The 62653-nt window shown below is 48.1% G+C and overlaps 2 protein-coding genes across 2 annotated transcripts; both read left to right on the plus strand.

The window, feature by feature from the left end:
* The first annotated feature begins 561 nt into the window (after positions 1–561).
* Positions 562–12038, plus strand: REG4 (regenerating family member 4). The gene is made up of 5 exons (XM_036273657.1): positions 562–628; positions 3432–3529; positions 6021–6158; positions 7824–7929; positions 11971–12038. Exons 1-5 carry the CDS (start codon positions 562–564, stop codon positions 12036–12038), a joined length of 477 nt encoding a protein of 158 aa, XP_036129550.1.
* A 25710-nt stretch (positions 12039–37748) lies between these two features.
* On the plus strand, positions 37749–60542 carry HMGCS2 (3-hydroxy-3-methylglutaryl-CoA synthase 2). Its single transcript, XM_036272974.1, has 10 exons — positions 37749–37883; positions 42730–43184; positions 49140–49265; positions 49833–49997; positions 52177–52342; positions 54247–54417; positions 55988–56094; positions 57414–57539; positions 58644–58755; positions 60313–60542. Exons 1-9 carry the CDS (start codon positions 37780–37782, stop codon positions 58748–58750), a joined length of 1527 nt encoding a protein of 508 aa, XP_036128867.1. The 5' UTR covers positions 37749–37779; the 3' UTR covers positions 58751–58755; positions 60313–60542.
* Positions 60543–62653: the final 2111 nt, after the last annotated feature.

A 62653-nucleotide genomic window follows, 5' to 3' on the forward strand; every position in this document is an offset into this window, starting at 1 on the left:
AGACCCATCGAGTTCAGGTTTTCTCATCTGTAAAATGTGGGTCTTAGACCATATATTCACTTTTAAATCTAACACGAAACAATTCATTGCTGGGACCTACTTGATTTGATTGACTTGGCTATAGCAAGCCCATTACTGCCGCAGCTGTGAGAAACCTTGCCTGTGATGCCCTCTGGTGGTCCTCCTGAGAATAGTAGGGACAGGTTTTCCACATTATACCAAATGCCTCCATTTGGACTTTTAAAGCATTCAGCCCAATATAGTTGGGTCTCTGACACTAGCCCAGAGCCCTTGCAGGTGTGAAAAATACTTCATAAGTTAAATTTTCCTAACATTTAGTGTAAGAGTCCCTTTATTGTACCATCTCAGTTTAGCCAGAAAAAAAATTTTTTTCTCCTTCTGCAACTTGGCATCTGAATTTCTGGGTCTGTCTCACCAGTGCAAATGTGTTTAGATTGCAGATTTAGGAGAATCCAGCAACTTCCAGTAAACACTGACGAGGGCTCTGAGATCCTTCCAGTAGAGGTTTCAAAGCACATCTGTCTCCAGGGGAAGAGGAAAATGTCTTCCAAATGTCTGTGGCTGCTTCTACTTCTCAGCTGCGCAGCTGGCCCTGCAGTCCTGGGCGGTGAGTACCCGTCACTTGGCTGGGACTGAGCCCACAGTCGGTGCTCATGCAACTCACAGGACAGAGCCAGATTCATTGGCCCCCCAAAATGTTTAGGCACTTCAGGAAATAGATGCTAAAGACAATGAGATGTGGTAAAAATGAACAAAACCCCCAGAAATTTAGAATTGAACAAATTCCAATCTGATATGATTGTGAGCCATAGTAAAATCATCAACGACGTGTAGATTATAATTATTTTGCAAGTTTATTGTGAAGGGTAGAGATAATGTGTTTAAAGCACCTGACACCAAGCTGTCAATAAACGAGAGCTATAATCAGAACTACCAATGTTTATGCATTGTTTTCATGCTTGAACATATGGGGAATTTCGGTTAGAAAGGTGGCCCTACACAGGTATAGACCCAGCACCAAGTATAAAGTAACAGGTCAACAAAGCAGGAAGCAGTACCCTGGAATCCACCTGTGCAGAAAACGGGAAGAAATCTGTAAGAGGGAGCTAAAAATAAGCATCATTGGATATCTGAAATGAAGGAACTGAAGTGTGAGCTCATCTGGAGTGACTCCATTGTTCTATTGAGGAAAATGAGGTCCCAAGAAGGGTAGAGACATGCCCAAGGTAACTCACTAAGATTATGGGGTGCTCTGGCTCCTGTCCTGGGTGCTTCCCCGTCCCGAGGCAGCCTTTCGGCTGAGCAGAGAGCCTCTTGAGGGCGTCCGGTGCTGTATACAGCCTGGCACTCGTCCCAGAGGGGAGTACCTTGGCAATGGGGAGCATCGACTGAAGGAAACACAGAGAATCGGGGTTCTTTGGGCATCATGCTAGTGGCTGTGTCTGAAGTCTGTGGTCCAGCCACTAGTTGTCTCAACCATCTGTGGCTGCTCAGGACCTGGGACACTCAGACACCATCTCTGAACCATGCTGGGGTGTGAAAGACTCTCAGAGGCCCCACCTGCAGAGCCGGGGTCCATGGCCCTTCCTAACCAACTACTCAGGTCGTTCCTGTTGCTCTGTTTCTGGCTTCCTTAAGGCGGCTGGAATTTTCCCACGGATATTCCTGGGACAGGAGAAACAAGACCTTTCCCAACTCCGGGATTTCACCCAACCTCTCTGGCTTCTGCCCTGGAGAAGGTGAAGCCAGAGCACTCACCCCTGGTCCATCCACTACTTTTTTACAGATCTTCCTTCCAGCTGCACAAAGACTTTCTACTTATTCTTACTGTCTTGGGGGACCTTGCACAAAACACCCTACGTATTCTTCGCATTGTGGCTTCTGGAAAAAGTCTAACCTTGCGTTTAAGGAGAGTATGGGGAATGAGAAGTGCATTTCCTCTCTCAAGGAGACTTGATGGTCAACATCAATATACCCTGTTGCCTCAGCAGTGATTTCTCTGTCCTGGCCCTCAGCTGCCCTTTGCCTGAAACAATTCACTCAATGAGTGGGAAAACAAAAGGCAACATGATTTGTGGACACTAGGGAACTCCATTCAGTGACTATTTTCAGTGGAAAACAAAACTATTCCACTGGTTATGATGAGAATGTGATTCTTTTAATAGCTACAGTTGGTTAAGCAGCTGCTGATTATTGAACAGCTACTCCGCATCAGCCCTAAGCTAACCACCGCCCATGCATTAGCACATTTAGTCCTCCCAGCTCTCCAGTGAGGAAGGTACATATTGCCAGCCCGTTGCACAAACAAGAAGACTAAAGCTGAAAGGGGTTGCAGATGTTCCCAAGGCCACATCTCGAAGGGGTGGCGTAAACAGACCGTTCGCGGTCCCGGCAATTGGCCAGCAGCTGGAGGCTCTGACGCGCAAGGAGCTCCAGCCCCACGAGAGGTAGGGTCCTGGGGCTGCTGGAGGAACATTAGCCCTCTCCCAGGTCCCACCTCACTCTCCAGCTAAGTGACCTCAACAGGTCACTGCACCTCTCGGAGAAGGGTTTCTTATCTGTACAATAGGGACACACCGCTCGCTCTCGGGAAGGTTCTGGTCGTTAAACAAGGCAATCTGAACGGTTCAGGCCATGGCCCCTTCACCTAGCAGGAGGGACTTGGCCTCTCTGGACCATGTTTCCTTGGCTCCTAGGCCCTGACTCTCCGCCCCTTCCTACCACACTTGCCTGTAGATACTCGACACTTCTGTGCCCGCCTTGCCCATTCCTGCCTCTACCCCTCTGCTCACCCTTTGCCTGACATGTCCCCTCCCCTTCTACTGGCTCTCAGCCCACCTATTCTCAATGTTCAGCCAAGTTGCCATTTATCCTGTGCCGTGTCTTCCTGAACAAAAACTACTCCCTTCTTTAATGCCTGAAACTACCAGTGCGTGATCCTCAACCTCTCTCGGGAGCCTTGAATTATAGCAGTTTGATCTCAATACCAAGGCGGGGGTTGTTGCTGAGGATGTCTATTCAGCTACGCATTCGGTGATTGGAAATAGCCACAGGATGGGGAGGGAACCCACTGGGCCCACTGGGAGATGGACCTGAGCCGAACTGATGGGTCGCCTGGCTCCAGAAGCCCCTGTCGGACTGGGGGGGCACAGTGACAGTGGTTCTCCTAGAACTGGTGTCCGTTCAGGGCCAGTGGCTGGTAAATCTCAAAGGATCGGATGATTTCCTTTTCCCCAGTGCACAGCTACCCTGTAACAGGCCGTAGTCCCCTTTGGGGAAGGGGGAGAGAGATCGGCAAGGGCACCCAGCCTCCCTTCCAGTCAAGGAGGCCCAGGTTTGTAAGACGGATCAAGTGTGGAAATGGGTTGCTTTGCCATCAGAACTTGTCATTGCCTTTCGTTCGTGTGCAGAGATCATCATGAGGCCCAGCTGTGCTACTGGATGGTTTTACCACAAGTCCCATTGCTACGGATACTTCCGGAAGCTGAGGAACTGGTCTGATGCTGAGGTGAGACATGTGGGCGGACTGGCGTCTCTAACGCAGGGGGCTGCCCGGGCTCCAGGCCTCAGTTCACACAGAACCAAGGGTCCTTGGCCTCTGAGAAGTCACTGGGCTGGTGGAATGGAGGGAAGGGGGTTGTGTGTTCAACTCATTCCATTTTTCAAGCACTGATGGTACACAGGCTCTCTGCCCAGACCCCACATGGGCTGCAAAGACATAAGAATGACCAAGAAACAGCCCTTCCACTCCAGGAGTTCCGTAAGGAAGACAGAAATGGGTGGATCAGAGGAGCACAGGAAGCTGAGCGATTACCGACAGAATAGTTGAATAGCAGCGAGAGGTCTACCAGAAAGACAGCCAGTGTGCAGACAGGCCTGGGGCACAGCCTAGAGCCCTGGCCGAGGAGAGGCACAACCAGGGGAGCTTTGTTGTCTGCACAACCCAGCAGGTGCCTCAGTTTAGTTGACTGTGGCTTTGTCTGAGAGGGACCCGAAGAGCCAGTCAGTCTGCGTGACCTCAGAGGAGCGTGCAGAGTGTGCACTGCTGTCCATCTGGGCTGTGGTTGTTTAACCGAAGTGACCAGGGGGAACCTCATGGGGATGTACAGGGTGAGCTGGGCTCAGAATGGCCACAGAACCCGGTAGAAGCAAGTCAAAAATGATGGAGCCACCTGCCACGAGATAGCTACTGAGGATACAAGTCTTCTCTGGCTTTAAAAAGTTCAGAATTACCCGGCTGGTGTGGCTCAGTGGTTGGGCATCAATCCATGCACCAAGAGGTCACCAGTTCAATTCCCGGTCAGGACACATGCCCAGGTTGTGGGCCAAATCCCCATTGGGGGGCGTGCAGGAGGCGGCTAATCGATATTCTCTCTCATACGTGTTTCTATCTCTCTCTCCCTCTCCCTAAAGTCAATGAAGAAAACAAATTTTTTTTTTAAATGTTTTTTAAGATTATTCCAGAATTAATGCAGGATTGTGACATTTATACAGAAAATTCCAGTGCAGTGTGAGCATAAGTCAGCCCTAATGCAACACTTTTCTGAGCTGATGTGAATGATAGTTAAAAAAAAACAAAAAACTAAACAAACCAAGGGTTCCCAGCCTATCCACTGAGCTCATGGAGAGCACGGTGAGAGCAATGTGACGAAATCTCGGGGGGCATTTGTGTGCCTGTCCCCAGGGACCCCAGCATGGGTTCTGCCGAAACAAGGAGGGACCTGTCTGGGAGCCCGGCACACCACTGACCTGGGTTTCAGTCACGACTCTGGCACTCATTCGTCACAGATATACCTCGCTTTTACTGTTTTTTGGGGTTTTTTTTGCTATAAAATGGGGATAGCACTTTTACCCCATGGTGCTGTCAGGAGGATTTGTTAGAACAACTTGTCAGAAGCCTGTGGCGCACAGTAGATGCTCACTTCAGGTTTTCAAGGCCATGAAAAGGTCTGCAGGATTGCTACGCAGCCTGGCAGAGCTAACCATGCAGGGCCGCAGGGCAGAGAGGGTCTGGGCGCCGTGGTCGCTGCTGCCCTTGAGTCCTCGCCGTGTTGCTGGCCCATCCTAGTTCTCGAGACTCCTGGGAGCTGGTCACGGGGTCAGCAGACAGGTCGATCCGATCTGGACCGAAGAGCAGAGGTCCGAGTTCTGCTCCAGCTCCCGCACGACCAGCTGTGTGAACTCCAAGGCCGTTTCCTCTTCCGTCCCAGGAATTTCTGTGACAGGTTCATTCACTAAATTTGGCTGGTAATCTGGCATCCATGCCTCACACGTTTGGAAGTCAAACAAAATTCCCAGTAGAGAAGCATTTTGGATCTGTGAAGTGTGTGGCAAGTGTTCAATAAACAGTAACCACACGAATCCCAAGCAAGATCCTAAAGGCAAGCGTTGGAGTAGCAACCACAGCCGATCCATGTTTTACTTAAAGTTCTACCATGTGGGCAGATCCCATAACACAACCCCAAGAGAGCATAAAATAGAGTGTATTATCTATAAAATGCACGTATATACAGTGTTTTCTTTGTTTCACTGGACAGTAAGTTTCAGGTCAGAGAATAGCACATTGTACAAGCAGCGGTTTCTTAGATGTATTTGAAACGCAGTGTGATATATGATACAGAATTATAACAAATGTGTCCTCCTAACAACTCCCTGTGTAGGGTTAATTATTTTCTCCATTTACAGATGATGAGACTAAGCCCCAGTGAGGGGAGTGACTTGTCCAGGTCACATCCACTAATGAGAGGCAAGGTCAGGACCCCGGGCACGTCCACGGACCCCAGCTCCTGCCCTTGCCAGAGCTCCTCATCCTCTGAGACTGGACACTGTCCTCTCTCTCGAGGACAGGAAGGACGGGAAGTCGTCCTGGGGTTTAGATCGCAGCTTCCAGAGGAGGTGGGGCTGTGCTGGTCCGTGCTGCCTGGCACACTGGGTTCTGAGGTGAGGGCTGTGTTTTTACACCTCAAGACACCATTATCGTGACTTCTCCTTGCCCACAGCTCGAGTGTCAGTCCTTCGGAAACGGAGCCCACCTGGCGTCTATACTGAATGCCAAGGAGGCCAACGCCATAGCCGAGTACATACAGGGCTATCAGAGGACCCTGCCTGTGTGGATTGGCCTGCACGACCCACAGAAGGTAAACCGAGGCTCAGCCCACACATCGCCCGTGGGAAACCCCGAGAGAGAGCCCCACTCTGAGAACCGGCCACCAGCCCCGGACGGGGCGCACAGAGCGGATCTTCCTCAGTCACGTGCCTCCCCCAGAGAGAGGCCACGGCCTCGAGGTCAAGGTCCAATTCTAATTAAAATCCTCCCGAGTCACAGAACACAAAATCAGCAGCTTTTCAGAGGCTTCGAAAACAGGTTTGTGTAAGTGCATATAAGCACACACAGACCCGGCATGGGACCTAGCTTAATTAAATCTCCTTTAGATCTGCCTTCAAGTGCAAACTTGCAGCTAGACTTTTCCTCATGTGCCGCTATGTTTTCGATGTTTTCCTTCGCTCCTTGAACTAGGCCCTCCCTCTCTCCGCCACGCCTCACTGCGGGGAGCAGCGGGGAGGTCCTGGCGGGCACTGGGGTCTCTGCGGGACCGGCAGCCCGCGGCTCGGGGGGCTCCCACAGTCAGCCAACCCACCAAACACAAGGAACAGGAGAGAGCACCCAGACTGTTCTTGATTCAACTTTGCCATAATTGTGACAAATATTTTTCACAATTAATTTTCCAGTTTTATATTTTCACACTATCAGCCAGAGCGCTCTCATTCAGAGATGAAATAGTTACAACTATTTCCACTAGATAGTTTTTGTGATTTAATTTTTTCCACTCATGACTGAGGAAAGTAAGTGGTGAATAGATGTTCTAAGAAGAGTGCGACATCTCTAGTTATCAAAGAAATGCACATTAAAGTGACCTAAGTTTACTTCCCATGCTGTCAAACTTTTGCTTTGTCTTGATAAATGATAGTTTTAAGGATATGGACAAATTGCCCAGTAGGCGGGGATGTAAATTCCTTCGAATGAATTGTTTTGGACAATGGTTTGGCAATGCATTTCGATACCCTCAAAATATTCATGCCCTTTGACCATTCATTCTATTCCTGGGATTCTACTCGAAGGAAATCATTTTAAGTACAGAAACAGCTTTCTGAACACAATTGTTCATAGCAGTATTATTTGTCATAACTGTAAATTGAAAACAATATAAACATTAATCCTTAGAGGAATTATTAAGGTACATTATGGCACATTCTTAGCATTAAAATGTGTTTAGGATGCAAGGTACAAAGCTGGGTATATGTTTTGAAGATCACCACATTTCTTAGCACATAAAAATAGTGCGCCAGAGGGAAGTGTCTGCCCAAGCAGCGAACACGCCGAGAGGTGAGCAATGTTCACGGAGTGACCTTCCATGTTTCCTTCTGCACACATGCCTGTGCTTTCCCAACGTTTACATTAAACACTGCATTTTATTATTTTTATTTTTTTTAAATCCTCACCTGAGGATACTTTTCTATTTATCTTCAGATAGAGTGAGAGGGGCGGGGAGAGAGAGACATGGATGTGAGACACACTGCCTGCTTGCCTCCAGCACCACCCTGACCAGGGTGGGGGACGAACTGTAACCAAGGTGCGTGCCCCTGACCAGAATCAAACCCGTGACTCTCGGGTCCAGCGGCGGACGCTGTGACGGCCGAGCCAAACCAGAGCTACACTAAAACCTGCACTTTAAGGGAGCCCGAGGGGAGCGCGAGCGCAGGGGGCTGGCTGACCCCGCGTGTCCGGTGCCTGTCATCCGCAGAGGCAGCAGTGGCGGTGGATCGATGGCGCCCTGTATTTATTCAAAACCTGGTCGGGCAGGTCCGTGGCCGCAAACAAGCACTGTGCCGAGATGAACGCCAGCAACAGTAAGTCCTAGAGCATCGCCCTCGCCTCTCCCCTTTCCTATGAGGAGCAAGAAGGGACGTCCCTTCCCTCCCTCCATTTCACACCAGCACCTCCTGTCCCGCAGGACAGTGGCCTTGTCACCAACACTGTGTACCAACCTCGGTCATTTGTGACCATTTTGCAATCTGCCATATCAGTGTACCGACTGTTCTGTTACTTACTTAACGCTCACTTTTTCTTCCGTGCATTTATTTTTTCATCCTATTGTATACCATGAGGGCGAATACGTCACATATGTACAGGGAGCACATATGCGTGATTCTTGTCTGGCTTCTGGGTGGTGAGGGTTCCCCAGGAGCCCAGAAATCTCGTCGCCCCCTGGAGGCTTCCCCTTGCTTGTTTCCCTGAATTCCATCCCCAGGATGCAGTGCCCAGGACCTCAGTTGCGGGCTGCCCACATCACCGGGGCCTCCTCATCTATCTTACCTGCTTCATTCTTTGCTTTTTAAGCTAATACACTAGAGGTTTTTTTGCCTTGGTGCTAATGCCATTTGGTGCCGATGACATTTGTCCCACACGTTGTGGGTTTAGCATGCCCTGGTATTCAGTAGAAGCCAGTAGCAGCACTCACACACACGCACACCACACACACACACACACAGGTCCTCACAAGCAAAAATGTCTCCAGATCTTGCTAATCGTCCCCTAGAGGAACAAAATCCCTCCCAGAACCACAGCTGATAAATGATGTGCAAGACTTCAGGTGTAAAACAAGAACACAGATTAGCAAAGATGAGAAGGATACTTGATGCCAAAGAGAACACCCCAGTGGGTTTACAGGTCATGACGGTCTCACCGGAACTGCCCCCCAGGGCAAGAAGTGGCCGGGGAGACCCAGACTGAGGGCGCAGGTCCCGGGGCTCCGGTGGAAGGGGGCGCAGGGCAGGGTGTGCTGTCATCTGAGGATGGAACGTGCACACACAGAAAGGAGTGAGAAAGCTTTCTGACAGCGAAAGGTGAACCGTGGACATGAGGAAGCAAACTCTGAGGCAAGGTCTAGGCAGCTGCTCAGACATAAGAGCCCTTGATCACAGAAGAAAGAAGGACTTTTCACAGACTCGCAAAGACCACACAGCTGAGGTTAAAGTCATAGGTCAGCACAGAGGAGAGGAACACAAGCAAGACCAATAGGTAGAAGCTACCAAAATACAGATTTTTTAAATCTAAACTAAGAAAAAAAAATGTGAAGAATAATCACTGTTTGGGCTACCCCAGCAAGTAGTGAGAAACCCATCACAAGAGTTAACCAAGCATAAATGAACATTGTAGTCATTATTGTAGTTGCAGCTTTAGAAGTGTTAGAAGAGGGGGCTCAATGGCACATGAGAGTCTACTAGGAAAATTTTTATTTTATTTTTTTATTTTTTTTGTGGTACATGCCCCTAGCGGGAACTGAACCTGGGACTCTGGTCCACAGGCCGACACTCAACCACTGAGCCAAACTGGCCAGGGCTACTGGGAAACATTTTAATAATACAAATCCCAGGGACCGCTCCTGACCTACAGCATCAGGGCCTCTAGGGCTGGAGGTCAGACCCGCTTGAGGGGAGCAGTGGACCGAAGTCCCTCCCAGGAATCTGAGATTTCAACTGAACAAAGTTCCCGAACACTGTCGTCCCCGCCCGTCCACGGTCGCCTCAGCCACGCGCCTGTGTGGGAACCAGAAGGTCCCCCTGAGAAGGCCAGGTCTTCCTTTGCAGACTCCCTCAGCCCCGCTCAGAACACAGGCCCTGGAGGCAGACCAGCACAAGGGGTGAGGCCGGGTTACAGAGGGGCAAGGATTAGAAGGGGACTTTCAAAGGCCATTTTATATTCGTGTAACAGCCCCGCCAGCCCCGTGGCTACATTGTTTAACACCCAAAGGTAATGTCCCAAAACAGCCACGCACACATCCTGACTTGTTCCTTCTTTTTGTTCTTTTCTTTTTTCGTTAGTCCTCACCTGCGGATATTTTTATTGTTTTTTTAGAGAAAGTGGTGGAAGGTGGGGGTGCAGGGGGGGGAGAGAGAAACACTGATGTGAGAGAGACACGTGGATTGGTGGCCTCCAGCACGTGCCCTGACCAGGGCCAGAGACTGAACCTGCAACCCAGCTGGGTACATTCCCTTGGCCGAGAATCGAACCCAAGACTCTTCCAGGCAGATACTCTAACCACTGGGCAATACCAGCCAGGGCTGATTGGTTCCTTTTTAATATCTGTCTAGCGAGACCGTAAGAGGACATTCGACCCTGCCGGGCTCCTCTGGTCCTTTCCAAGTCCTCTCGCCCCACACAGAGCTCGCTGTGACCCGTGCTGCCTTCCACATGCTCCTGAACAATAACTAGGGCTCCTACCACTTAACAGTAAATTCCATACTCCATGTAGTTTGGGTCAAGACCATGGGCTCTGTGTTCTGAATGGCTGGGGTGGGAGTCCAGCTTCCTCACTCAGCTGTGTGACCTTGAGCAGACTTCTTACTTCTCTGTGCCTCGGGCGCCTCTCTGTGAAAAGGGAAATACAATAGTGCTGATCATCCTAATATACGTGAAGCGTTTATTGGGGTACAGGCTCTGCTCATGGCTCTCAGGGCCTGGAGGGAATGGGGGATGGTTTCTCATACCACAGCCCTTACTCCTCTGGTGTTGGAGGAGGGGTGAAACAGGCACCTCCCTAGGTTAGCGCCCTGGGTGAGCTGGCTGTGTTCTCCTGGGTTGGTCGAAGCCTTGTGCCAGGTTCTCTTTGCCCCACACTGTGCCAGTGCCCAGAAAGCTTGTGGTCTCCATTTCTTATTTTTTACCCTCACCCAAGGATATTTTTACATTAATCTTCAGATAGAACTGGAGAAAGAGAGAGAGAGAGAAACATCGATGTGAGAGAGACACATTGATTGGTTGCCACCCACACGACCCCGACTAGGGCCGGGGACAAACCACGGCCAAGGTACGTGCCCTTAGCCGGAACCAAACCCGGGACTCTTTGGTCCGCAAGCGATGCTCTTACTGCTGAGCCAAACCGGCCAGGGATGTAGTCTCCATTTCAATTACACTTGATGGCCCCAGCTCTGAGTCCCCTGGATGGGGCACGAGCAGGCCCACACTCCATCCCTCCTGAGACTAAGCAAGCCTCGCCCCTCTTGGTCTGGCTGTGCCCCCTCTCTCCAGGCTCTCGTCCACCCACCAACACACAGGCACCAGGGCCAGACCTGCGGGTCAGAGCCCGGGCAGACATCTGACACCCAGGGGGACGAGTGATGCTGTGGAGCTTGGTTTCAGGAAGGGAACTCATTGGACCTCCCCTCAAAAATGCTTCAGTCTTTGAAAACGAACGGCCTGTTGGGAGGGGGCGGGCTTCAGCAGCTCCCAGCTCTCAGAGCTACAAGCAGGAGCTTCTCAGAGCCTCGGCTGTAGACATCCAGAAAGACCGCCCTCTGTTCCACACGGCATCCTAGTTCAGACACAGAAGGGGACCCCATTTCCCGGTGGCTTTGTCAAGCTCTGTCTTCCCTCCCAGGCAGTGCTGGCCCGGGGCTCCTGCGCTGGTGCCCGGATTAGTCAGGGGAACAGAAGTAACAGAGCGTGTGTAGGGGGAGACCGTGAATTGTTGTAAGGAACCGGCTCCTGTGGTTGTTGGGGGAGAAAATCTGGAATCCACAGGGCAGCCAGGAGGCTGGAGACTCCCGTAGTCTTGAGTCTTGAGTCCAAGCGCAGTCTGGAGGCAGAATCCCTTCCTCTTCGGGGGCCCTCAGTCTTTTCTCTTACGGCCTTCGCTGCTTGGGCCGTTACCCACAGTATGCTTTACTCCAAGTCCACTGATGCAGATGCTGGCCACATGCTCAGCAAACCCCTCACAGCACCATCCAGACGGGTGTTTGACCAAATGATGGGCACCACGTCCCAGCCAAGTCAACACGTAAAGTTCCCCATCACAGAACCTTATCTCTGGTTCCAAGCAAAGCACCCGGAAAGCACTGCTAAGCTCATTGTAGAACCAAGTGCACTTACATGTGTGTATTCTCTTACAGACTTTTTAACTTGGAACAGCAATGAATGCAACAAGCTCCAACACTTCCTGTGCAAGTACCGACCGTAGAGCAAGACGGAGGCTTTCGCCCGCCCTTGTACAGGCCCCTCTCCTCGCCCTTCTCGGCCACCTTGGCTACGTCTGGTCATTGTCCCGGAAAGTAAACGTTGTAACTAATCCTGGTCAGGTTCTTATTGCACTGATTCTATTAGGCTTAGAGGCAGAGACCTCAACATTGATACAGTGGCTTCTAGCTCTAAATGTTCACCCCACAGTCGCTGTCCACTACACTTCCTTTCCTCCTCCCCACCTCCGTTTGTCTCGAGCAGACTGGTGGTGCACCGCCCCTGACGGAAGAGCTGGGTGTTTGGCCATCAGGCATACAGTTTTGAAGACGGGAGGAAGAAACCCGGTGTGAGCCTCTAGCGCCCTCTGCTTTTGCACCCCTCGTCCTCCGCTTGGCCACCTGCTTATTTTTCCTGCGACCATGGGACATCCACTAGTAGAGTCCCTTCTAGGCTGATGTGGACCAGAAATTCCAGGGCCACCTTTTAACAGATAGTTTCAGGCATCCAAGGCTGCTCTGGTCCAATGCAGTTGTGATGGAAGAGAAAAGGTGGGATGAGACTCCGAAAACACACCCAAGTGTTTCTTCATCTCCTGCCTCCCAGTCTCTGCCTCTCACTCAGAATGACGCCCCAGGGGCAGCCCTGGGTTTAACACAGGAGACATGGAGGTGACGTGCCTGCCCGCCTCGGGACGGGGTGAGAGCATGGGTTATCTAATGGTGCGACTGCAGCTTGTGAGGGGCGATGACAGTCACAGCAGGCGCGGTGCAGCTGACCTGGGCCTTGGGTGCTCATCTCCTTCCTGCTACTAGCAGCCCATGTGGCCTTGCTCGCGTCCCTCTGCCTGTGAGCTTCACGATTCCTTACTGGAGGTGGTGACCCCAATTCCAAGAAGTAATCTTGCCATCATGAAGATTCATGACTCCCTAGGCCAGGGGTCTACTTGGCGATGTAAGAAGAAACATTATGGACCAGAGGAGAGGACACACGGCTGGGCCACATGTGGGCGGCCACTTGCCTCACCCACTCACACTGCCAACAGTAAACAAAGTTACACCCCGACCCGAGAACACTCCAATCCCCTCGGCAAGTTCTGGCTGAGAGAAGGGTGTAGTGAAGAGGGGACACAGCGCGTCGGCCCTACCCACACCCCCTCCTCCTTTCCTGCCTCCCTCCTGCCTCCCTCCACAGCCTGTCACTCTGCAACCGTCAAAGAGGAAAATGTCTGAAATATGTACTTCTCCCCACCAAGCATGAAAAACCTAGTTAACCCAATGTACCCAAATCTCTGCCTAGTGAGAGTTCGGACAAGATGACAGGCAGATGGAAAGGGGGCATTCTTGCAAAGCATCTAGGTACTTCAGTGAAAGCCAGCAGCAGCTCTTAAGAGGGTCTGGACGCCCTGGCCGGTTTGGCTCAGCAGTTAGAGCGTCAGCCTGCGGTCCTGAGAGACCTGGGTTCGGTTCCCGCTAAGGGCATGTATCTCGGTTGCAGTTTGTCCCTGGCCCTGGTCGGTTGTGCGGGTGGCAGCCACTCGATATGTCCCTTTCACATCAATGTTTCTCTCTATCTCTCTGTTCCTCTCTCCCCCCCCCCCACCTGAACAAAAAATGGAAAAATGTCCTCGGGTGAGGATAAAAAAAAAAAAAAGAGGGTCTGGGCAATTCCCTGCCAGGGAAACGCACAGAAATCTCAGACTCCGTGATAGACACGGTGGGCAAAGGGAGAACAGTAGGCTGATAGGAGCCAAAACAAAACAACAAAAAATAACACAACCCTTGTTGGATTAGTGCCAGATTCTGTGGTATTACCTGTCAGAACAAATAAAATAAAGGAAATGTAGATGACAATATCCCAAAAAGGTAGACATTCTCGGTTTTTTCTGACTGTGACACATAAGAGGAAGAAAAGACACCTGGACCCACTTAATGCATCTATAAGCTCCAGGAGAAAAGTTGCCACATTGTAACAAAGTAGAGAAAACAAAATAAAAATACAGCAACAAATAGCAGACACACCAACACAAAACAAAGTAAAATCTAAGTCATTCTATGAATATATTAAAATATTTAAAATGTATTTTAAAACAGTTCCGACGGCACAGCACCACCACTTTAAAACAGTCTTGGTGACGCCCCAGAGCAAGTGTCCCCCTGCAACTGGGAAAGACCAGCGATCCGCGCGTCCGCACATGCAGTTCCAGCTCCGTACCCTTCCTGACGACAGGCGGTCACTCGTCTCATCAGAAGGCTGGTCCTCGCTGAACTCCAGAGCTGTGCCGATTTTCATGTGTGCATATGCAATTTTAGTAGTTCTTAAGAATCCATTGAGGATAGCATCCAACAAAATTTTATTGAATGCCTGCCATGTGCTAAGAACTCATTTCACGGACTAGGAATCCATCAATGAACAAAACAGATGCAATTTCTGGCCATTATAGAATATACACTCTAGCAAGGGTAAGGAGCAAAGGTAGAAAAACAGTGAAATAAATGAGTAAATAATGTAGTATGAGGAGGTGACAGGTGTTATGATGAAAATGGAAAGCCAGGAAGGGGTATAGGGTACAGGCAGGGGTATGTATAGAATAGTTAGTGTGCTTTTGGTCACACAGACAGCCAGACTGTCTCAAGCAAAAAAGAAAATGTATTGGCTTATATTACTCCACAGTCCACAAGTAGACTTGGGCTTTAGGCATAACTTGACCAAGGGTTCCATAAAGTCACCAGGATAGGGCTTTCTCTCCATATTTTTTTATCTTGTTTTGCTGGGAATTAACTATATTATCCTGCCTCATCTAAGTTGCAAGTTTGACTACAGCAGGAAAGAAAGCCACAGCCCTCAAACAAAAGCCTCCAAATTAAGCCTCATTGGCCAAGAGTCTCAGTTACGTGCTCACTCTTGAACCAATCACTATGGCCGGGAGGCTGAAATGTGATGATGAACTTAGCTCGTTAGATCACATGGAACTCTTCAGGGCCCAGGGTTTAGTCAGCTTCACTTAAAGGGTAGGGCCTCTTAAAACAACAATGAGGTATCACCTCACACCTGTCAGAGTGGCCGCCATCAACAAAGCATCAAACAAGTGCTGGCGAGGGTGTGGAGAAAAGGGGACTCTAGTACACTGCTGGTGGGAATGCAGACTGGTGCAGCCACTATGGGAAACAATATGGAGTTTCCTCAAAAAATTAAAAATTGAACTGCCATTTGACCCAGTGATCCCACTTCTAGGAATATAGCCTAAGAAGCCTGAAACACCAATCAGAAAGAATATATGTACCCCCATGCTCATAGCAGCACTATTTACAATAGCTAAGATCTGGCAACAGCCCAAATGTCCATCAGTAGACGAATGGATAAAAAACCAGTGGTACATATACACAATGGAGTACTATGCAGCTGTAAGAAAGAAAGATCTCTTATCCTCTGAGATGACATGGAGAGACCTGGAGAGTATTATCCTAAGTGAAACAAGCCAGTCAGAGAAAGACAAATATGATATGATGACACTTCTTTGTGGAATATAATGAACAAAACAAGCTGATGAACAAAATAGACATAGAAGTAGGGTGCAGACTAACAAACCTCAGAAGAGGGGATGGGGGAAAGGAAGAGATAAACCACAGAACTTATACGCATGTATGTGTAACCAATGGACATAGACATCAAGGCTGGGGATGGGGTGTGGGTGGGGGGATGAGGAGAAGGGTGACAATGGGGGGAAAAGGAGAAACATCTGTAACAAAAATACATCAAATAAATAAACAAACAAACAAACAAAGGACAGGACCTCTGATGCAGACACCGTGCCTGTGTAGAAAGGACATTCCTCTGGGAAGACACAGTCCCATGGACCCACAGGACCAAAGCAGGCTGGACTTTGACCCCTACCTGCCCCCTTAGCTGTGTACATTTGGGCAGTGCACATGCTCACAGCTCTCCTTCGTGGCCCTGCTGACCATGCCTGAGAGGGGGTGAGGTGGTTCTCTACCCCGGGGCCAAGGGCCATCCCTTGGAAAGCCCCGTCCTAAGGCTCCACTGCAGGACTTTGGAATCAAGTGTCTGAGCTGAGACTGGAGAAGCATCTGATGCCAAGAAAGAGAACAATCAGGTAGATGTTCCCCAAGATGCGCTCACTGAGCTTAAACTCCAGCCACAGCCTAAGACAGTGTATTATGCTGAGAAGAACAAAGGGTGGAATTAGACCACTCTGGATCTGAGCAACTGTCTCCAACTGGCGGTATGAAATGAAGCCTAAGTCTCTGAGCCTCTGTCTTCTTTCTCGGGCATCTGAGGGTTAACTAGTTAAAAGAAGTAGAGTTTGGAATGGGGCTGGCATAGTGCTTAACAAATGCAGTGTTCTCTGAAAGTCACAAGAGCTGTCATAATTAATTTACTATTGAGACACAAACTAACATCCTCCGCTGAGGCGTAGGAGGACAGCAACACAGGAGAAAACGTGGGTTCCAGAAAACCCTGTGTCTGTGGCTGCTGGCGCTGCCTGAGCAGAGAGGGGCCACCCAGACACAAGTGCATCCCAAGCATTACTTCAAAACGTAACACTCTTCCCTCAGACCTGCTCTGTGTGAAGTCTTCATAGTCACTGCGTGGTAAAGGCAAGGGAGTGTAATCTGAGCGCATGAAGATTAAGCCAGAGGGCAGGAAGAGATAAACCGAAGAACTGATATGCATATGTGCATTGCATAACCAATGGACACAAACAACAGTGTGGTGAAGGCAGGAGTAGGGACAAGGAGGAGGGAGACAATGGGGGAGAAAAGGAAAGACATCTGTAATATTTTCAACAATAAAAATAAATTTTTTTAAAAAATTAAGCCAGAAACCATAAAGATGAAAATCTTTGTGATCTTGGGTTAGATGTCCTCCTCCCTCCTTCACTCCCCTTCTCCCTTCCACTCTCTCTAAAAATCAATGGAAAAATATCCTCCGTGAGAATTAATAAACAAAAAAAATCTGTCAATGATCTAAATATAAGCGCTAAACCACAAAACTCTTAAAAGAAAACATGGGGTAAATCTTCATGACTTTGGATTTGGCTATGGATTCTGAGATATAACATCAAAAGCACAAACAACAAAAGAAGAAAATGATTAGTTGGACTTCATCAAAATTAAGAACTTTTACATGGGCAATTATAAAAGCTAGCATTAGTGTAACAAGGGTCTGTAACACCACTTTTTGTTTTCTACATGACTGAACAGACTAATACATTTTAAAATCTATTAGTCTAAAAGCTGATAATTTTATAACAATGCTTTGTAAACTACAATTTGTTCTCTATATAACAGAAGAGATGAATGCATTCAAAATGATTAGTTTATATTTTGGACACGCAACCTAGAAAAATGTTATTTTGTGACATCAACTGGAAGAGGTAGGAATAAAGCTGTTAAAGAAGCAGAATTTGTGTATATTTTGAAGTTAAGATGATATTCATTCAAATTAGGATATTAGAAGGTCAAATGCAACCCTATGGTAATAAAAAAAAAATTTCTAAAGAATATACATGAGAACAATAAAATATTATTATTTTCAAATTGGAGTATTGTGCAGATCTTTTAATAGAGAAACATACTTGTGACTCCCCAGCGTATAAGAAAATGAACTTCTTCAGGACAAATATAGATTACCAGGTATTAGCAATAATACAATTTACCCCACCTCTCCTAAGGAGGAAGGAGATCTGGAGAATAAAGGCATTAAAAGAAAACAAGATTTTTCTTAAAAAAAGAAAGAAAAGAAATTGATCGCCCGGCCGGTGTGGCTCAGTGGTTGAGCATTGACCCATGCACCAAGAGGTCGCCAGTTCGATTCCCGGTCAGGGCACATGCCCAGGTTGTGGGCCCAATCTCCAGTAGGGGGCCTGCAGGAGGCAGCCAATCGATGTTTAAAAAAAAAGGAAAGAAGAATGATCTTCTTTCATTAAATAGATACAAACATTAAAATAAGTATATATCCTTTACATCAGTAGCTCGTATAAAACCAAGAAACATGACATATTAAATAGAAATAAAACTATATATCTAGTAAACTTTAAATTTACCTTAATTTAACTTAGAATTTGCTGGTTTGCTGCAACTCAACTAGGCTGACAGGAGAAGCCTGGTATGTTTTGCTACAACCAGTTTCTTTTGCTACAACGGTTACTTTGTGGCTCAAATATCACTTTGCTTTTCTCCACGGAACTGCAACAAAGCCTCACTGTTTGGAGCCTGGCAACAACGCTGACCTCCACCCCGCACCACGTTCTAGGGAGCCAGCCTGTGTTCTCTCCCATTGGCTCGCAATTAATTAAAGTAGACCAACTCGGCGCTGGTGCACGCATCATACATACAAATGCAGGTGAAAATCTAAAGACATCACTCAAAATGTAATCAAGCATATATAGAAAATTATCTTTTTACCCCACCTCACCAGCAAAATGAAAATGCACTTTTAGAAGTTTTTTCCAGAGAACCAGAAAACTGCCCAAATTATCACTACAGAGCACTAAAGGTGCACAGCTCTAGCTTCAGAAACACCTGTTAGTGTTTGGGTTCACGAAGGCAAGTCAGAAGACGAGAACAAAGCATGAATTTTGATGTCAGACAGACTTTGGTGCTAATCCCAGGTATTTCAATTAATAGCTGTGTGACCTTGGATAGCTCTCAACCTCTCGGAGGTTGTTTTCCCATCTGTAAAATGGAGAACAAAAGACTTTTCAAAGGACCAGTGAGTAGATTGAATGAATTTGTTTGTCAAAGAAGACAGTACATTGTGGATACAGTGACATGTGTCCCTAGATCCCTATAGCAAATCTTCTAGTTTAAGAAATAACACTGGCCATTGCAGCTCAGTGGTTGAGCATTGGACCATGCACCAAGAGGTGGCCAGCTTGATTCCAGGTCAGGGGACATGCCCAGGTTGTGGGCCCAATGCCCAGCAGGGGGCATGCAGGAGGCAGCCAATTGATTTCTTCTCTAAAATCAAAGAAGAAGAAGAAGAAGAAGAAGAAGGAGAAGGAGAAGGAGAAGGAGAAGGAGAAGGAGAAGGAGAAGGAGAAGGAGAAGGAGAAGGAGAAGGAGAAGGAGAAGGAGAAGGAGAAGGAGAAGGAGAAGGAGAAGGAGAAGGAGAAGGAGAAGGAGAAGGAGAAGGAGAAGAAATAACATACTTGAATGACTACTCTCAGTATATTGCAACTGTGTATTGGAATAAGGGTTTAATAGAAAGTTTGAGACTTCATTAGAGCCCCTGAGATTGATAGTTAGTAAAGCTGTCACAGAAAAAGAGGTGGATCACTGCATAAGCAGTTCCAGAACACGGTGATTGGCCACAGTCCGGAGTATAAGAGGGTGGGCATCAGCCCAGCCTGAGGCTGATTCTGCAAACTTCCAGAATATGCTCTCCCAGTGCAGTGTTTGCTCTCAGGGGGCTCTGGCTGAGCACAAGAGGAGTCCCTGAGGCAGGTGAGGTTAGAGCCCAAGCATGGACCAACACCTGGACCAGAGGGCCTCCCTGTGACAGTGGACAAATGCATCAACTGAATGTGCCTGATAGCCCGATAATCAGGACACCAGTGGGATAATGCAGGGGAGGCACCAAACGCAATGCCCTGAACATATCATGTGTTCACTAAATGAACGCTGTTATTTGTATGCTTCTTGCATTTTGATGACTGTTAAATGTCTAAAGTACTGAGAACTGTACCCTGGCTGGTGTGGCTCAGTGGTTGAGCATAGACCCATGCACCAAGAGGTCACCAGTTCGATTCCTGAGCAGGGCACATGCCCAGGTTGTGGGCCAAATCCCCAGGGGGGCATGCAGAAGGCGGCCAGTCAATGTTCTCTCTCATGGATGTTTCTCTCTTTCTCTCCCTTTCCCTTCCTCTCTCTCTAAAATCAATAAAGAAAAAAAATTTAAACCCTGGCCGGTTTGGCTCAGCGGTTAGAGCGTCGGTCTGCGGTCCAGAGAGACCCGGGTTCGGTTCCCACTAAGGGCACGTACCTCAGTTGCAGTGTGTCCCCAGCCCTGGTTGGTTGTGCGGGTGGCAGCCACTCGATGTGTCCCTTTCACGTTGATGTTTTTTTCTCTCTCTCTCTCCCTCCCACTCTATCTGAACAAAAAATAGAAAAAAAATGTCCTCAGGTGAGAATTTAAAAAAAAATTTAAAAAATTAAAAAACACAAAGAACTGTAATGCTCAGCAGATGCTCAAATGTTCATTGTTATTCTATTGACACTCTATTTTGTGGGTTTTAGAAGAAACTACTTAAACTATAGTGTGTGTGTATATGTGTGTGTGTATATATATATATATATATTTGATGAGCAGATGGTTAAGAGTTACAGGTGCTGAAGTGCTACCAGTCAACGTGGAGCGCTGCAGGTGAGCCCGTGGTCTGCAGGACCGTGCATCTATGTGGCGTGGATGCTCGGAACCACTGTTGATTTTTGTGAATAGCAGTGGACTGTGATGAGACTGAGTCTGAAAGGATCCTCCTTGAAGATTTTTTTTAAACGGGGACAAAGTAGGTTGCAAAATTGTTTGCAGGAGAAGAGAGGGTGAGTACAGCTTTCTTAGGATATAAATGTTGTGATTTGCAGTGTGATCATAGAGCAGAGAAATAATTTTAAAATAATTTTTTAAGACTGACAAACTTCAGAGGAGGGGGTGGGGGGGGTGAGATAAACCAAAGAACGGATATGCATGTATGCGTTACCAGTGGACATAGTCAGCAATGCTGTGAGGGGGGAGGGGTCAGGAGGAGGGTGTCTGAGGGGAAAAAGGAGAAACATCTGTAACAAAAATTAATTAATTAATAATATATATATTTTAAAAATAAAATAAAATAATTTTTTAAGATTTTACCCTTGTCTCTGACTTTCTTAAAAGATGAATCCTTGCCCTGGCCAGTTTGGCTCAACAGTTAGAGCATCGGCCAGCGGACCAGTGAGTCTCGGGTTCAATTCCAGCCAAGGGCATGTACCTCAGTTACGGTTCTTCCCGGCCCTGGTCGGGATCATGCAGGAGGCAACCAGTCGATATGTCCCTCTCGTGTTGATGTTTCTCTCTCTCTCCCTTTCTCTCCCTCTCTCTCCCTCCCACTCTGACTGAAGATAAGTGGAAAAGTATCCTCAGATATGGATTAAAAATAAATAAATACACACATAAATAAATAAATACATAAATACACGAATCCTCTTCTTGGGACATGAGTGGACACAAGTAGAGGCCTGGGGTCCAGGAGCATGCCCACTGCCCAAGCTGGGCCAGCCCACAGAGGTGAGGGCCAGCAGGGGGAGCAGTCCTGGGACCCTCCATTCAGGGGGTCCGAGCTGCTGAGATATCAGAGGATCTTCGCCATCCGTCCCACTTGCTCTCCATCCCCAAGGAAGAAATGCTAAAATCTGGAAACGGTACCAAGATGCTAGATAAAGCAGCGATCGGAAAACGTGAGCTAGAGGAGGCTAAGCTAGTTCTGCGCTGGACGGTGCCTCTGGAGCTGCGGGAAGTTGTTGGCAGCCTGCAAAACAGTGTTTGAACATATAGAGAGTTGCCAAGTAATAGTGTTACATTTCCATTACTTCCCAGAGAGCAGAGATCCTCAATGTAGAGCATTTCAGAGGATTGCCTAAATTTATAAATTAAATTGCTGACCTACACAGGAAAAAGAAAAGAACGCTCCGTGTCAGGGTAAAAACCCACAGACTGTGACATGTGCCCTGAGCCTGGACCCGCCCTGACCTTGGAAGGCCCGGTGCCTGCTGGGTCAGGCCCTCCGGACGGAGTTTGCAGAGAAGCACTGTTGGAGAAACTGGTATTCACCAGAGAATCGGTGGGCCATCCGGATAGTCACCTCCAGAGAAAACAATTCCGGAGGAACTAGAAAAAGTGACACTCTTGGCCATCCTTCGAAAACCAACCAAAGAGCCAGGTTGTACCTGGAGGCACGTGAGGTTGGCTCCCTGTCAGCGAGACCCCAGGGATTGGGAAGAAATAGGGCCCACCTCAGGCCCAAAGGTGCACGAAGAATGCGGCACGTTTTCTTTTCTTTTTTATTCGTTTTATTTTATTTTTAATTTTATTTTATTTTTGTTACAGATGTTTCTCCTTTTTTACCCCATTGACACCCTCCTCCCCATCCACCCCCACCCCGTCCCCGGCTTTGTTGTCCATGTCCATTGGTCATGCATACATGCATATAAGTTCTGTGGTTTATCTCTTCCCTCCCCCCACCGCCCCCTCTTCTGAGGGTTGTCAGTCTGTACCCGACTTCCATATTTCTGGGTCTACCCTATTCCTCAGACTGTTATATTCATTATATTCCACAAATAAGTGAGATCATGTGGTATTTCTCTTTTTCTGCTTGGCTTGTTTCTCTTAGGATAATACTTTCCTGGTCCCTCCATGTCGTCTCAAAGGATAAGAGATCTTTCTTTCTTACAGCTGCATAGTACTCCATTGTGTATATGTGCCACAGCTTTCTTATCCATTTATCTACTGATGGACATTTGGGCTGTTTCCAGATCTTAGCTATTGTAAATAGTGCTGCTATGAACATGGGGGTACATATATTCTTTCTGATTGGTGTTTTAGGCTTCTTAGGGTATATTCCTAGAAGCGGGATCACTGGGTCAAATGGCAGTTCAATTTTTAATTTTTTGAGGTAACACCATATTGTTTCCCATAGTGGCCGCACCAGTCTGCATTCCCACCAGCAGTGCACTAGAGCGGCACGTTTTCTGTTGCTCAGTGGTTTATGGCAAAGTTGGCTGCATGAAGCCACACCCAGTTATTACTCAGAATCCCGGGTCCCAGCCTGGGCGTGGCTCCGCTGGCGCTCTGCTCAGGGTCCCAGGCTGAAGTCCAGACAGCTGGGCTGCTGTCTCCTGTGGGGCTCGCCGTGGCAGGGTCCGCTCCCCGGCACCCTCAGCTTGCCGCACAATTCACCTGTGGCTGTATTCTCGAAGGCTGTTCTCCAGAGGCAAGGCCCAGATCCTAGAGCCACCAGCATTTCTTTGCCATGTGACAGCCAGAGGCAGCTCCAACAGGAAGCCACGTCTTCACTACCGGAGGATGGAGGAGCTGTCTCTCTTATCATGTCATATAGCTCAGGAGCGAATGTCCCATCACTTTACCCCATTCTGTTGGCTGGACATCACAGGTTTCATCCAAACTTAGGGGAGCGGATTATCCAAGGGATGTGACTCATTGGAGGTCACCTTAGGGCGTGCATGTGCGTGTGTGTGCGTGTGTGTGCGTGTGTGTGTGTGTGTGTGCCTGGCAGCACATGGCACAGGTGTAGGTTTAGGGGAAAGGTAGGTTACAGCTTGGTCTGTGTTCCCCCGATTCAGTCGCTGAGACAAGGATTCACGTGGAGTTGGGAGGTGACCCCAGGAAACCTGCAGAGGCGTGGGGAACTGAGGTAGGAAAGGGAGGCAGCTGATCAGGGGCCTGGGACTAAATTTCAAACTGAGCGACCTGAGTGTGAGTCCCCCTGGGAACTCCGGAAGCTCGCCTCCCTCCTGGGAGCTAGCACAGGGCGAAGCGGGGGGCGGTGTTCATTCCCCAACCGCCAGTCCCTAGAACGGCCAGGCCAGGCCAGAAGGGATGGGGCAGAGCCCAAACGTGGCACGTGTGATCCCAGCCTGACCTCCTAAGACAAGGACAGCAGAGAGGGGAAGAAAGATGACCACGAGTATCTGAACCGTAAGTTGGTGGAAATACCAAGTCTCTTCTTCTCATGCATCCCTTGAGTGAGACTCTATAAATCCCAAAGTGTACATATTTGTAAATACTGTTCTCAGGTGAAACTGTAAGGAGATGGTGAACGTTTTATTCACCAGAATTGTGGAAGCACTGGGGAAGCCCAGGTGTCCGGCAGGTGGTTCTCTGAGAGAGAAGCAGGTGGAGCAGGAGCCGGCAGCTCCTAGGGGTCTGTGCGGAACGGGGGGGCACGTGTCTGGGGCCGGGCTGGAAAGGTTCCCGAGCCGTGAGCAGTGCGGCGGGACTCGGCGGAGAGCTGGGAGAGGGGGCCCCGGGCCACGGAGGGCCTGGGAAGAGCCAGAATGCCTAGCACAACTTTTGTTTTTCTTTGTTGATTTGATGTTTAGAGAGAGAGGAAGGGAAAGGGAGAGAGAGAGAGAGAAACGTCGATGAGCGAGAACATCGACTGGCCACCTCGTGCACGACCCCCATGGGAGATCGGGCCCACAACCTGGCCCTAACCGGCGACCTCTTTGTGCATGGGTCGACACTCAACCCCTGAGCCACACCGGCCTGCCCAATTTCTTTAACTTTTTATTGAGGTATATATTATACACCAAAAAAATGTGTGCATATCAAAGGTTCAGGGGGGGGAAAGACAATGTCCCAGCTTTGAGGTAGTCTGGCAAGAAGAATTCCCTCTTCTTCGGGGAGGGTCAGTTCAGCCCTTCTGTTCTATCCAAGCCTTCAACTGACTGAACTGTTGTAACCCAGGAGAGTCATCCTCACTCAGACATCAAGTAATTTTGAATATTAGGAGCTTTATTACCTGTGCAGGGACTGCAGCCAACCTACACAGAGGAGAACTGTAGCCCCGAGCTCAGGGGGAGGGTTGCTTATATAGGACATGGGTTACTCAAGAGTTTAGCAGAGCAAGCAAGCTACGTGTACAGAAGCAGATATCAGCAGTTAGTAGCTGTACAAGTGGTTTATTTTATATTTCTTAACATTTACTAGACCCCAACCTTGAATGCCTCATTGTCCCGTCTGGTATCTCCTGATTAGTTAAGCTCATGGTCAATACCCTTGTGGTCATGGCTGATGCATCTCTTCAAGAATTTTTGCAAAAACAACTCGGGTTCAAGGAACCCAGGAGAGGTTCCTTCTGATAGCAGATGGAGAATTACTGGGTTATAACATTCCCCACTGGTTTATGTACAGATCAAATCTTTGATCTAATGGCAACCTTTGGTAATGAGAGGCCAGGACTAATAATTTGACAGATTGGACCCTCTCTCTTATGAAAGCTATTAATTTGTTTATCATTATAGGTCCACAGAAATAGTCCTAGAAATAGGAGTATGAGGGGACCTGCTAGAGCAGAGAGAAGAGTAGTGAGCCAGGGGGACCAGTTATAAAGGCCTTCGCACTAGCTACTAGAGGCCTCTTCGCTTCTGGCCTGTTCTGCGAGGCGCTTCCTAAGAACCTGAATATTCCCTCTGATGACTCCTATCTATTGGCATAAACACAGCAAGCTTCCCTTAGTGCTCTAAATGCTGTAAGGTGTCAGCGAGATAACTAGAGACGCACAGCCGAATTGTAAAGGAGCACTGTATTACATGGGCGGCTGGGGGGGCATTCCCCAAATCCTCAGCAACCTGCCTTCTTTGTTGCCTGCTTTTAAAGGCACAAACTACAGAAAAAAACTACTTTTTCTTGGCGCCGCTTTTGGCACCGTTAATGGGGGCTGATACAGAGAAGGGGGAGAGAGGAGCTTGTTTTGTCAGGGCAGCTATTAATCTCTTTTTTCTCATGGTTCCTCTGAGTTCCCCAAGGCTATTATTAATTCCTTATCTTTTTAGTTTTCTTTGGGTTTCTAAAAGCCCTTATGTTCACAAAAAAGTCTGCTAGGGTGTGTACGTGCAGTATCTGAGGGTCAGAATGGAGTTATTACATCCCCTTTGTGGTGACATTTTTAAGATTTCCCCTAATATTCTATTTCTGAGTTCCCAGTTCTATTGGGGTCCAGATCTATAAAGATTCCCCTGTACAGTTATAATTAGAAAAACTAGAGTCCTGATAAATGCAAGAGTCTCGTTTTTAAGGGTCTGGAGAGGCCTGCCCCGTCCATTCCGCTTTGTCCGCCTTCAGCCAGGAACGGTGCAGCCAGACCGGGATGCCGCTGACCTTGACAGCCGTCGGTGCGGGCAGGATGACAGTGTACGGTCCCTTCCAGGCCGGAGTTAGTCCCTGGGTGGTGCATTTCTTTACCCATATTGAGTCCCCGGGCTGGAAAGGGTGCACAGGGTTCGAGGTGGGCACAGGCAGGGCATCACAGGTGTGTTTATGGATGGCCTTCTGGGCAGACTGCAGAGCCTGTAAGAACTGTACAAGGGGGAGGGGGAGCAGAGTGGTCCAGTTTTCACCGGTTTCTAAAGTAAACTTGGTTAAGGTTTTCTTTATTACATCCCAGACTGTTATTCTATTACTAGGGGCAAGCTCTCCCCTCTCAGTGTCCTCTCTTCTTCCCTTCTCGAGTATTCCTCCACTGTCCTGTCTTCCTGTAATGTGTATGTCCCTTTCTCTTATCCTTCCTTATCTTTTTATTTCCTCTGCACAATCCTTCTCTTTTTATTTCTTCCCTGTCTATAATCCTTCTTCAGCTTGCTGGTAGACCCTCTACGACTTACACAATCCTTCTTCAACTTACACAGACCCTCTGCGACTTTCCTAGTCCCTCCCCTGACGTGAACCTGAGAGCCTGCTCAATCTATCTGCTGTCTGCACATCCCCTAGCTTTTCTCCTCCTCCTCCTTACTTAAACCTGCACCTCCCTGCTGCCCTCTGCCTTCCCCTTTGCCCTGTGACCTTACTGGAGTTCAGTAAGCTTGGTGTAACCTAACTGGGTAGTCTGGTGCAGCTGGTTGACTAAAGTCCGACCTAGAGCCTCTGGGACTAACAACCTCCCATCTGACAGTATCTACCATCCGTTGCTTTTCTTCATGGCTTGTTTCTGCTTGGCTAAGTCATTTTCTGACCCAGTGTAAGTAGGAGTCAGAGGCAAACTTGGGTTTGGCAAGGTGACTGATATCTGGATAGGTCCCCACTGGTTTTAGGGCCACCTGTCGAGCTTCCTTATTTGCACCACGGTTTCCCCTTGTCTCATCAGAGAGCCTGGATTAGGGCTATGAGTTCAGCCCCTTGGGCTGAAGTTCCTCTGTTTAATGACTGAGTCTAAATGTCACAGGCCAGAGTTACTACTGCTGCCCCAGCATACCTGATTTCTTCCTGGACATAGCTGCTCCCGTCCGTGAACAATACCTCATCTGATGATGACAGTGGGTCATCCCTGAGGTCTGGGCGGCCGTCTGCAGTGTCGATTGCCTCCAGGCCATCCTGCAGAGGATTCTCCAGGTCATCATCTGGAGGCAGGCTGGCAGGACTGATGGCAATATCCTGGGGAACTTGATGCGGGGTCTGGCCTGGAGTGGCAGTGGCCAGCAATTGAATGATCTCTGGAGGAGATCATGTCCGAGTAGGGGATATGGGCATTCCGGCAGGAACAGAAACAAATAAGTCACAGTATTTTTCCCAAGGTCTATAGTCCTCTTTGAAGTCTAGGGGTAGGTTAGGGTCCCATTGGCTCGGTCAGGACTGAGTCTGCTGCACCAGTGTCTACCAGGAAACTAACTAGTTTGTCCCCTATTGTCTTGAATTATTCTGGGCTCCAGAGGGCTCAGCTGGAAGGAGCCCTAGCCCTGTCATTTTCCTAAATTAAGGACGGCTTTTCATTTTGTTCCTCTACACCTGACTTTGCCCTTGTCTTTTCTATCCCTAATCGGGACCTAGGCCTGCTATCCTGACCCTTCCTCATGTTTCCCTTCCTAGGGTGACCCTATTCCGTGTGCCCTGTTTCCCTTAAGTCCGCTACTACTACCTTTGCTAATTCAGCCAATTGGGCCAATAGGCCTAACAGGAGAACACGGTGAAAAGTGTCTAAGGAAGCCCTTCCTCTAACAGTATTTGGATCCTACTGCAGTCAGAGGAATGGGAACATTTCCCCTGACCCCAGGTTTACAAAAGGATGCAGGAAAGGGGAGCAACATCCTAACACATATGTTTATGCGGGGCAGAGTGTTTTTTTTAACTCTCCAAGAGCACTTCGTACCCGTGCCTGGAATCCCTCTATTTAACTCCCTAAAGTTCAGTGAAGCCTGTTGGAAACTAGCTGATACCAAACGCGCTGTGGAGGAGCAGCCCAGGCTGGCATGGAAAGAATATGCCCCTTTCTGCAGCTGGACCGGGCTGGCACTTCAATGGTTACACAGTTTGCCTGTGAGAATGTTAATAAGCCTTGCAGAGAGGCGTTGAGACCTCACTCCAAGGAAGCCAGTACATCCGAATATATCCATATCTATTCAGATATTGGGTTAGATCATTAACAGATCCAAATTCATCCTCTAGTTTTTCTGTAATAAGAACCCAACGTAGGCAAACTCAGGTTAATTCATATTTTAGTATATTCTTAAGGGGGGTCCTGAAGGACAAGATAGAATTTCCTCGGGGGCTGGGAGGAGTTAACTGTCCTTCAGGGCAGGCGGAGGCATTGTTAACAAAACTTTTTTCCTTTCATTTGAACCTCCGGACACTGACATTTCTAATCCAAATATCAATGTATACCTTTGATCAGGGTGGGGAACCCCGTACATAACGGACCTCATAGCAAACAAAAGACTCAAGTCAAAAGACCCTTCGGATGGCTAATTAACTCAGAATGTTGGCCACTCCAATTCACAGAGGGTCCGGAGGACCCCAGGATTGGCTGGTGTTCTGTAGCCTTGGGATCTCCTGGAAAAGTCAGAAAAGTTAGCAAGAATGCATTCAAGGGGGGTACGGGGCGTTGACGGTCCTTGTCTCATCCTACGGAAAGCAAAACAGTTAGAGCAGCAGAGAACACGGAACACAAATAGACAGACAACCGCGGTCAAGACACAAAATACTAATTTCAGAACAGATGCACCCGAAAGTGCCAGATGGAAACCTACTGGTTTCCTGCACCCGGAAGTGCCAGATGGAAACCCACCGATTTCCCGCACCCGAAAGTGCCAGACGCACCCAAAAGTGCCAGATGGAAACCCACCGGTTTCCTGCACCCGAAAGTGCCAGACGCACCCAAAAGTGCCAGATGGAAACCCACCGGTTTCCCACACTCGAAAGTGCCAGACGCACCCAAAAGTGCCAGATGGAAACCCACCGGTTTCCTGCACCCGAAAGTGCCAGATGCACCCGAAAGTGCCAGACGCACCCGAAAGTGCCAGATTAAAACAGATTGGTACCAATTTCAGAACAGATGGAAATCCACTGGTTTCCCAGGTCAGGAGTCGGCGTCCCGACCCTGAGGGGGAAGTGCGGTTCAGCGGCGTCCCGCCCGCAACAATCCCAGAATGCTCCAGAGCTACTGAAACAGAAAAGAGATGGAAGGGGAAATCCCTTACCCAGACCTCGAGGCTGAAGTCTTAGTCCGAATTAGCCGAATCAAAAGCCAGAACAAATGTAGGTGCGGAGGGCGAGGAGGCAGCCCTCCGCGTAGTCTGAGGAGGTCGACCCCACAGAAAAGGGGGACCTCGCGGTTGATCTCGCTGGGGCCTCCAAATGTTGTAACCCAGGAGAGTCATCCTCACTCAGACATCAAGTAATTTTGAATATTAGGAGCTTTATTACCTGCGCAGGGACTGCAGCCAACCTATACAGAGGAGAACTGTAGCCCCGAGCTCAGGGGGAGGGTTGCTTATATAGGACAGGGGTTACTCAAGAGTTTAGCAGAGCAAGCAAGCTATGTGTACAGAAGCAGATATCAGCAGTTAGTAGCTGTACAAGTGGTTTATTTTATATTTCTTAACATTTACTAGACCCCAGCCTTGAATGCCTCATTGTCCCGTCTGGTATCTCCTGATTAGTTAAGCTCATGGTCAATACCCTTGTGGTCATGGCTGATGCATCTCTTCAGTAATTTTTGCAAAAACAACTCGGGTTCAAGGAACCCAGGAGAGGTTCCTTCTGATAGCAGATGGAGAATTACTGGGTTATAACAGAATGAGGCCCACCTGCGTGAGAAAGAGCAGTCTGCTTTACTCTGTCGATTCAAACGTTAACCTCACTCAGAAACACCCTCACAGAAACACCCGGAATAACGTTTGGCCAAATATCTGGGCACCTGGTGGTCCAGGCAACTTGACACATAAATTAACCATCGCAATTACTAACATTTATTGAATACTTTCTAAGAATCAATCACTTACAAATTATCTCATATAAGCCTCACAGCAAGCCTTAGAATGTTTAAAATTATTATTCCAATTTTACAGATGAGGAAATTAAATGTTGGAAGGCTAAAATAAAATAAAAGTTGCCTGAGGCCTCATAGCAAGTAAATAATGGCACACTGGGATCCAAATCCAGGATTTTATATCTTTCCTTCCTTTTTCGTTTCCTTCCTTCCTTCCTTCCTTCCTTCCTTCCTTCCTTCCTTCCTTCCTTCCTTCCTCCTTCCTTCCTTCCTTCCTTCCTTCTTTCTTCCCCTTCCTTCTTTCCTTTTAGTTGTTTTCTTTCTTCCTTCCTTCCATCACAAATCATTGCCTAAAGAAATGAGCAGATCTGCCCTGGCCGGTTTGGTTCAGTTCCGCAGTTCCTGGTCAGGTCGTATAGGACGCAACAAGTTGATGTGTCCCTCTCAATCAATGTTTCTCTCTCTCCCTCCCTCCCACTCTGTCTGAAAATAAATAGAAAAATATCCTCGGGTGAGGATTAAAAAAAAGAAAAAGAGCCCTGGCCGGTTTGGCTCAGCGGTTAGAGCGTCGGCCTGCAGTCCCGAGAGATCTGCATTTGGTTCCCGCTAAGGGCACGTACCTCGGTTGCAGTTTGTCCCCAGCCCTGGTTGGGTCATGCGGGTGGCAACCACTTGATGTGTCCCTTTCACGTTGATGTTTCTCTCTCTCTCTCTCTCTTCCTCTCTCTCCCTCCCTCTCTATTTGAACAAAATATCCAAAAATGTCCTTGGGTGAGGATAAAAAAAAAAAGGAAAAAAAGAAATGAGTAGATTTTACGTCACAGAAGGAAATAGCTCTTTGTATATTGATCGCTACAGAGCAGGCATTTGACTTCTACCTGTTGACGTGGTCAAGGGTGAAGGAAAGTTTCTGATACAGTGTGAAGTGGGAGTTCCCATCATCCTCCCATCCCGAGCAGCAGGACAGGAGACGGGGCAGATGGTCCTGTTGGAAGAGCAGACACGGAGAGTCTGGAACTTATAAACTGGGACTAGGGGCTGCTGAGGAATATGGTTCCTTCTAGAATAGGCAGTCCCAGAAATCTAGATGTGAGCTGTGGGGGTGGTTTGGAAAGTGTCCGGTGGGGATGAGCCAGGCTCTGGAGGATGGGTGACCTTGCATAGATGAGAGATATGGTGAGACCATTTCTTTGGGGAGTACACCATGAATAACACAACTTTTAAATTATAATAAAAGAAAACCAGTATGGGATAGGGATGTTTGAAGTAAATACACTCGCTCACTATCAGCAGTGGGTGCTTAGAGTTTTCTCCATCCATGTCATATTTTTTCGCTTTTCACATATCTGTTCAGAACCGTCTAAAGATGCACACAGAGGTGTTGGCCGGGTTGTGATGGAATCGTGGAATGTTTTCTGTTTGCATATTTGCACTTTTTTGAAATGAGTTTTGCCTTCATAGTAAGAAGAGAAGAGTCAAGGAAACATCCTTTGGTGGGGGTGTATATTTGCTGTCCAAATGTTTTTACTAAGAATTCCAGATATTTAACAATAATTTGCAGGCATCAGAATTCTAATGGGAGTATAAGTCCACAGTCCCTGGCACCACCGCTTGAGCAAAGCATTTCATTTTTCTGATCCTGTTTACTCTGGAGGATTATTACTTGACTTTTCCTCCAGATCCTACCTCCCCATAACCAAACACAAACAAATTTCAAAAGAAGTTTCCCATGGGTACAAAAGGACATTTGTTCTGCCTGTGATCTGAGCCAAAAGCCAGCCTGTTGCAATTCACTGTGCCAAGCAAACCTGCAGAAATGATGGCAGTGTCCTAGATTTTGAAGACAGCAAAGGTGCAGGCTGCCAACTTTCTTCCTTTACAGCCAAATGATTCTTTCTCTTATCTCATGAAAGACTGACAGCATTCATGCAACAGACCCTCCCTTGTTTCCCAAGGTCCAACTACATACATCAAATGAGAGGCATGTGTTCTCCAGCACAAGAAATGGGACTTGAGCAGGGAGAGGCAGCTTCAGGATGTTCTACAGGCCCGGTCCGCTCCAGCCTGCGGATACTGGTTCATCTTCTCATCCCCTCCCCAGTGCACAAGGATACAATTAACAGCGTGCATCTATCGAACACTTGCTATGTTCAAGGCACTGTGTATAGCATCTTACGTGCATTATCCCACTTAAGTATCACCATAATCCAATGGTATAGGAACTATTATTCTCCACACTTAATAAGTGAAGAAATGAATTCTAAGAAAATTTAAATGATTAGTTCAGTTCACCCAGGTGGGATACAGCTGACGCCAAAGTCTATGTTAATACCACTGTGCTATAAGTCGTGTAGCTATGGATATCAAATTTGTCTTTCTATCATTATTTATTCTTCCATCCCAGCTTCCTCCCTTACCCCGTCTTGAAAACCATTCCCATTTGTAGCTGTTTTTGTAAAATATGTATTTTGCTTAGTGAGTATTTAGTTTAAACTTACACAGCGGTTAGTTTGCCTTACTTCAGCAATGTTGCTGTGTGCATTTAATCTCCCGAGGCTAACCAACCGCATTTGACAAATTTCTCTCCAATGACGGGCACGCAAATTACCTTCAACTCCTTGCTTGAGTTCAGTTTCATATTTCTTCACAAAGCACATATCTAGTAAATAATCTAACCTCTCCCAGTTAATTTGTGATGCTATACGCATACCATGAAAATGTCCATGTTGGCACGAGTCTGCTGCTGAGTACTCTATCGTATGCCACTGGCCTGTTCTTGCACCAGAAACCACACTATTTTTATTACTGGGACTCGTATACCTGGAAGAAGTCTCCCTCATTGTTCCTATTTTTCAAGTTTACCTTGGTCATTTCTGAAACTTTTAAAAAATATATACATTTCAGAAAAAATAATCAAGTTCCTCAAAAAATCCAACTGGAAATTTTATCGGGAATGAATTTTGGAAAAATAAATATCTTCCTAATATTAATTTGTGCCATTCAATGGCATAGACTGTTTCTCAGTTTTTTTTCAGATAATTTTCTATGTTGTTTATTCAAATTTTAAAAGTTTCTCCAGCCCTGGCCGGTTTGGCTCAGCGGTTAGAGCATCGGCCTGCGGTCCAGAGAGACCCGGGTTCGGTTCCCGCTAAGGGCACGTGCTTGGGTTGCAGTTTGTCCCTCGCCCTGGTTGGGTCGTGCGGGTGGCAACCACTCGATGTGTCCTTTTCACGTCGATGTTTCTCTCTCTCTCTCCCCCTCCCACTCTATCTGAACAAAAATATGGGGAAAAAAAAAGTTTCTCCATAGAGGTATTACATAGTCTTGGTTACATTAATCTCTAGATATGATATAGTTTTTGTTGCTATTGTTAATTGGATTCACTTTTTTCATAGTTCTGAGTTCGTTAATACTAATGTAGGGAACACTGCTAATTTTTTTAATTGACGTCTCTGACAATTTTATTGAATCCTTTCTTTCATTCATATATTTTATTAATTTTCATTGAGTTTCCTAGGAAACTAAATATATCATCTGCAAATTATAATATTGTATATATTCTCTTCAATCCATTCAACTATCATTTCTCTTTTTTAATAGCATTAACCAGACTCTCTAGCACAGTGTGATAAACAGTAGTGGTCATCCTCGTCTTATTTCTGATATTAAATTAACGTTTCTCATTTAAATATATATATTTATTTATTTATTTATTTATTTATTTATTTATTTATTTTATCCTCACCCGAGGACATTTTTTCCATTTTTTGTTCAGATAGAGTGGGAGGGAGAGAGAGAGAGAAACATCGATGTGAAAGGAACACATCGAGTGGCTGCCACCCACATGACCCAACCAGGGCCAGGGACAAACCAACTGAGGTACATGCCCTTAGTGGGAGCCGAACCCGGGTCTCTCTGGACCACAGGCCAACGCTCTATCTGCTGACCAAAACGGGCCAGGGTGGTATATGTATATTTTTAAATGTAACATTTAACAAGTTTTTAAAGTTCTTTTCTTTTTAAAAAAATATTTTTCATTGACTTTTAGAGAGAGAGGAGGAAGGAGGGGGAGAGAGAAGAGACAAACATCAATGTGAGCGAAACATCGACCAGCTGCCTCCACTACCCCTCACCTGGGATGAGCCCGCAACCCGGACTTGTGCCCTGACCAGGAATTGAACTGGAAATGTTTTGGTGCCAACCCACTGAGCCACACTGGCCAGGGCACAAGTTCTTTTCTAGTCCTAGTTTGCTGACTTTACAGTAAAGATAGGAGTTGAATTTTGTTCAATGTTTTTTTTTTCTACAAAAAGACCTTTCTTTTGTCTTTAACTGAAGATGGTATTTAAGATAATGGCTTTGGCCATGTTAGAGAGTTTTACTCAGTTTTCCTGGGTCTCTCTCATATAAACAGGAGTTAGACATGTTATTCAACTTGTTTGTTTTTCTCCTGTTAATCTGTCTTTTATTATAGGGAGGTCTCAGCCAAGAACCTAGAGAGTAAAGGGAAAATCATTTTCCTCCCCTACAGATTCTTATTAGTGCCTTCAAGTATGAAATCTTCCTTTCCTTTCTTAGGCACAAAGGATGATTACTTTAAATTCTCGGTCTGTTTTCAGAAATTCTGTTTCAGGTGGTATGTGTCATTCAGTGTGCTGTCTTTCATTTATGGTCGTCAAAGTATCCTTATTGCGTTGTGCGCATTCTTGCTCTCGGGTGCGCGTTCTTGCCCTCGGGTGCGCGTTCTTGCTCTCTGGTGCGCGTTCTTGCCCTCGGGTGCGCGTTCTTGCTCTCTGGTGCGCGTTCTTGCCCTCGGGTGCGCGTTCCTGCCCTCGGGTGCGCGTTCTTGCCCTCTGGTGCGCGTTCTTGCCCTCGGGTGCGCGTTCCTGCCCTCGGGTGCGCGTTCCTGCCCTCGGGTGCGCGTTCCTGCCCTCGGGTGCGCGTTCTTGCCCTCGGGTGCGCGTTCCTGCCCTCGGGTGCGCGTTCCTGCCCTCGGGTGCGCGTTCTTGCCCTCGGGTGCGCGTTCTTGCCCTCGGGTGCGCGTTCTTGCCCTCGGGTGCGCGTTCTTGTCCTCGGGTGCGCGTTCTTGCCCTCTGGTGCGTGTTCTTGCCCTCTGGTGCGCGTTCTTGTCCTCTGGTGCGCGTTCTTGCCCTCTGGTGCGCGTTCTTGCCCTCTGGTGCGTGTTCTTGCCCTCGGGTGCGCGTTCCTGCCCTCGGGTGCGTGTTCTTGCCCTCTGGTGCGCGTTCTTGTCCTCTGGTGCGCGTTCTTGCCCTCTGGTGTGCGTTCTTGTCCTCCAGTGCGCATTCTTGCTCTCTGGTGCGCGTTCTTCCCCTCTGGTGCGCGTTCTTGTCCTCTGGTGCTGGGTTGGGCAAACACTGAAGGCCTGGCCCTGGTGTGTGTAGACTTCAGGTGAGGGTTGGGAACAAGCCCTGTATTGATCACCCCGTTTGCTGCCATGTCACCAGGAGACACCCTGACCAAGGTTTCACATTTAAACTGCTAGGAAACCATGGCATCAGGAATATGTTGCTGGGCCATCAGTTTGGGGGGTTGAGAATGGAGGATTGTTATAGAGATCCTCTGAGTGTGGTTGGCCGATCTGCAGGCTGTGCATGAACTGGGCACCAGGGCAGGGCTTTTACCATGTCCCTCCTTCTACTGCCCCCTCCATCCCCCACCCCAGGCTCCAACCCCCTTTCCAACCTTATCCCTGCCTCTGCCTCCATTCCCATCTAGGGCATCCTTCAGACTCCTCAGGGATTTCTCACAGCTTTTTTTTTTTTTTTATTCTTCACCGGAGGATATTTCTCTATTTATCTTCAACTGGGGGGGGGGGGGGGGGGGAGAGAGAGAGAAACATCAACATGAGAGGGACACATTGAATGGTTGCCTCCTGCACAACCCTGACCAGGGCCGGGGACAAACCACACCTGACCTACATGCCCTCGACTGGAGTCGAACCCGAGACTCTTTGGTCCGAAGGCTGATGCTCTAATGGCTGAGCCAAATGGGCCAGGGCTCTCACAGCTTTTTTTTTTTTAGTTGTTCTTTCAATTCATGCTTTACTTATTTTTCTAGTGCATTCTGGGTTGATTTGGGAAGAAGCATTCAACAGCCATATTGCTAAGCAGACAAAAGTTTGACTTGATCAATGCTATGCAAATATTAAATATGCCAATTATCTATCAACAAAAGTCTGGCCCTGGCCGGATTTGCTCAGTGGTTAGAGCGTTGGCCTGCAGTCCAGAGAGACCCGGGTTCAGTTCCCGCTAAGGGCATGTACCTCGGTTGCAGTTTGTCCCTGGCCCTGGTTGGGTTGTGCAGGTGGCAACCACTCAATGTGTCCCTTTCACATTGATGTTTCTCTCTCTCCCCCCCTCCCACTCTATCTGAACGAAAAATGGAAAAATGTCCTCGAATGAGGATAATAAATAAATAAATAAATAAATAAATAAATAAATAAAGTTAAAAAAAAAAAAAGTCTGAGACCTCAAAGAAAAGCCAAGGAGATCGCTTATGTAAATTGGTTACTTTGTGGCATAGTATTTGTTATTGACATAAAATGACTGTAAGCATGTAATTTTTTCCAAACCATTTAAATGTCTGTGGAGGTGAAAACTGATGATAAATGCTAGGGAAGGGCTGACAGACGATGCCAGGGTTTGCTTACCGAGAGTCGTACTGTCACTACACTGTGTCTCCCCCGTGTGAAAAGTGAACCTTCTCTCTGTGAGACTGCAGCTGTGTTCCCTGGACGGTGTCCTCAAAACAAGGTCACACCTGGAATGGTGAAACTGGAGAAACAGCAAAACGCCAAGTGCTCCAGATGTTTTTCTTCTGAGAATTTCCGTCAGGCTCCATCCTCTTTCCCCTTTCCCCTAATTAGATAAAAATCTATTCACATTACCTAAAGCCTCAGGTCCTCCCTGACAAAACTGTTGGCCTAAATGTTGCCCTAAACAATCACAAAGGCAAGACTTGCCAAGTAAGAGATTGGTTAACCAGGAACGAAATCCCCAGCGGCTCTGGCCCTTCCCCTCCCACAGCAGAACCCTCACATACCTACGTTTCCAGGTTCGATCCCCATTCAGGGTGCAAGTGAGAGGCAACCGATCGATGTTTCTCTCTCACATCAATGTTTCTCTCTCCCTCTCCCTCTAAAATCAATAAAATCATATCCTCGGGTGAGGATGAAAACTAAAAAGAGAAATCCTGCAGGCTCCATACCCTTCCGATACCAGCCTATGTGCCAACACCGACTCCCAACTTAAAGGGCTACTATTAAAAGATTCATTCCTTTTGGTTTTGAAGGAGTTACCTTATTATGCATAAGACATTAAAACAATAACAGCTCACTGCACAGAGAGCAGGCTGGACCACCGAGTGAGAGTAACTGAGAGGAGGAGCTAGGGTCCGAGACAGGCCAGGTGGAGTCACCTTGCAGAGCCTCCCGAGGTGCTGGGCACACAGCAGGCTGCCACAGGAGCGTGAGAAAGCAGGAATCAGCCACGCATTCCTGCACATGCTCAGGAGCAGGGACTACCTACATGTCGGAGAGGTGTTTTCCTTTGACTTGCCCATGTTCTGAGTGAGACCTTTGGCCCAGTTTAAGAAGCCAACTGAGCCTCGATAAGCAGGGGCGTGATCTCCGGGGGCAGGAGTCTCAGGGCTGTATAAAGCCGGACGGGGCACCGCTGGAGCAGCTCCCAAGGACTGTCTATAAGCTGGCTTTCTGCTCGCTCCTCTGAAAATGCAGCGGCTGCTGACTCCCGCGAAGCGGGTCTTGCAGGTGAGGAGAGCGACGCAGGAATTGCTGGTCACGCCTGCTCGCCTTCTCCCCGAAGCCCACCAAAGGTGAGTCATGTTGTTCCCAGGGCTTGTGCGGGTAACTCTTAGAGAAGTGCCATGGAACCGGCAGAAGACAGGCAGAGGGTCTGCCACCAGGAAAAACTTGCTAGAATCCAAGTCAGAAGTTGGTAAAGCTTGTGCTCAGCCTTAGAGAAGCAAGTTAACCTCTGGGCGGAGGGGTACTGAGTTACCTCATCTCTAAACAGACAGTCCCTCCCAGCTACAGAGTTCCAGGACCCCCAAAGCTCCGACACCTGCTATTTGTAAGTGAGGACATCCTTCATCCCCCGGCTGCACAAAGAGCAGAACTCTCAGTACCAGGGCCTGCAGTCAGCTTCCTCCACCGGCCCCACCTTTGTCCACAGCCTCTGCCAACAGCAGTTAGTAAAACCAGCTGCTTCAAGTCACTGCAGCCACATTTCGAAAGGACTAAGGATGACAAGTGTCTTTCTCTGCCTTCTGATTTTATGAAAGGGAAAAATGAGATGTAAAGACATGTGTGAGTGGATGTGTGTGCGGGTGTGTGTGCATTCTGCTTGTGCGAAGCACCTATGATGCTCTCCTTTTCTTTGTAAACACCTGCCTGGTCTGCCCACGTGCACAGCTAGTCCCCAGGACCCGAAGTCATCGGCTGCCCTCTAGGGCTGGCCCCTTCTCTGCTGGCACTTCTACCCTGCATTCCATGAACACGTCAAATCTTGACCCTGAGCTAGTCGTTCCTCTGGCCTGGTACCCAGGAACCGGGGAGTGTGGCTGTGTGGGGCAGGTGATACTCCTTGGCCTTCCTGTTCTCTCTAGAACTCTCCACCGTTGTCCACAATCTCCCCCACCCCCTGTGTACAGATCACATGTCCCAGAGCAGAGTTTCACCTGTTTTTGAATCTGTGAGGAAGGGACTGACGTGGGTTTGCTTGTTTCAATACGCAACATTTGGCCGGCCACCAAGAAACAAACCTCCGTCCTTGCCAACCTGCCCCTCCTCCTGACGTTCTTGGTTCAAGATCTTGGAATCATGATCCACGCTTCCTTGCTGGTGTACCCACAGTGAATCCCATTTTCCGGGGCCTGAACAGGTATTGAGAATCTTCGTTATGGGTCTCTTGTCCTCTACTTGTGGATCCCCTCTAATCCGACTTTAGAGCATGGGCTCTAAAGCCACCTGCAGACTTCTCCGTCTCGGCGTGTGCCTGTGCCCTCTACACCTACTCTTCTTATATGTCGCCCCCCCCCCTTCACGCTCCACTCCAGGCATCCTTACCTGTTTAGTCACCCCCTGTGGCCACTGTCTCTCCAAGGTCCCTCCAATTCTTCATCAGCAAAAGCCACACTCATCCATCAAGATCGATCTCAAATGTAGCATCTTCCATGAAGTCCCTCCTGAGGTCTGCCATCCACAGGGAACCCACCTCCTTTGAACCCGTGTGGGACTTGCCGTAACCTCTCGTGGCCTCTATCACGTCTGACTGGCGGTTGGGTTATGGGTGTAAGGGCTAATCACATTCCTCCCCGTGCCAAGGAGCCCCAGACCCCTGACCTCTGCTCTTCTCTGCTCGCTCCCTTCCCACAGCCCCTCCCCAGCTCAGTGCCTGGCATCTGATAGCGAACCTGGAGCACAAGGGAAGGAGAGGAGATGGAGTAAAGACATAAAAGCTTGTGTGTGCTCTTGAACGAAGTGACGCCAGAACAAAACCAGTTTTAAAGTAAATAGAACGATTATTCCATAGAGAAGAATCAGAGAATTCCATAGAGAACAAGATGTGAAGAAGGATACTTTTAACTCCAGTGTTCTGATGTTTCCGGAAACTTTCTACATGTTAACTTTTCTTCAAGGCTCCAGAATCCATTTCCAGAAACAGCCACCTGCCCAGACAGTTACAAAGTTACCAAGCGACTGACTCTCTGAGCGCTCAGCCTTAGATTTCTCACTGGGAAGAGAGGGAGGGAGGAGCTCAGAGAGGCAGCGTGAGGATGAGGCTGAGGAAGAGCCAGCCAGGCACGGGCCCAGCGGCTGGCCACCAGCTCCGGGCACTAGGGGACTCCTCCGCGAATATAGGGATACAAACTCCAGGTATTGGGCGTGGGAGCACCAAATGCGTAGGGAGGATAACTAAACTCCAAACCCTCTTGTCAGATATGGGTGAACGTTTATCCCTTTGCCCCACTCTGTGTGATCATGGGGTCCCCTTTGCCCCTCAGTAGTCCCCCAAAGTCACCCTCCTGATGGAGCAGTGGGGTTACCAGAAGCCCAGACTCCTCAGGATGACTGACAGACACACTGAATCGGCCACAGTGCCTGTGGCATGCAGCTAGATGTATAACTGTGTGGGACCACCCTGTCCCGCTTCCACGGTCAGAAAGCCTGTAGTCAGACACAAGTCAAAGGGACTTGGTGACTCACGCGTGTGACACACACAGGACAGTGGAAGAACAGAAGATCTCCAACACAAGATAAACTGTGAAGTTGCTCTGAGCCCATCCCTTCACCAGTGTGTGCCTTGATTTCACCATCTGTAAAGTGAAGGCTGGCACTAGAGTAACCAGACCTCAGGTACTTCCGTGGGGGAACAGGTAGGAGGTGGGCTTGGTGAGCCCTGTTCTTGTACGTGGAAGGGAAACTCCACATTTTGAGCAGGGACATTAGGAGGCAGGGTGGAGGAGAGGTGGGAGGGTCCAGAAAGGAAACAGATCGTCTTTCTTCTTTTACTGACCTTTTCCCCATTTTCCCTCTCCTGCCATTAGAAGTGCCCTCTGCCCTCTGCCCTCTGCCCTCTCACAGCCTTTGCTTGTTCCACTCCGTGTTTGGAACAATATCTGCTTCTCCCATTAAACTGGGCCCTCTTGGTGAATGCAGAGAATGTCTGATTCGCTGCTGTGCACCTGGAACCCAGCACTGTGTTGAGTGTGTTCAATAAAAATCAAGAGACCTAATCAAGAAAAGCAGAGAGGATGAAATCAAGCAGAAAACTTCCTTAAAAGTAGAAAAACATGCCCTGGCCGGGTTTCTCAGTGGTTAGAGCGTCAGCCTGCAGTCCGGAGAGACCCAGGTTCGGTTCCTGTTAAGGGCATGTACCTCGGTTGCAGTTTGTCCCCGGCCCTGGTTGGGTTGTGTGGGTGGCAACTAGATGTGTCCCTTTCACGTCGATGTTTCTCTCTCTCTCTCTTCCTCTCTCTCCCTCCCACTCTATCTGAACAAAAGGTGAAAAAATGTCCTCGGGTGAGGATAAAAAAAAAAAAGAAAAAAAAGTAGAAAAACAGTAGTAATGTTCTTGTGTAGAAAAAAAGAAAGAGCCCGGCCAGTATGGCTCAGTGGTTGAGCATTGACCCACCCACCAAGAGGTCGCCAGTTCTACTCCCTGTCAGGACACATGCCCAGGTTGTGGGCCCGACCCCCAGTGGGGGGCATGCAGGAGGCAGCCAATCAATGTTCTCTCTCATTGATGTTTCTATCTCTCTCCCTCTCCCTTCCTCTCTCTCTAAAAATCAATCAATAAATAAAATTTTTTTAAAAAGAGGATAAGGGAGACTAATAAGAAGGGCACTTTAAAAATGAATGAATTGGCCCTGGCCGGTTTGGCTCAGCAGTTAGAGCGTTGGCCTGCGGTCCAGAGAGACCCGGGTTCGGTTCCTGCTGGGGGCTCGTAGCTGGGTTGTGGTTTGTCCCCGGCCCTGGTTGGGTCATGTGGGAGGCAGCCACTCGATGTGTCCCTTTCATGTCGATGTTTCTCTCTCTCTCCCTCCCACTCTATCTGAACAAAAAATGGAAAAATGTCCTTGGATAAAGATAAAAAAATAAAAAATAAAAACGAATGAATGAATTGCCCTGGCCAGTTTTGCTCAGCAGTTAGAGTGTCGGCTGGCAGACCAGAGAGTCCCGGGTTCATTTCCTGTTAAGGACACATACTTTCATTGCAGTTTGTCCCTGGTCCTCATTGGGGTCGTGTGGGTGGCAACCACTCAATGTGTCTCTCTCACATTGATGATTCTCTCTCTTCCCCCTCTCTCCTTCCCGCTCTTTCTGAAGATACATGCAAAAATGTCCTCAGGTGAGGATTTAAGAAAAAAATAAAATAAAATAAAATAAAAATAAATGCATTTTTTTGAAGTATGCCCTATGGGGTTATAACATCTGTAGCAGTAAACTACATGACAATAACAGATCAAAGGGCTAGAGAGGACAAACGAAGTTCAAATAGGGTGTCACATTGTTCAGAAAGTTGTATTCATTTAAGTTATACTATAAGCCATATATTATATTGCAATCACTAAGATCATTACTGGAAGAAAAAGAGATAAAATGGAATAGTAAATACTTGCTTAATCCAAAAGAATATAGAAAAAATATAAATAAATAAATATATGAGGCAAATAGAAACAAATGGTGACATGGTAGACTTAATCCCAACTATGTCAATAATTACAATTAATGTAATTGAATTAATTACCCCAGTTAAAGCACCAATATTGTAAGACTTTGTTAAAATTTTTAAAAGACCCAACTATATGCTGTTTAGAATAGATGCATATGAAATATAAAGACCCTACGAGGTTAAAAGTATAAAAGGACAGAAAAAGATATACCAGGCAAACAATAATAAAAAAAAAAAACTAAGGCAGCTTCATTAACATCAGGAAAAGTAGACATTACGGCAAGATCACACAGATAAAGAAGAACATGTAATAAGAAATAAAAGAGTCAATTCAAAAGAAATATATAATAATCCTAAATTTGTATTCTTCTGATAGCATAGCTTCAAAATATATTTTATAAATGAATGAAATGATCGCTGTGTTGTTTCTTGAGGAAACTGGCTAGAGACCATTCGTGGGATCTTGATTACTATTTCCACAGCAGGTTTTCTACCATCCCTGCTGTCCCCTTGGCCAAAAGGGATACTTGGCCAAAGGACGTGGGCATCCTTGCCCTGGAGGTGTATTTCCCAGCCCAGTATGTGGACCAAGCAGACCTGGAGAAGTATTACAACGTGCAAGCAGGGAGGTTCACAGTGGGCTTGGGCCAAACCCACATGGGCTTCTGCTCCGTCAAGGAGGACATCAACTCCCTGTGCCTGACGGTGCTGCAGCGGCTGATGGAACGCACGAAGATCCCGTGGGACGCTGTGGGCCGGCTGGAGGTGGGCACCGAGACCATCATCGACAAGTCCAAGGCTGTCAAAACAGTGCTCATGGAGCTCTTCCAGGACTCAGGCAACACTGACATTGAGGGCATCGACACCACCAATGCCTGCTACGGTGGCACTGCCTCCCTCTTCAACGCTGCCAACTGGATGGAGTCCAGCTCCTGGGATGGTAGGTGCTGCCAGAGGTCTTTCGTAAGAAAGGGGCTGGGGCTGGAGACCGAACATTCAGTTTGCTTCCCTGTTCCCCAGGCAGCTTCATCCAGGAAGGGGGGACAACTTACTCACACAGCTACTGCTAGCATCCAACAACCGGCACGACAACAGCCGCTTCGACTTGTACACCTCTGTACAGTTAATGAGGTAGTGTGTTCCCAGAGCCATTCATTTATGCTCACCACATCCTAGGAAGTAGGTGTGATCCCTGATTTGTAGCTGAGAAAATGGAAGATCTGATATCTTACGTACCGTGGATGGCAAGGGCAATAGGCCGAGCCAGATCCAATAGCGTTCCCATTTTACCATACCTGTTCCTCTACAGTTTCTCCTAAGTATCTGAGAGCAAGAGATTGGTGATGTTGAAAGATTTTAAAAAGTTAAGTGTGAAGGGGAAAAGCCCCGGTAAAAATAGGCCCGAAGAATCACAGGATAGACTGTTACATGAGTATTTATTTCTACTCTTTCTCCCTTGCGTTGTTCCTAGACATTGCTTTTGCATATTGACATGACTCTGTATCTTACTTATGTCTTCCCTCAACTGCAAGAAAGAATCCCTGTTGTGATAGCATGAAAAGGTCCAAAGGAAACAGTACAAGTTGAGAATTAGAAACCTAGCTCTGTCACAATGTTGTTGACAAGTTTGATGGACTTTCAGCCTCATAGTTCTTTCTTTTTTTGTTAATCCTCACCCACTGATATTCTTCCATTGATTTTTAGATAGAGGGGGTGGGGGAATATTGATGTGATTGGTGGCCTCCCGCATGACCCCAATCAGGACGGGATGGAACCTGCAACCCAAGTACGTGCCCTTGACTGGGAATCAAACGCATGATCCTTCAGTCCTTGGGCTGATGCTCTGACTGCTGAGCCAAATTGGCCAGGGCAAGCCTCATTGTTCTTATTTGCTTACCTGCTTTGCAGGGCTGGTAAAAGAATTGAGTAAGAAGCCCTGGCCGGTTTGGCTCAGTGGTTGGAGCATCTGCCTGCGGTCCAGAGAGACCCGAGTTCGGTTCCCACTAAGGGCATGTACCTCGGTTGCAGTTTGTCCCCGGCCCTAGTTGGGTCATGTAAATGGTGACCACTCGATGTGTCCCTTTCACATTCATCTCTCTCTCTCTCTCTCTCTCTCTCTCTCTCTCTCTCTCTCCTTCCCACTCTATCTGAACAAAAAATGGAAAAATGTCCTCGGGGTGAGGGTAAAAAAAAACAAAAAAAGAATTGAGTCAGCTATCCACGGAGGTGTGAAAGAACAGTACCTGGGCAGTCAAAGCACTCGATATATACTAAATTGGAAACTAGAATTAAAACCTTAGAAACCATAATGAACATTAATTATAAAATTAATTATGGCCCTGGCCAGTTTTGCTCAGCGGTTAGAGCGTCGGCCTGCGGTCCGGAGAGACCCGGGTTCGGTTCCCGCTAAGGGCACGTACCTTGGTTGCAGTTTGTCCCCAGCCCTGGTTGGTCGTGCGGGTGGCAGCCACTCGATGTGTCCCTTCACGTCGATGTTTCTCTCTCTCTCTCCCTTCCTCTCTCTCCCTCCCACTCTATCTGTACAAAAAATGGAAAAATATCCTCAGGTGAGGATGAAAAATAAAAAATAAAATAAATAAATAAATAAATAAATAAATAAATAAATAAATAAATAAAATTAATTATGAAGTCTTAATGTTGCCAGGGACCTTAGAGATTATCCAACCCAATATTCTTTATTTTAAAAAGAGGCCAAGAAGAGTTTAACGGTTTGTCTCTGTTCACACAGCAAAGCAGTGGAATTCCAAACACCCATTCAGTGCTTTCCCGCAGCTCTGCGTAGCCACGCCATCAGCAGTTCCATTGATTTGGGACGTTCCAGTCTCTACGTCATCAAATCTGTCCTTACCGTCCTTACAATGCTTCTCCTGCTTGGCCCTTATTTTATTACATCTCCAGCAACCCCTGCTGTGTTTACCACCAATATGTCCAGTCAAGTATTTAGTTGGAGAGTACGAATAAAAGGCAAGGGACACTTACCAGCCTTTAAGCAAAAATCAGAGCCTAGATTTGGGAGCATCATCAGCTTTAAGCATGTCATTTCGAGTCAGTAGCTTCTGCTGAGTGTCTGGGCATTCCACAAAAGAGGGCTTCAACTGAGCCCTGCTTTAATGTGACATCTTGATGGGGAAAATTAAAAACAAACTATTGAGATATGGATTGTTACTTTGTATAAAAATAAAAGGCATATTTAAACTTGAGCCTAATGGCTACTGCCAAGACCAGACAAGGCCAGCGTGGGTGAGATAGACCTCTGCTTCTGACCTGGCCAACCATCCACCTGGGGCCCTTGGATGGGAGGAGGCGGTTCAGGGACTCACCAAGAAGTTCAGAATTACTCCTGAGAAACCACAGGATGTGGGTGGTAGTGGCTCAGATGACCTCATATTTTCTCGTCTTTTTTTTTTTTACAAAAGTAATTGAAATTTATACTTTAAACAACACACACACACATTACACATGCACAAAAGGGTGTAAAGTGAAGAAAAGGTTTCCTTTTGACACCTTATGACCACTTTGTAGATTTTAACACTTGCAGTGTCTACAGATTCTTCCATATTCCTTCTATGTACCTGCAAGTATACACATATCTATTCAGTTTTCATTTTTAACATTATACATATTATTTCTCATCTCTATGATGTCCCAGAGGTCATTCTATATCAATATACTTAAGGTCTACTTTCTTCTTTTAAAAGCTACACAATAACAATAGTCTATTCATTAATATGCCAAACTTTACTTAATTAGCCCCATATTGTTTTAGATTATTGCTTTTTGCAGTTATAAATAATGTTTTAGTGGACATTGTACCAGCTTTGCCTGCTTGTGATAAAGGGTTGTAAGACTAGATTTCTGGAAGTGAAATTGCAGGATGTGTTGTTGGTTTAAGAGTTTGATACAATGTGCCCAATTGCTCTTCAAAATGTTGCACTAAAGTACCTTTTTTTTTTTCTTTTCGTTTTTATTCTCACTGGAGGACTTTTTGCATTTATCTTCAGATAGAGTGGGAGGAAGAGGGGGGAACAAAGAGAGAGAGAAACATCGATGTGAGAGAGACACACCGAGTGGTCGCCACCCACACAGCCCCAACAAGGGCCAGGGACAAACTGCAACCGAGGTACATGCCCTTAATGGGAACCAAACCCGGAACTCTCCAGTCCGTGGGCCAACGCTCTAACTGCTGAGCAAAACGGGCCAGGGCTAAAGTATCTTTCTACAACACTATTAGCAAACCTGATCTCTGTCAATTTTATAAGTAAAATAATAGTGTCATTGATTTGCCCTTTTTTTTCCATTATAAGAGCGCTTCAATATTTTTACAATATTTGTTGGCCATTTCTCTCTTACATTCTTTGTCTTTTCTATGAGACTTTTATAAAAGAAGAAAAATAGCTTTTTGTGGGTTATAAGTATTGTAAATACTTCCCCAGTTTGTCTTTTGAGTTTGTTTCTTTTCTTTTTAATCTTCACCCAAGGACATTTTTGCATTTATCTTCAGATAGAGCAGGAGGGGGAGAGAGAGGAAGAGAGAGAAACATCAATGTGAGAGAGGCACATCAACTGGTTGCCACCCTCACAACCCCAACTAAGGCCGGGGATGAATTGCAACCGAGGTACGTGCCCTTAGCGGGAACCAAACCCGGGACTCCCCAGTCCATAGGCCAATGCTCTAACCGCTGAGCCAAAACAGCCAGGGCTAAAGTCTTTATTTTTGAATGACTTTTCTTTATTGATTTTAGAGAGAGAGGAAGGGAGAAGGAAGAGAGATAGAAATATTGATGAGAGGGAACATCGATTGGCCGCCTCCTGCATGCACCCCACTGGGGATCAGGCCCACAACCCGGGCATGTGCCCTGACCAAGAATCAAACCAGCGATCTCTTGGTGCGTGGGTCGACGCTCAACCACTGAACCACACCAGCCAGGCTTGAGCTTGTTTCTGGTAGAAGGTTTTCATTTTTAAGTAGTCAAATTTATTGAGTTGTTTCCTTAATGGCTTCTAAATACATATATACATACATATAGATATATATATACAGACTCAGACAAAGATACAGAAGTGTGTGTGTGTGTGTGTGTGTGTGTGTGTGTATGGGGAAAATATTTTTTTGTTGGGATTGGAGTTGGAATTGTTATAATTCTTAAGAGAAGGCCCTTAGATTTCACTGAATGTGGGTTGGAATCCTCACTGAATCCGTTTTGTGCCATCTATTAGCTGTGTGGCTCTGGACGAGTGACTGGAGTTCTTCAGGCCTCAATCTCTTCGTCTATAGAAAGGAGATAACTGGCCCGGCCAGTGTACTCAGCATCCTCCCATGGACTGAGAGGTCCCGCTTCAATTTCCAATCAGGGCTCAAGCCCGGGTTGCGGGTTGGATCCCCGGGGCGGGGGGCGGTGTGCAGGAGGCAGCCAATCAACGTTTCTGTCTCTCTCTCCCTTCCTCTCTCTCTAAAATATCCATAAAAACATATATTTTTTTTAAAAAGGGTGATAACTGTATATAATATATAGGGTCATCATGAGGATTAAGTTACATACAAACATGGCTCCCAAAACAGCACTGGGCGAAATCCCAGGGGCTTCAACTTAGCAGACCCTCCAATTACTGCCATGTCTCTCCCGGAAGCTCAAGTTTGGTGTGTTTTTGATTTGCTTCTTTGTTTGTTTTCTACAAGGGATGACAGGGGGCAGTATTATCAGATGAAAGTGGAACAAATAATAGTGAAGACAACACTTATTTATTGAATAATATTCTGACTGTTATAGAGGTAGTAACTATAAATCATCTATAGTAAATGTCATTACTCAACATAAACCTTTCACAATAAAAATGCTATCAGGGTCCTGGCCAGTTTGGCTCAGCGGTTAGAGCATTGGCCTGCGGTCCAGAGAGACCCAGGTTTGGTTCCCGCTAAGGCACGTACCTGGGTTGCAGTTTGTCCCTGGCCCTGGTTGGGTCATGCGGGTGGCAACACCTCGATGTGTCCCTTTCACGTTGATGTTTCTCTCTCTCTCTCCCTCCCACTCTATCTGAACAAAATATGGAAAAAATGTTCTCAGGTGAGGATAAAAAAAAAAATACTATCAGGTTGTTCAAAGACATGGTTTAGGATCCAGTCAGAACTGGGTTTGAATATCAAGTTCCGTATTCACTAGATGTGAGACCGTAACAGGTTACTGAATCTCCCTGGAAGGTGGTGACTCCCCCTGTAAATGTAGATGTTATCTGCCTCATTGGCTGGTTTTCAGAATTGTTTGAGGATAACTAATGTCTAGCTAGTTTCTCAAATGTTAGTTTCCATTCCTACCCTTTAGCTTTCTATGGGAAGGAATTTCAGCCAGAGTGTACCTAAAGTACCCCCAAAAGTGCCAATTAATACATTTTTCATTGAATTTAGAAACAGGATTCTGAATAAATAAGCATATTTTAGGTAGAGTAATAGGACATTGAGTTTTGACTTTGCATTTCTTTACATATTTTTATTGATTTTTAGAGAGAGAGCAACAGAGAGGGGGAGAGAGAGAGAAACATTGATGTGAGAGCAAAACGTCAATTGGCTGCCTCCTGCATGCCCCCCACTGGGGATCGAGCCCACAACCCAGGATTCCGACTGGGAATTGAATGGGCAACCTTTAGGTGCACAGGATGACACCCAGCCAACTGAACCACACTGGCCAGAGCATTGACTATTGACTTTGCATTTCAATTGTGTCACAATGAATTTTGCTAGAACATAAGCTCCATGGACTAGGGATTTTTGGTTTTGTTTGCCAGTCTACCTTTAATACCTGAAATTGTGCCTGGCACACAGGAGGCACTGTCTACTAGAGAGCTGGTAGTGATGATAATTATTTCTTGTCTCTCATTCCAGGTCGCTATGCAGTGGTGGTCTGCGGAGACATCGCGGTGTATTCCAATAGTACTCTTCGCCCCTCAGGAGGGGCTGGAGCCGTGGCAATGCTGATTGGGCCCCAGGCCCCTCTGGCCCTTGAGAGAGGTTTGTAGTAACCTGTGGATGCGTGGTACCAAGAGATTGTACACGGCATGGCCAAATGCACAGCTCCTGATCCCAGACTGGCATACCCACTCTGCAGGGCCGAAGGATAGATGTGAGAATAGCACTTGCTGTCTATCGGTGGGACTGGGGAGCAGAAAGGGAAGAGAGGGATCAGGGGGGTTTCCTCCTCTGCACCATTGCTCGTTGGGATAATGATGCGTGGAATAAATGGTGCTGATGCTTTAACAAGAATCTTTGAGCTAAACTGACAATTGAAGATGAAAGATGATAAGTGGGTATAAAATAAAAAAATCTTTCTTTTGAGATTTGGCATCGATTACAGATTTTGTTAAACCCATATAGGTGTGGAAGGAGAAAGAAATGGGTCTCATTTATGTAAGAGCAACCATCTATTTCACTGCCTTTGAACATGTGAGGGATGCGGAGTGGGCTCGGGCTTGGGCCTGAGACGGATGAAAACCAAGAGGCTATAATGATTTTCCCGTCCTCTCTGCTCGCCATGGGCTGCGCTGGGTAGTCTCTGAACCCCAATGTGTGTCTTGCCAGGGCTTCGGGGAACCCACATGGAGAACGTATATGATTTCTACAAACCAGATGGGTCTACGGAGTACCCAATGGTGGATGGGCAGTTCTCCATCCAGTGCTACATACGGGCCTTGGACCAATGTTACAAAGTATACCGTCAGAAAATTCAGAACCAGTGGAAACAAGGTATGGGGCTCAGAGGACAGAAAGCGGAGGTTCAGTGTACATGGGGCCAAGAGTTTGTCCTAAGAGCTTAAGACAAGGTCTCTTCTGTCCTCTGAAAATGATCTCAAGAGAATTGTTTCATGTCCCCTTCTTCTTACACCCTTCCTTAGGTCGATGTTCAAGTCCATTTGGTAGTCATTCAAACTCAAGTATAAAATTACCTCTAGCCCTGGCCAGTTCGGCTCAGTGGTTGGAGTGTTGGCCCAAGGACCGGAGAGTCCTGGGTTCAGTTCCCGCTAAGGGCATGTACCTCCGTTGCAGTTTGTCCCCGGCCCTGGTTGGGGTCATGTGGGTGGCAACCACTCGATGTGTCTCTCTCACATCGATGTTTCTCTCTCTCTCCGTCCCTCCCTCTCTATCTGAAGATAAATGCAAAAATGTCCTTGGATGAGGATTTAAAAAAATAAATAAATAAATAAAATTACCTCTATGTGCTGGCTGGTTTAGCTCAGCGTTTGAGCATGGGCCGAGGACCAAAGAGTCACGGGCTCAATTCTAGCTATATACCTCAGTTTCAGTTAGTCCCTGGCCTTGGTCCAGGTCATATGGGTGGCAACCAGTTGATGTATCTCTCTCACATCAATGTTTCTCTCTCTCTCTCTCTCCCTCCCACTCTATCTGAAGATAAGTGGGAAAATATCCTGGGGTGCGGATTTTAAAAAATGTGCCTCTAACTTGAGCTAAATAAAGTAAACAATCTAGGCCAAAGCCACCTGTGTGGAACCAGTGGGTGTCAGCCACCTGGGGAGGTGCTGTAGTGAGTCAGAGTAACCACACCCTACTAGGCCTGGGGTTTGTGTCTGCTGAAGCCAGGAGTGATTTGATGCTTGGCTGTAGTTTGCCACCTTTGAAAGTCTGGTTGATGTTGAAAAATCTTACCTGTATTTTCAGTATACTGTTATTAGTGATTTTCCTCTGGATGGTGGTCACAAGTTGATTTTATTTTTACCTTCCGTTTCCAAATTGTCCTCTAAAATATATGCACTGCTTTTATAATCAGAAAAGAAACAAATTTTATTTTGGAAATAAAGACAAACCTACATTTACAAAATAAAGGCGGCCCTTACCTGCTCAGCCATGCCCAGAAGGGCACCAGCAGAAGGCAGGCCTCCGTGCGGGAAGAGGCAGGTGCTGAAGCACAAGAGCGTGGGTCCTGGGGTTGGCGTCAGGAGCCACGGGTGAAATGCCAGCTACCACCTGCCCCCGTGGTGAGGGTCGCCTGGTCCTCTGCCCACCCACCGTGAAACTGCTGTTGGCTAATTGCTGCCACCGCCTCGAAGTTCTTATGGCATTCCATTTTATTCCATATTCTCACGCGGATTTTTAAAAATCCTCACCCAACGATATTTTTCCATTGATTTTTCTTTTTAGATAGAGTGACAGGGAGCCCTGGCTGGTTTGGCTCAGCGGTTAGAGCGTCGGCCTGCGGTCCTGAGAGACCCGGGTTCGGTTCCCGCTAAGGGCATGTACCTCGGTTGCAGTTTGTCCCCGGCCCTGGTCGGTCGTGCGGGTGGCGGCCACTCGATGTGTTCCTTTCACATCGATGTTTCTCTCTCTCTCTCTCTCTCTCTCTCTCTCTCTGTTCCCCTCTCTCCTTCCCACTCTACCTGAACAAAAAAATGGGAAAATGTCCTCGGGTGAGGATTAAAAATAAATAAATAAATAAAAAATAAAAATCCTCACCCAAGGATATTTTTCCATTGATTTTTCTTTTTAGATAGAGTGACAGGGAGGGAGGGAGAGAGAGAGAGAAACATCGATGTGAGAGAGAGACATCGACTGGTTGCCTCCCACGACCCTGACTGACCAGGCCTGGGATGGAACCTGCAATCAAGGTACGTGCCCTTGACCAGGAATCGAACCTGTGACCCTTTGGTCCTTGGGCTGACACTCTAACCACTGAGCCACCCCGGCAAGGGTGGAAGAATTCTTCCGCAGAGGTTGGCCATAGTGGACAGGAAGAACATGTCGTCTTTCCCTTCCTCCTTTGTAAGGAGGGTGCGCAGGGAGATGCGGAAGGTGGTGAGCAAGCCCGTGAGTGTTGCTGGCGGGCCGCGACCCTCGCTCAGGCGGAGGCGAGGGCGGAGGTCTGAGGGCTGGTCCGCCATCCATCTTCCTGCTTTCACACTTGCTCCTCCAGCTGGCGTCGACCGCACTTTCACTCTCGATGACTTACAGTTCATGGTCTTCCACACGCCGTTCTGCAGGATGGCCCAGAAATCCCTGGCTCGCCTGATGTTCCATGACTTCCTGTCCGCCAGCAGTGACGCCCAGAGCAGCCGCTACAAGGGGCTGGAGGCCCTCAAGTGAGTCCTGTGGGGGAGCCTGGCGGCTCGCGAGGGCCGAGCCTGGAGTCTGGACCCCAGCCACTCCTGTGGGGGCGAGGACTCCCCTCCAACACAGCAGGAGTGACACCCAGCCTCACAGGGTTCTTGGGTGGCTGTCACCTGGCTCCTCCGCCCGGTAGTGGGGAGCACAGGGCGTCTGCCAGCACCTCCGGGCCGAGGGACTGTGAGACGCTTCAGAGCAGAGAAAGGGGCGAGCCTGTGGCTACATCACTCAGTCAGTAAACATTCGATGAAGTGAGCTGTGTGCCAGGCGTCGTACTAGCTGCAGGGACACCGAAGCCAGCGTCGCCTGCTCTCTGCCTAGAGGCTCTGGCAGTCTGTGGACAGAAACACCTAGAAGGACATAAACTCAGGACAGGACCGCCGCTCGGCGAGTGTCCGGTCTCACTCCCTCTCGCCACTGGCTTGTCGCCTCCATGTCCCCATCTATGAAATCGAGATTGTCCGGCTCACCCTCGTGGAGGTCAGTGAAGCAGGAAGAAGGCCATTTATTGATGCCTTGCTCCAAGATACTTAGAAAACAGAATCTTCAATGCAGAGAATTCCCACTAGGAAGAGAATGTTCCCTTTCTTCTTGGTAACTATCCATATCAAGTTCTGTAATATGCCGCCAATATCTGCCCCAGTACGAACCACTGCTACTAACTCAAACACCAGCCCCTGACTAACACTCCGAAATTAGCACAAACACAGCTCACGAGACCTGCTCCATAACACACACAAAAAATCCTAACATAGGCCAAAGACAATAACATAATTATCTTTTTTTTTTTTTTTTGAACAGTTCTTTATTGAAATAGGCAGAGGCAACAGGGCCAAGAATGTGCGCAGGGCCAACAGGGTGCAGCCACCCTTCTGTGTCCCTCTGACTGAGGTGGCCACAGGCCAGCCTAGTATCTTTAATATAGTCAAATCATGTCAATGATAAGATAAGCACTGGAGTAGAAAACAGAGCAAAGGATATGGATAAGACACTTCCTCAAGGAAGAACTGTGTGTGCTCATTAGTAACAAAGTTAGACAATGATCATGTTCTCTACCCAGACTTTTAAAAGTTTGAGTGCCCAGAACTGACGAGGTTATGGGAGAATGAGCGACAGTGGGAACGTACATTGACACAGGGTTTTGGGGGAGCAACAGCAAAACATGAAGCAAAGGGCCTAATGATGTGAATGCCTTTTGGCTCAGGATTTTCATGTTTAAAAGAACATGTAGAGCCCGGCCAGTGTAGCTCAGTGGTTGAGCGGTGACCCATGCATCAAGAGGTCGCTGGTTCAATTCCCAGTCAGGGCACATGCCCAGGTTGTGGGCCCAATCCCCAGTGGGGGGCACGCAGGAGGCAGCCAATCAATGTCCTCTCTGATCGATGTTTCTATCTCTCTCTTCCTCTCTCTCTAAAAGCAATAGAGAAAATAAAAATAAAAACAAAAATAAAAAAGAACATGTAGATTATTTTGTAGTATTTTAACTAGTGAGGACAGGAATGGGGAGATGGGCCAAAGTAGGGTCAATGCTATCATGGCCCATTCTTGCAGCCTTTAAAAATAATGTTATAGAAGGTGATTTAATGTCAGAGAGAAAAATAGTTAAGGAAGCATGCAAACAGAATGTAAGCATGACTTCATTGCCCAATACCCTGTATGAAGTCGGGATGGATTCCACACGAGTTATGACCTGCGCGCTCTCTCCCAATGGCAGGGGTATTAGTGACATTTCCATCTCTGCGCTTTCCTGTGTTTCTAAATGTTCTGTAAGAAAACCGTGTGCCCAAAACTCTTCCCTCCAGAAGCGCCCCTTCCCCCTCACGCCCCGCCCCCCCCTCCCCCGGGCCTTTCACCAGCCCCGCCCTCTGCCACCTCACAGGGGCCTGAAGCTGGAAGACACCTACACGAACAAGGACGTGGAGAAGGCCCTCATGAAGGCCTCTCTGGACGCGTTCAACAAGAAGAGCAAGGCCTCTCTTTACCTGTCCACGCACAACGGGAACATGTACACCTCGTCCCTCTACGGGTGCCTGGCCTCACTTCTGTCCCAGTGAGTACTGTCCACCCCGCTTCCCACCTCCCACCCGTGGTCTGAGGGTCCACCGAGTCGGTGTCCTCTTCTGGTTATTTATTATTTTAAAAAGGAAGAAAGAAGAAAGGAAGGCAGGTAGGAAAGGAGAAAGGGAGGCGAAAGAAACGTGTTTTAAAGGTATGCATAGGGCCCTGGCTGGTTGGCGCAGCAGTTAGGGCATCGGCCCTCGGACCAATGAGTTGAGGGTTCGATCCCCATCAAGGGCACTTACTTTGGTTTCGGTTCGTCCCTGGCCATGGTTAGGGTAATGCGGGAGGCAACCTGTTGATGTGTCCCTCTCATGTCGATGTCTCTCTCTCTCTCTCTCTCTCTCTCTCTCTCTCTCTATCTCTCTCTCTCTCCCCCCCTCCCTCCCACTCTGTCTGAAGATAAATAGAAAAATATCCTCAGGTGAGGATGAAAACAATAACAAAGGTATAGGAGGTTCACTATCAGTATTAAACAGTCGTCTCCAAGGTGAAGTTTATGTATCATGTCAGGGGATATGCAAGATCTACTTGACGCAGCAAGGAAATAGAGGCACTTTTGTGCATAGTTTTATCTCATCCATTTAAAATCTCTATACTTTGTAAAACATAATGGTTAACAGAGTCTAGTTTTAGAGCCCACACCTAGGTTCAGATCTCTTTACTACTTACTAACTTTGACCTTGGGAAAATCCTTGACCTCTATGTGCCTCACTTTTCCTGTCTATAAAATATATGCAACAACAGGCACCCCCAGGGTCTGAATGAGTGTTACATGTCAAAAGCACTTAGGACTGTAATGCTCACCCTGGCCGGTTTGGGTCAGTGGTTAGAGCGTTGGCCTGCAGTCCAGAGAGAGACCGGGGTTCAGTTCCCGCTAAGGGCATGTACCTCGGTTGCAGTTTGTCCCCAGCCCTGGTTGGGTCGTGCAGGAGGCAGCCACTCGATGTGTCCCTTTCACGTCAATGTTTCTCTCTCTCTCTCTTCCTCTCTCTCCCTCCTACTCTATCTGAACAAAAAATGGAAAAATGTCCTCCGGTGAGGATAAAAAAAAAAAAAAAACAGCTGTAATGCTCAGCAGATGCTCAAATGTCTATTGTTATTTCTATCGACACTATTTTATGGAATGTAGAAGGAAACACTTGTACTGTAGTTAATGCATAGAATATAGTATAAACTTGATGATTACTAACGAGGGGCCGTAGAAGAGTTACAAGTGCTGGAAGCCTGCAATGAGTCCAGTGGTCTGACCTCCACTCAGAGATGCCTTCAGAGTTCACAGAACTCTCCTCGTCTTCATGGGTGGGGAGACGCTCCTTGTACACCCCAAAATTCTGTTATGCTTCCTGTGCCTTCTGCATCTTGAATTTTAGTTGTTTCCTTCTTGGCACCTTTTTCCCCTTCGGACCTACCCCAGTGTCCAAAAGTCCCTCTGGTGGGAGTGCTGGGAACCCTGTCCAGCTGGAAGAGGTGAAGTGTATTGGGCCGATAGGTTAGTTGCTTGTTAGAAGCGCAGAATGCAATGCTGATGTGTTTTCTGGGACTTGGTTTCTTCCCGGCAGGCACTCTGCCCAGGACCTGGCCGGCTCCAGGATCGGCGCCTATTCCTACGGCTCTGGCTTGGCAGCAAGTTTTTTTTCATTTCGCGCATCCCAGGACGCGTCTCCAGGTGAGCCCGCCTTTCCATCAGGCAAGTCCGGGAAGATTCATCTGTACCACCACCGAGGATCCCACCTTGGCAGAATCATGTGATTAGGAACAATTAAATCCCCGAAGGATTCACGCAGTGGAGTGAGCATGTCTCACTTGGGTATTTGAAGCTCTTCCCTGGAACTGCGGTGGGTGTGGGGACCACAAGGTGTTCCAGCAAGCAGTCCAGGCCGAGTGATGGTGGCTTCGCGTAGCTGACCAAAGAGAAGCTGGTGGATTTGAGATATCCAGTAAAGAATTGTTGATTATTATTATTATTAGTTGTTGTTGTTGTTGGTGGTGGTGGTGGTTAATCCTCACCCAAGGATATTTTTCCATTAATTTTTAGAGTGGAAGGGAGAGAAGGAGAGAAGGAGGGAGAGAGGGAGAAACATCCATGCAAGAGAGACACATCTATCGGTTGCCTCCTGCATGACCCAGACAGGGCTGGGGATGGAACCTCAACCCAGGCACATGCCCTTGACAGGAAATCAAACCCGCAGCCCTTGGATCCTCAGGCCAATGCTCTAACCGCTGAGCCAAACTGGCCAGGGCAGTTGCTGATTATTATGTGATGAAAGTAATAAAAGCGCTGAGCACTATGTGAGGTGTACCTGGCCCGGCCGGTGTGGCTCAGTGGACTGAGCATTGTCCCACGGACTGAGAGGTCCCGGTTCGACTCCCAGTCAGGGCACATGCCCGGGTTGTGGGCTCCATCCCCAGTCGGGGGCATGCAGGAGGCAGCCAATCGATGTTTCTCTCCCACATCAATATTTCTACCTCTCTTTCCCTTCCTTTCTCTCTAAAAAAAAAAAAAAATCAATGAAAATATTTTTAAAAAAGAGAGAGCCTTGGCTGGTTTGGCTCAGCAATTAGAGCGTCAGCTCACAGACCAATGAGTCCCGGGTTCGATTCCAGTCAAGGGCACGTACCTTGGTTGTGGTTTGTCCCCGGCCCTGGTCGGGGTCATGCGGGAGGCAACCAGTCGATGTGTCTCTCTCACATGAATGTTTCTCTCTCTCTCCCTCCCTCCCTCCTACTCTCTCTGAATTAAAATGAAAAAATATCCTCGGGTGAGGATTAAATAAAATAGAGACAGAGAGCGATGCCCCTGGGCCGGATGAGTGTGTCTGCCCCTGTGCTTTGCCAGCACCTTGTTTGCTGGCCTCGATCTCGTCCTCGTACTCTAAGCCACACTGGAGCACCCCAGTCCGAGCCCCCACGAAGCCGGCTGCCTGGGCTGGTGGTGGGCAGCAGTGACAGTGACAAGCAGGGTAAGCATCTCGCGTTGCTTCGCAGGCTCCCCCCTGGAGCAGCTGGTGTCCAGCATGGCAGACCTGCCCACACGCCTCGCCGCCCGGCGGCGCATCTCTGCGGAGGAGTTCACGGAGATCATGGAACAGAGGGAACACTTCTACCACAAGGGTAGGAAGGCAGGGAGAGAGCAGGAGACGCCACTGTGCTCAGATCCTGGGCCAGTAGCTGAGAACCAGGGATTCATCAAGGTCCAGAACATAGTGGGCCCCGGTGAAGATGTCTCAAAGGCATGACTGGGAGGGGATCTGTGAGGGGCCACGGGGCAAGAACTGGGTGGGGAAGCAAAAGACAGATTTGGGGTGAGGTAGCCGGCAGCCCGTGGCTTCTCGGTATAGATTGCAGCTCCCCGCCCAAAACAGGGCGCTGGCCAGTGTAGCCCACGAAGCCAGAGGCACGATCTTTGAAACACCATCCACACAGCGGTCGAAGGAGCCGACTTTGGAGCCAGACATCTAAATCTAACTGACCCGTGACACGCGCTAGCGCCTTCTCTTTGGGAAAATCATTGAACTTTTCACAGTTGTCTCATTTCTAAAATCCTGCCAATTTTGCAGGATCGCCAAACAAATTAAAACTAAAAGTATGATTGGAGAGACGCGTGGTGATTTTAAAACCACGGTGACTGTTTTCTCAAGCAAGCCTTGAGACTTATGTTTGCACTGCGGTCTGAAAGCGACAGAACTTACAGAACTGGGAACGTCCCAGAAAACCTAGATGTGCGGTAGTCATTGATCTTATCTGGAAGAGGGGACATGTTAGAGCAAAGAAGAAAAATTATGGAAATAAAGTAGGACCCCTGAGATGAACATTAACAGACAGGACACTGAAATACCATAAATCAGTCCGAGAACTTAGGACCCAGGAGGAGTGTCTGTTAGGGAACAGGACGCTGAGTTACTCCTCGAGCTGAGTACCATCGACAAAAGGACACAAGGAAGATCTCAGTGTTGGGAGGGCCTGTTTACTGCAGGAAATGTCATACTTCTATGATAAAAACTCTAAAGCAGAGCCTTCTGGACTAGATCCTTATGGACCAGATTTTCTCTTGTTTTTCTGCTGGCCCAGTGCCCCGTTGGGTGTCCAGGTGACCTCACAGCCCCTTGCAACACAGCAGGAAAGTGTCACCATGGAGCTAGCGGAGTCCCTATCACTATTTTCTCCTCTCCAACCGCATGTAGCTCTTTTTCAGCATTGCCTGTTTTCGCTCCACAGTGAATTTCTCACCCCCTGGTGATACAAGCAGCCTTTTCCCCGGCACCTGGTACCTGGAGAGAGTGGACGAGCTGCACCGCCGAAAGTATGCCCGGTGTCCGGTCTGAAGGTGGTGAGTGACACTTCGCGGGGTTGGTGGCGTAAAGGTTTTCCTCTGGGGAACGGAAGCAGCTCTGATCGTGTAACTAGGCCTGAGAGGGTCTGTCGCTCCCAAAATGATCAGAGGTGGGGAGTTTGTACCATGAAGACCAAGAATAACACCTAGGGCCCTTTGCCCTGGAAAGCCAAAAGCAGAGGAGAGGGGCATGTCCTTAAATCTTGCAGGTGAAAAACAGAGGCAGCTTGTTTATCTGATCTGCTCATGACAGGCAGCTCCCCTGGAAGCCCAACAGAACAAGATTAGCACCTTAAGGGAAGCAGGCTGTGACCTTGAACCTGTGGAGCCCAGTACTCCAAAGGGGGAGATCGGTGATGAAAACCAATAGCTTCAGAACAGGTACACACCAGCGTGGAAGGGACAGATTCCTAAAGAAAACAGATCTGAAGGGGAGAAGAGTTTCATGCAAGAGGTTTGGGGCCAGAGGAGAAATGAGAGACTTCTTTTGGCTCCTTTTTAAAGAAAAATCAAGTATTCGGAATTAGAACCTTATAGTTCATGGACCCAGATAGCTGCCTTCAGTCTATCTTCCAGGTTGGTAAGATAAGGGGAAAAGAAGAGTGAGAAGCAAGTTCTTTTACAACATACATCTCGATAAACACAGTCCCAAGCCCAAATACTTCCTCTATATTTTTCTGTTTTGTTCTTTGTTTCCCTCCTTTAGTAGGTGAAGGGGGAAGAATAAAGGGGTGCCAAGGGCAGGGTGTGGAGCAGGAGACCAGGAGGGAGAAGTCCACAGATAAAGGAAATACTGAGATAAAGCAGAAACCTACCAGTGAGGGGGCCTCCCCACTGCCAGGTGCTGGCATCTGAGGAGCTGGGTGGGGGGGCCAGGGACCTGGCCTGGGGCCGCAGCTGTGGATGAGAAGGCAGCCTGGGTGACCCCAACACTGCTCGGTTGCTGTTCGAAATGTGGTTCTTAAGGGAAAGTCCGTGGCAAAGGGGGGCTGTTAAATGTGTCAAGCTAGTTTAGTCATCAGGAGTGGGGGCAGGGAAAGGATGGAGGGAGAGAGAAAGAGAGAAATTTGGGGTTTTGAAAGGAGTGTTTCAGTGTCTGGCTCCCTCCCTCTCTGGGTGGACAAGCTCCTGGGTGCTCAGGCAGCACTGTGCCCCCGAGAGAAAGCTGGGGCTGCTGGACTTGCCCGTGCCCATCCCGCACACCAACGAGATTCTGGCTGAAACAGGACTTGGAGTCAGGGCAGGGCTCTCCGGAGCTCTGTGGGTCTCTGCACTGCCCTCTGCCCAGCCTGCGCCCCTCTGGGACAGACCCCAACCTGGGGACTGCGACCTCCCAGCCTTGGCTCCGCTGGCACTGGGCACGGGTCCCTCAGGCGGCAGGGCTGGGAGCTGGGGGAGGGAGGCAGTGTGGTATCTGGGACCTCAGCACGCAGACAGGAGGGGCCCGGTGCCCAGCCCTGCCTCAGGCAGGGAGCAGGTGCTGGGGGTGGGGGTGGGGTGCCCAGGGTGAGACTCCCGACTCAGTGTCCTGTTCTTGCTTCTTAAATTCTACAGCTCCATGGATGGCTCCTGGGAAAAGAGATGTTAGCAGAGCCTTTGCCCACAAATCAAGTAAAAAACAAACCCACTCTTCGCTGGTAAATAGATTGGCTTGGACACACTAGCCCGTAAACACTGGCCCCGCAGAGAGACCGCCACCCTCATGCATGAGGGTCCTTCATGCATTTCCTGCAGCGGTCACTGTCATGGGCTTGTGGCCGTGGGCCAGGGGCCCTCTGTGAGAAAGAGATGGAGAGAAGGCCTGGCCTTGACCTCCAGAAACGTGGCAGACCTGTGGCCTCCAAGATCCAGATTACTTGTCTGTCATTTGTTAGTAGCTTTGTTGTTATTGTTGTTGTTGTTAAATTTCTGTGCTGTTGTATCTTTAGTTTTGTCTGTGAATTTCTAAATGTTATACGTGGTACTAAGCTAATATAACACCATTAACAAGATAGAGAAGTTGAGAGGTAAAGGGTGAAAAGGTCAATTGTAGGTGCCGGATAATAACTACACTCTGGAGAGAGATGACTTTGTAGTGTATACAGATGTCAAATCATAATGCTGTACACATGAAACTTATATAATAAAATAACAAAGTAAAAGGCAAGAGGGGCAGCCAAGCCCCAATTGTGCACAGAAACAAAAATCACAAGCAAGAAAATAAAATTAAATACTCAAGAAAGAAAAGGAGGAAACCATTCTTCTACTTCCTGCAGAGAAGCCTGCAGGCCTCCTGGCCCCTGGTTCTGAGAACCCCACTCCCCAGGCTGCCGGGACCCACCCCCAGCCCCCAGCCCCGCAGCACGGTGCTGAGCACACTCCGCGATCTCCCCTCGCCGCCTCCCCGTCCACACCCGTTCTGAGGTCCACGGGGGTGAACGGCCCAGCTGGGCCCCCAGCTTCCTTCCCTGATCTAGAGACGCCCGTGGGGGACAGCAGCAGCCTGCGGCCGCAATGACGGAAGCTTGTAGGTCAAAGCCCTGTGGGCTCTGCCCGTGCGTGGGAGGAGCCAGTGTTATCTGAACGAGTAAACACAGGGGTTAATGGGTTACGCTTTGGGCTCCTCCGGCCAAAAAACCACTTTTGATGCCTAGCAGGGAATTTTTCCACTAGAGGTTGTTTGTCCCCTTGGGTCAGGGCACCCCTCTTTCCAGGGTCCTCTTATAAAACAGCGATGGCTCAGGGAGATGGGGGCTGGGGAGGAGGCTGCTCATGTCCCAACAGGACCAGGAAATCCGGGATAAACCCCAACGTGAGCAGCTAATCCAGCGTCAGCTGACGCCCTTCCCTGACCCTCCCCAGGGGCTGGCTCCAGGCCACTCCCCCAGCTGTGGCTGCCCCCCAGCAGCCCCTTGCCGCCCGCTCCCCTCTGCATGCTGTCTGGGGGCCCTCGGTCCGGTTAGCATCCCTGACAGGATAACATATGCCTTTGCTGAGATCTCCCAAGTGGTGTGTGTGGTCATGGGGGAAAAGCCCATGTTCACCTGAGTTCTTGAGATCAGAGACTCTGGGACTATAGTTCACAGGGGCTCTCAATGCTCGAACTGCCTCCCCGGCCTCAGCAGCCAGGACCGTCCATGGTGCCCCAGCCTCAGCAGCCAGGACCGCCTGTGGTGCCCGATGCTGGCGCCAGCCCTACCTCTGCTCAGCGATCTTTGGACAAAGCGCAGGGTTGATGTTACCAGTAGTTAATGAGCCTAACAGGACGATGACCAGTTGAATGGTGCTGCCCATACCCCTGCACACCGGCTGAAAACCAGCCCTGGTTCACCCCAGGGCACTCAGGGTGGCACTGGCCATCGCCACCATTAACCAGAGAGGCTCCCCCTCCCCTTCCCTGACTTTGATACTGAGCCCTCGGCTTTCCTGGAGTAGCTCTGGGACCCACATTAAAACTGACCCCTGCTGCCTCTGGACAAGGCCCTTTTCCCCAAATACCGTCAACATAGGAGGAAATGAGTTTCCAGTTGCCCTGTTACCCTTTCATCCTAAGGACTGCTAATATCATGCAGATAAAGAACTTCCCTGTGTGGGCAAAAACCACCCAGGGTGACCCAGAGCAGGGGAGAGGATGAGTGATTACTAGAACAGGACAGAAAGCAGTTATATTCATCTTAAGCAAGAGTGCGCAACGTCAGAGTGAAGAATGGTCCATCCAGCACGCGCGCGCGCACACACACTCACGTGTACACGCATGCACACGCACGCACACACCTTTCTAAACAGGAGTTCCAGAATTCTGAGGCCAGCTGCCTCCTGTTCCAGTATCTGCCGCCTCCATCACCGAACTTACGAGAAACTGGCTGTGCATATTCCCAGCCAAGATCCACAAGAATGACATTCCACTCTGAAGTTA

This window comes from Molossus molossus, unplaced genomic scaffold, assembly GCF_014108415.1.
Source record: "Molossus molossus isolate mMolMol1 unplaced genomic scaffold, mMolMol1.p scaffold_m16_p_20, whole genome shotgun sequence".
Lineage (NCBI taxonomy): Eukaryota > Metazoa > Chordata > Mammalia > Chiroptera > Molossidae > Molossus > Molossus molossus.

Coding starts and splice junctions, on each gene's coding strand:
- REG4 (XM_036273657.1), top strand. CDS start 562: ATGTCTTCCAAATGTCTGTGGCTGCTTCTACTTCTCAGCTGCGCAGCT. Junction 6,159..7,823: donor GCCTGCACGACCCACAGAAG/GTAAACCGAGGC, acceptor TGTCATCCGCAG/AGGCAGCAGTGGCGGTGGAT. Junction 7,930..11,970: donor CGAGATGAACGCCAGCAACA/GTAAGTCCTAGA, acceptor ATTCTCTTACAG/ACTTTTTAACTTGGAACAGC.
- HMGCS2 (XM_036272974.1), top strand. CDS start 37,780: ATGCAGCGGCTGCTGACTCCCGCGAAGCGGGTCTTGCAGGTGAGGAGA. Junction 49,998..52,176: donor TCAGAACCAGTGGAAACAAG/GTATGGGGCTCA, acceptor TTGCTCCTCCAG/CTGGCGTCGACCGCACTTTC. Junction 57,540..58,643: donor GGAACACTTCTACCACAAGG/GTAGGAAGGCAG, acceptor TTCGCTCCACAG/TGAATTTCTCACCCCCTGGT.